Source organism: Typopeltis vanoorti, chromosome 1 (genome assembly GCF_054136105.1).
Source record: "Typopeltis vanoorti isolate ZY-2024b chromosome 1, IOZ_Tvanoo_1.0, whole genome shotgun sequence".
Taxonomy (NCBI): domain Eukaryota; kingdom Metazoa; phylum Arthropoda; class Arachnida; order Uropygi; family Thelyphonidae; genus Typopeltis; species Typopeltis vanoorti.
The window spans coordinates 40618463-40690551 of NC_143549.1; the positions used below are offsets into that span (position 1 = coordinate 40618463).

Here is a 72089-nt window from a genome sequence, read left to right on the forward strand (position 1 = left end):
ATTATATCAAACATTATTCAAGAAAAAATGAAAGAGTTTCAGAACAGGAATCAAACCTTGGAGATTCAGTGGCAAACTCTGAAGTAAACATTGATTGATTGATTCAGCCAGAGAGGCATGTGGTGAGGTTGTCTGCAAAGATAGAAAAATCAGAAACTCCATGGTATACACTGGTAGTTAAATAGGCAGTGAAGGAAAAGAAGAAAGCATGTTCTTGGAGAATAAGTCAGCATGTGCTCTTAGAGAATACAGAGACAAAAGTAAGAAAGTCAAACTGTAAAACTATCTAAGTCACGGGAAGACTTTGGTAAGAACATTGGAAAATAAATATCAAGAAGATGGCAAAATATTCCAGAGGTTGTTGAAAACGTTGAAAAAGTCAAACTGTAAAACTATCTAAGTCACGGGAAGACTTTGGTAAGAACATTGGAAAATGAATATCAATAAGATGGCAAAATATTCCAGAGGTTGTTGAAAACGTTGAAAAAATTTGACATGAAAACTGGATAAAAAGATATCCTTGATTTTTTGTGTAATTACTTCGACAAATTGCTAAACGAAAGAATCAGTAACAGCACAGTAAAAAACAATCAACAGGTATGCAATCGCGAATATATATATCCATATTTGAAATAGAAAACGCCATCAAAAGCCGGAAATGTGGAAAGGCAACTGGAGTAGATGATATTCAACCAGAAATGCTCAGGTATGGAGGTATAAAAGAGTTACAGTGGCTGCACAGAGCAGTTTGGACAGAGGGACGAATTCCAGATGATTGCAGTAGAGCTCTCATAGTACACATATATAAAATGGGTAACAAAACTGAATGTGAGCATTATAGAGGTATTTCCCTACTGAGTGTTCCTGGTAAGATTTATGCAAGTGTTCTTAAGAAAGGGAAGCTTGGTGAAGAACAAGCTGGATTCAGGCCAAATAGAGGCTATCGGGATCAGATCTTCACTTTACGACAAACAGTTGAGAAAGCATGGGAATATAACAAAGATTTGTATTTTAGTTTTGTAGAGCTGGAAAAGGCATATGAAAAGTTGCCAAGAGTAAAGCTGTTCAAAATGCTACAGTTGTATGGTGTTAATGGAGCATTATATCATGCAATACTTGGTCTTTATTTGAGTTGTAAGTCAGCAGTTAGAATTGAAGGATGAAAATGGGTTTATGTTAAATCTGGTATCAGACAAGGATGTACATTATCGCCCTCTGTTATTTATAATCTATATGGATCACATTATGAAGGAAAGTGGTATTAAAACTGATATAGTATGCGCATTCAAAACTGTTCTCGCGTTGGCTTCATTGTTGGGCGTATGAATGCGTATAGCATCTTGCGAACGCCAGCATTTGTTCGTAGCACAATCACAATCAGAAAGGTTGTAACTCAGGTTGTTGTTGAGATGTAGGGGGGGAGGGGTTGAGAATGATTTCTTTAGATTCTATTATCTTCCTTTCTATTGCTGCGATGAATTAGAAAGGAAGGGACATGGACTGGTTATGACTAACACAATATTCCAACATTGGAACATTGCGTTAGTCATAATGGATTCACATGTTAATCAGATTCACATGGAGAGAAGAAACAAGGAACAAGAAAAGTCTCATTAAAGTAAAGAGCCGAGATGTTAATCTCAGTTCTTTACTTTTTACGGATGATGTTATACTTAAAATAAAACCAGCAGAAGTCCGCAAGATTCCCTGACTAAAGTGAATAACTATTGTAATAGATGTGGTACGAAGGTCAGCATTAAAAAGACAGACAATGAAAATGGGCAGAAACATTGAAAATATCATCTGCATTTTGAATGAGAACTTATAGAACAAGTTAAACATTTTCGCTACTTGAGCACAATTTTGAATGAAGATAGTAAATTAAATATGGAAATAGACAACAGAATCAACAAAACCGGTATGGCAGGAAGTCAGTTGAATAAATGTATATGAAATAAGAAAGAAATTAGTCAAGACACTAAATTAGCTGCATACAAGATAGTGTTCAAACCAATTTTAACTTATGGATCTGAGAGCTGGGTTAGAAATAAGACACTTGACCAAAGACTAGAGAAAACAGAATATGAGAGTTCTGAGAAAGATTAAGGTAGTGAACAGATGACATCAATGCTAATATCATATTTAAAACGAGGATAGTAGGAAAGAACTTCACATTGTTAGCATCCAGGAATGCGTTAGCAGAGCCAATCTCAGGTGGTATGGTCACTTAAACAGAATGGGAGAGGAAAGATTAGCAAAACAAGTGTTCTCTGTCAGGTTCGCAGGAAAACGACCCAGAGGAAGACCAAGATATAGGTGGATTGATACAATAGAAAGTGAATAGATATCATCTAAGGAAGTGCCTTAGACAATAGAAATATAAGATCTGATAATGTTAGAGTCTCTTGACAGGCAACAGATTGATTTGGAGGAACATTGTAGATAAGAAGTTAGTAATGGTGTAAGTTTTTCATGTACTATCATATTCTGTACACCCATAAATGCTATGTCAGGAATTTGATGATGATGATGATCGAGTCGTAGTATTCATCACACCCACTTTCCGGTTTTATAACAGGAAAGGGATGGTTTAATTCTTGTTTATTGACAATTTCTAAATTCTTTTTCAGTTATTTTTCCGATCGATGACATCAAGAGTTTTTCAGTTAGCATTGCTCAGTTATTAATAAGACAATGCGATTAGAAAATAAAATATTCCAAAGATTTAAAAATTAGTAGTAAAAGCTGCTAATTTAATACTGACTTTTTCTAATAATAGTATCGAAAATGTTGTAGTCTCATAGCGGCCATGCTCGTTGTGATAATTTTTTTCTTGTTGCAAATTATATATATATATATATAGAGAGAGAGAGAGAGAGAGAGAGAGATGAATTAGTGACATCATATTTATAATATCAAGTCATTTGAATGTCGAAGGAACATATTTCGAAAGACATACGAAATATGTTCCATTAAAATTGGTTTCATTTAAACTGACTTTCCCTGAATTATTATCATTATTATTGCGAAAAAAGAAATAGACTGAATGAATTAATAAATGATACTTCATTTAAAGTGGACAGCGTACTGATGCAACCTTCTGACAATCAAATAAAAGAAAGTGGAGGTACCCTAGAGGATTTCCAAGGAGAGTAAAAAATGTTTTTAGAATTATCTATACAAAGTTCATGAGTAAACTTTACGGGAGGAGTCGTTGAGAGAGAGAGAGAGAGAGAGAGAGAGAGAGAGAGAGATTTATGTAAATTAAGTACTCAAATAACATAGATATCCCACTTGTTCTCTAGAAGCGGACAACTCCAGCATTCATTCATGTTTTAGTAATTTACATGAATTTTCTTAAAACGAAGAAGAGCTTCTCCTATACGCTAATAAAGCAAAATGTCACCTGAAGGAATAGCAGGAAATGTATATTTTTAGACTGAACACGGAAGATGGATTTAATAACGGTAAAAATGGAGGTGGGGATAATAAAGATTAACATTAGTTATTATAGGAAGAGAATCATGTGATATTATTTAGATGTAGATATACTTATGGCCAAAGCACTTGTGGCGACGAGAACAATGTGTCATGTCTCCTATTCCGTTTATTCCATGGCCACCAACCACCTCACCTTCAGTATAAAAGCCTTCATAGAGATACTTCGTTCCGTAGGCTGGATTCGAGCGAATGCCTTTTTTTTTTAACCAACGAAGATGTATTTTCTCATTACTCAAGAAGTACTATATTATGTAAATTTATAATAGTTAAGAAAATATTCAAAGAATTTAAATATATGGAGGGACACTCGAATATGGTTTATAGTGTATTAAAGCTTTTTTCTATATGATTATACACACACGCGCGGCGCGAAATACTTCAAGCTTATCGTACATTTCTTACTGTGGAGGGGCTAAATGGAAAACAATTCAAGAACTTTGGTCTCGATAGTAACATGATACTTTTACAGTCACTTTAGGCTTTCAATAAGTAACCACAGTGGGATTCGAATGTCCAGCTTGTTAGTGGGTTGGATAAGAGTGTATTCTAATCACCCGTTACTGGGTCACTCATGGGAATTACTCCATATACTATTGCCAGGAAAGCAGAATTCCCCGCTTTTTGTTATAATATTCCAGCATTTTTGGTACTTTGTAAATATTCTGTTCAAGACTTCCAAAAACATACAAATAAAATGTATTTTTTCAAACCATTATCTATCTACGACTTAAATTAGACTACAGTCGATTGAGAGGATGGAAAATGTGATATCGAACGAGGAATTTGCGACGAGGTATTTGCATATTTTAAGTTTTTTTTAATTAGCATAACTAACTTCAATTAGTTATTAATTAATTAATTTTATTTTCACACTATCAATTATACAAAAATCATTACGATTGCTTTAGGAAGATGCGATGAGTTATGAAATGAAGATCGATGGATTAATCATTCGTAAAAAATGTAAACATTACAAATACAAAAACAAATGCAAGCACCTATTGCGGTTTGAAATCCTTTGAAACGTTAAGCAGCCTGCCTAAGCGTAACAACAACATACATTGTTGCAGTCCCTTTTTTGTTTTTATGAAAGATGAACAGTCCAAACAACAGATGCGCGATTAATTCTGAACAATATGATGACTAACTGACGTCATCGTTTTGAGTATTACATTGCGTATAGTTTCAAAGGTTTATTCCTAACAGAATCAGTTGATGGCGAAAGGTTCGAGCTGGTGATTGGGTGTGGAGTGAAATCATAGTCGACCATCGAATGTCCTTTTGGCTTCGCTATGCACTTTGAACCCAGGACATCGGAACACCTTATTGGGTAACCTTTTAAGGACCGTTAGGGATGTGGCGAGGGGGTCGGTCCTTAAGTGGCTTGGAACGCTTGTTGGTGTGGAGTGGGAATGGCGGGAAAAGCTACACTCACCGAGGTCAGCCGATGCATCATCGAGTTCGAATCCAGTCATCGACTCGCGTTTCAATTCCACTGACCGAGTTAGTCGGTCTCAGTCAGTGGGTGTGAGGTTTTCCTCTGGGCGCTCCAGTTTTCCCTCACGAACAAGAAAATCGACCCAAGAACACACACTATTTACAAACAGTTACACATATCAGATGTAATTCTTTTTGTTAAATAAATCCATTTATTTCATTTGATTATCACTTGTGTGTGTTGTGCCTAATTTCTTTTAAGTGGAATTGTACACTTTTGTTTAATATTAGATAATGTAGTAATAATACTAATACTACGAATACTAATAGTATTCGTAGTTTAAGATGGAAGGGAAAAAACGACTTTCACTTAAATCAAATTGCGAATTATTCCATCTGTCGGTATAAAAGTTCGGTATGTACTTCTGTCAACGGTAAGTTCTTTCAGCTGGTTTTCTTAATATGCTTATTAAAGATAAATCAACGTTACATGATAATGTTTGTAACAGGATTCAACTTAAAAGTTTGAAACGGTTATTGAATTAAATGTATAGAAATTGAATTTTATTTCAATTTTGAATTTCAAACGGTGCGATGAATTAAATGCATAAAATTGTTCCACATGTATTGACTTAGCTCTAATAATCGCATGCTAATATTCTAGAGCAGTGGATCTCAATCTTCTTCAGACTTGTTGGACTCTTGTATAATTAACCATATATTTATCGTAATATACAGCTTATACTGGATTGGCTATATTCAAATTCTCTTCGAATATATATTATAATAAGAAATTATTATTTAAATTAAAGGGATATTAAATCCCACATTATTTTAAAACCGAATAAGAAACTCAAAGATTGGAATCAGAGAGCATAGTTTATTATACTATATTCGGCATGAAAGTCTCTGATTCCAATTTTTGAGTTTCTCATTCGGTTTTAAAAAACAATGTGGGATTTAATATCCCCTGAATTTAAATAATGTTTATATCGCCGAAATGAAGCCTATTGGCTCCTTATATTTAAGTAACTTAATGGGTGCACTTTTTTGACAACTCGTATCGCAGAGTATATAAGTTCTTTTCGCTATACCCTTTGGTATTAATTTGGTCTAGCTACTTACTGATGAAGCCTCAATAAAGGCTGAAACCGGTGAGATTGCTAATATGAGTTCGCTCTCTTAAGGAATTTGCCTTAAGGGAGTAATTTGAGTCTCCGGGGGAAAGTGTTTTCCGGCATGGCCCGGTGAGGGGCTTTGTCGGTGAATGCTTTTCTTCGAAATATGAGAGGTTCTGCTTGGTAGTGGTGGTGGGTGGAAGGCCATCACTGAGTGGAGTCAACGCTGAGATGGACGGTCTTTCGCCCACTATTGAGTGGTCTAGGGATCATCCGAATTTTTAGAGATTGCAAATATGAGTTCGCTCTCTTAAGGTTTTTGCCTTAAGGGAGCAATTTGAGTCTCTGGGGAAAATGTTTTCCGGCACGGCCTGGTGAGCATCTGAGCGGCTTTGTCGGTGAATGCTTTTCTTCAGAATATGAGCGGTTCCGCTCTGTGGTGGTGGTGGTAGTGGGTGGAAGGCCATCACTGAGTGGAGTAAAATCTGAGATGGACGGTCTATCGCCCACTATTGAATGGTCTAGGGATCGTCCGAATTTTTAGAGATGGCTTTACTTATTCATAAGGCTGAATCCGGTCTGGGTAGTGATCTCCCACGTAATGTAATAACAGCATACATTTATATAAATACAGCATACAGCATACAAAATACCTGCCAATGTTCCGAAATCAAACCTATAACACACGCAAAATACCTCGGTCTCTATATAGATTGCCACCTTAAATGAACAAAACATATAGAATACCTACACACCAAACTCCTGATCATCGCAGCAAAACTCTTCCAAGTTAAAGATATTATTCCACCCAACATAAAAAAAATCGTATATCACGGTATCTGCGAATCCCTACTCAGATACGGAATAACAGTCTATGCAAATACATCAAACAGCCACCTAACAAAATTAGAAACTCTACACAGGAAAATCGTGTCAACATGATCTGGACACCTTGCACGCAACAACCAATATCCGACAAGCACATGGCGATACACAGAATTCTGAGCATTAAAAACCTGAAACACTACATGACATTAACAAGGAAGTACTTCAACATCACCTATCGAAACAACAGAGACACATATCGTATAACACGACCTACAACAACCCTCTACATCCCCACACCCTTCAACAACTCATACGGTTCTTTTGTGAGATCACATCAGATACCCACGCAACTCAACAACCTACCAAGAAAGTTAAAGCACGTAGATAACTACAGAACATTAAAAAACGAACTCTGGAAAATATACCAACAAAGCTAAGAAACCATTAACACTAATATACACATCACAAATCACAAGCGTCCAATGCCTACATTCCATACATAAACAATATCAACAACACAAATAGTGAAAGCTAAATCCCACTCTCTCTTCTTAAAAGCTAACCCAAGCTTCGAAGTAGGTGGGATTAACTTGCCTCACTCATCTACAAGTAATCCTTATAAGCAAATGCAGAAATTTGTATGTATAATCACTCTTTCTCAAACTTAAAAAAAAAAAAAATCTGCATATTGTACCGAATCTTTGTAATGTACAGAAAATATGTCTCATGTATATATACGTAAATACTATGTATGATAAATCTTCTCAGTGTGAAAAAAATACTATTATTATTATTATTATTATTATTAATATTATTATATTAGTCATTCATTATACAGAAAATTCTGTACAATCCTCATTGTTAATATTCGAAGAACATGTGTTGAAAATACATAATATAGAGGCAAAAATTGAAATTTTTAATTGAAATCCAATGTAGAAAATTAATGATATATGCAGCACTTAGTGCTGAATTTTGTAAACATTATAAGTTAGAATGTAACTCCAGATTATCATTGTATATGTGTAAATGTTTTAGAAATCAATAAAATTATATTAAAAAAAATTATTATTATTATTATTATTATTATTATTATTATTATTATTATTATTATAGACCTCCAGGGAGTCAGGAACTCATTGAGGGAGGCCCGTTCTACACACACCAGCTATCTCACCTATTCTTGAACTCATTCACGCTAATTGCACTCACAACTTCCAATCGCAATCCATTCCAATCACGCGCCAACATATGTGAGAAAAACATAACCCTCACCTTCTTCTTAGCGGCATTCATTCTCATCTTCTAAGGATAACTCCTCTCATCCTTTACCCTCTCTCCATAAACTGAAAAATTCCATCAATTGAAATCCTGTATGATCCTTTCAGATGTTTGTAAGTCTCAATCATATCACCCCTCTTTCTCCTGTTTGCCAGTGTCTTCAGTCTACAAATTCTCAATCGGTCTTCATAATCAGTATTCCACAATTCTGATATCATTTGTAACACTCTCCTTTGTACTCTCTCTCTCCAATATATCAGAATCACAACGGAAACCAGGAGACCAGACCTGCGCACAATAGTCCAAGTGAAATCGTATCAAGGCTTTGTAAAGAGGCAAAATTATATCCTTCTCTTTACATGTGAACGTTCGTTTCACCATTGCAATTATCTTTCAAATTGTATTTGCAATCTTTGCCACATAAACCCTGAACTTCAACTTCCTATCTACTAATTCTCCAAGATCTCTAGCCTAATCAATTTCTCCTAGCATAATCTCACCAATATAATAGGACATTCGATCTTATCACGCCGATGTGAATGATTTTACATTTACTGACATTCACCTGACATCCATTTTCCCATGTCAACAATTCCAGCCTATTCAAATCATTCTGCAAGTACTGCATATCAGCAATATTCCTGATTGCTTAGCTATCACTGCATCATATTCTTCTATTTAATTAGCAAATAGGTATATGTCGCTTGCCAGATCCTTCCCAATATCATTAATGTATAGATTGAATGACAGGGGATCAAGCACTGACCCTTGTGATATACCACTGGTTACCTTAAACCTTTTAGACTCACATCCCCGATATACCACTTTTGATGTCTGTCAGTCAGCCATGCTTTTACTCACGCTAATATTCTATAATCCTAAACTCATATTCTCCAGTTTATGCAACAGTCTACCATGCTCTATTGTGTCAAAGTCTTAGCATAATCCACAAGTCCCATGATGTGTCGATTCCCCTTAACTAGTTAAATGGTAACATTGTTATAGAATGTGAGCAAATTGCTAAAACATTACCTTTCCTAAGTTGCTCATTCCAAAGTAGAGAGTCACTGCCAACCACTTTCTGAATGCGAGTCTTAACCAAGTTTTCCAAAAAATCTTCACCACCACTCCTGAGATACTAATTAGTCGATGGTTAGGTACATTATTCTTTGCACCGACCTTGTGCAATGCAATTACCATATTCTTTCCATTCCTACTGAATCTTCCCTGTTCTGAGACTCATGTTAAACAGACTGGTCAAAGCAATAGTCAATTCAGTGTGTATAAAATGACAGCAAAAACTAACAGTTTGTGGAAAAGCACTAATACATCGTCTTCATACACCTAAGTGTCATCATCCATCATCCAGTGAAGAGGGAGCAGTGAACTCAATGTTGCGTACACCTGGTCAATAGCTTTTAACAAAATGGGCACTCATTAGTTGAACAACCTCTTCTGCATCTGTAACCCTCACGCCATCTGAATTTAGAAGAGTTATTCTTTCATGTTCATTCTTTCTTTTACTTGCAGCATGTCGATAGAATTATTGTGGGTTGTATTTAGCATGCAATGCTGGTTTCTTTTCATACTCATACTTTGCTTTCCGTACAACGGTTATGAATATTCTAGCCTTCTGCTTATAACTTTCATAACGGACATCATCCTTATGCACACTGCACTCCTTTCACATCATGCTTTTCTTAGGAATCTCTTGTTTAATAAGATACACGTCCATTTGACTCTTGCTCTATTTATTAACCATAGGGACTCATTCTGATATCTCATCATTTAAGTATTGTTTAAATGCTTCCCATGCACTGTCGATATTCTTTCCATCCAGCAACCGATCTCATTCCATTGAACTCAGTGTACTCCTCAGTTGATCCTAATTTCCTGCTTTGTAGTTCAGCATGTAACCTTTTCTGAATGGAACATTTATAAACTTAATCACTGTCATCAACCGAAAGGAATAGAAGGCAGGATGAGTTAGCGGGTCTCATAAGGGGGTTTAAGAGCTTTAGTCACGAATTCGAGTGTTTTCATTTCTCAAAATACTCATATTGGACTGAAAAACGCCTTAATGTATATACTAATTAAAGTGCAGCCGATAAATGCATCATAAGATAGGCGTGATTATATAGGAATTTATTGATAATTAAAGAAAATGTAGGAGGCAACAAACTTCTCTAAAATGTTCAGCCTTTTCATTCATATATGAAAGAAATATCTGAAAAATAACTCGAGAAATTTTTATGCATGCAGGAAAACACACGCGAGCCACCCTGATACAGCTACTCCCGATGCGATGCTCATAGGATCAGGATGTATCACGCAGCAAAATTGAACTAATAACGAAATTTAATTTAATACATTAGCAATGACTGTACTGTTAAAAATTGAAAGAGGCGCAACAACATTCATATTATAACTTCTTTCGTTACCCTTATAAATCTCGATTGCAAGAAAAATCTTCAGATTTACGTTTCATTTATTAATAGTCACTGAAGCAAAATAATCAACAACAACATGAGTAAGAGGTGGCACTTTGAATCTCGTTTAAAAATCTAAATGATCTCATTTCCCATTTTCATATATATATATATAGTATATATATATGAAATACTTCAATACTATATATATATATATATAGTATTGAAGAATTAAATGACTAGAACCGAGATTTAAGTAAAAAGGTTTTAATATAAATACACTACTAGTTTCGGCCTGTGACAGCCTTCTTCAGGTGCAATTATAAAAGAAAAAACAATAAACATTGAGGGTTAAAAGACTATGAACAACATAGACAGTCTTTATACATAATTAGCATTAAAACGTTGTAGTATTTGAAGCTGTTCTTTCGTTTGTTGCATTGTTGGGAGAGTGCGTGCTTGTTGCATCACGTGAACGCCAGTACATGATTACAGCTGAATGACTATCTGGGAGGTTGTAGCTTAAGTTGTTATTTAGATGAACAGGATTGAAGATGATTTCTCTAGATTCCACAATTTTTCTCTCTACTTCATCACTGCAACGGAAGATGTTAGTTGATTTTTCCCAGCAGACTTTCTGACTTTGGTTATCATCATTAGGATTAGCCGAGAAAAGGATATGACTTGATAATGCACTGGCTCGCTGTCTCTTGTAAGTAATATCTCTCCTGTGTTCTTCCATACGCATTTCGACAGATTTGTCTGTCTGTCCAAAATAAGGAATATTGCAATCACATAATATTTTATATACACCAGGGTATTTTAGTTGATGATGACAAGGTTTTGGATGGCTAATTAAGGAACGGATCTTTGGAAGTGGAGTGAACAAGGTTCTGATATTATATTTTCTTAGAACTTTTGCTAATTTGTGTGAAACTGTACTTATGTATGGAATAGATATATTGCCTTTGAAACTATTTGTTTCTTCTGAGTGATGTCTAGGAGGATTAAGGAGGAATTTGTTAATGATTTTCTTGGAATATCCATTAACTTCGAAAGAAGTTTTCAGATGGGTTATTTCTATAAGAAGTTCATTTGGGTCATCAAGAAGAGAACGGGCTCTATATCCCAAGGTGGAAATTATTCCAAGCTTATGAGGAGGGAAATGATGGGACTGACTGTGCAGATACCTGTTGGTATGTGTGGGCTTTCTATATATCGATATTTTTAGTTTATCAGAAGAGCGAGTCAGTTTGACATCAAGAAAAGGTAAGGAATTATCCGTTTCAAGCTCAGCAGTAAACTTAATACTTTGATGACGACTATTGAGATGTTCGAGGAAAACCATAAGGGAATCATGTCCATGGCTCCAAACAATGAAGACATCATCTACGTAACGTTTCCAAACTTTCGGTGTTAAAATAAAAGAAGAGATAGCCTTGGTTTCAAAATCTTCTAAGTAAATATTTGCGAGAACAGGAGATAAAGGATTACCCATAGCTAGTCCATGGTTTTGCTTGTATATAGTATCTTGAAATCTGAAGTAACCGGATTTGATGCAATGTGTAAGCAAGGCTAACATTTTTTTGGATAACTTGTCCTTGAGTAATGTTAGGACTTCATCTGTTGGGACATTAGTGAACAAAGAAGTTATGTCCAAGCTAGCCATGATGTCATTTTCATCAACTATGATATCTTTGATGTATGTAACAAATTCTGTGGTGTTCTTGATAAAGGATGGTGACTTTCCTGAAAAACCTTTTAGGTATTTGGCAAGATATTTTGAAAGATTGTATGTAGGAGAATCGATACCTTCTACAATTGGACGTAATGGGGTGTTCTCTTTATGGATTTTTGGAACACCATATATGCGAGGAATTAACGGATGGAGAGAGCGTAGAGATAAACGAACGTTTCGGGATAATTCAGTTGTTGTTTTTAATAAGTTGTTTGTACGATTTTGAAGTTCACGAGTTGGATCTCTCTCAAGTATTGAGTAGGTGTCATTATGTAGTAATTCGATCATTTTATTCTGGTAATCTTCAGGCTGTCTTTCCTAAATTTATATGCTTTAAAGAAAACATCACAACTGAACGTGCGAAGAGAATCTATCATAAAGCTAAATTAGACCTACTGTCTGAAAGAATTGCGGATACTAAACGTAATATCGCTTTTCTTTTCAATAAAAAAAGGACCATAGCTGAAAAACTGGAAGAATCTCTAGATAATGAAAGTTGGCATACCTTTAATACTTACTGTGAATCTCAAGCAGCCAGAATTCAATATAATAACAAGGTTAATCTTATAAGTAAATTTGAAAAATTAAAAAGATTACAGAATAATAGGAACTCAAAACCACACATCAATATTGACAAAGTCGTTATCAACAAATCCTCCTATATACTTTCAGATGTAGAACAATGCATCCTTAGTAAAGGTCTTAACTTTATTCCTTCCCCAAAATTAATACCAAAGGAGACACTACTTACAAAAATAGAAAAAGCTGCTTCTTTTCTCCCTCCACAAGATGCAAACCTTCTACGTATTGAATCAATCTTTATTATCAATAACGCAAAACCACCTGCAGATAACATTACTTCAAATGAACGCAAAGCTATTAAAAGTTTAAAAAACAATAGAGATATAATCATCCTCCCTGCGGATAAAGGTAATGCAACAGTCATCCTGAACGCTGAAGATTACCAGAATAAAATGATCGAATTACTACATAATGACACCTACTCAATACTTGAGAGAGATCCAACTCGTGAACTTCAAAATCGTACAAACAACTTATTAAAAACAACAACTGAATTATCCCGAAACGTTCGTTTATCTCTACCCTCTCTCCATCCGTTAATTCCTCGCATATATGGTGTTCCAAAAATCCATAAAGAGAACACCCCATTACGTCCAATTGTAGAAGGTATCGATTCTCCTACATACAATCTTTCAAAATATCTTGCCAAATACCTAAAAGGTTTTTCAGGAAAGTCACCATCCTTTATCAAGAACACCACAGAATTTGTTACATACATCAAAGATATCATAGTTGATGAAAATAACATCATGGCTAGCTTGGACATAACTTCTTTGTTCACTAATGTCCCAACAGATGAAGTCCTAACATTACTCAAGGACAAATTATCCAAAAAAATGTTAGCCCTGCTTACACATTGCATCAGGTCCGGTTACTTCAGATTTCAAGATACTATATACAAGCAAAACCATGGACTAGCTATGGGTAATCCTTTATCTCCTGTTCTCGCAAATATTTACTTAGAAGATTTTGAAACCAAGGCTATCTCTTCTTTTATTTTAACACCGAAAGTTTGGAAACGTTACGTAGATGATGTCTTCATTGTTTGGAGCCATGGACATGATTCCCTTATGGTTTTCCTCGAACATCTCAATAGTCGTCATCAAAGTATTAAGTTTACTGCTGAGCTTGAAACGGATAATTCCTTACCTTTTCTTGATGTCAAACTGACTCGCTCTTCTGATAAACTAAAAATATCGATATATAGAAAGCCCACACATACCAACAGGTATCTGCACAGTCAGTCCCATCATTTCCCTCCTCATAAGCTTGGAATAATTTCCACCTTGGGATATAGAGCCCGTTCTCTTCTTGATGACCCAAATGAACTTCTTATAGAAATAACCCATCTGAAAACTTCTTTCGAAGTTAATGGATATTCCAAGAAAATCATTAACAAATTCCTCCTTAATCCTCCTAGACATCACTCAGAAGAAACAAATAGTTTCAAAGGCAATATATCTATTCCATACATAAGTACAGTTTCACACAAATTAGCAAAAGTTCTAAGAAAATATAATATCAGAACCTTGTTCACTCCACTTCCAAAGATCCGTTCCTTAATTAGCCATCCAAAACCTTGTCATCATCAACTAAAATACCCTGGTGTATATAAAATATTATGTGATTGCAATATTCCTTATTTTGGACAGACAGACAAATCTGTCGAAATGCGTATGGAAGAACACAGGAGAGATATTACTTACAAGAGACAGCGAGCCAGTGCATTATCAAGTCATATCCTTTTCTCGGCTAATCCTAATGATGATAACCAAAGTCAGAAAGTCTGCTGGGAAAAATCAACTAACATCTTCCGTTGCAGTGATGAAGTAGAGAGAAAAATTGTGGAATCTAGAGAAATCATCTTCAATCCTGTTCATCTAAATAACAACTTAAGCTACAACCTCCCAGATAGTCATTCAGCTGTAATCATGTACTGGCGTTCACGTGATGCAACAAGCACGCACTCTCCCGTGTTTTTTCTTTTATAATTGCACCTGAAGAAGGCTGTCACAGGCCGAAACTAGTAGTGTATTTATATTAAAACCTTTTTACTTAAATCTCGGTTCTAGTCATTTAATTCTTCAATACTATGTATGTTAACCGAGTCAATGAGCATTCTATCATATATATATATATATATATATATATATATATATGTATATATACACTATTATATTATATTATATATATATATATATATATATATGTATGTATATATTATATATATACACACACTATAATATCCGTATACTACTTGGAAAAAATGTCAACGGATATAATAGTGTTACGAACAAACAGCCATGGCGACCAGATTAACAAGATATGGGACCTCCTTTCGCTCCGATGACTGCATCCATCCTACGAGACATACTGTCCAAACACAAAAGCGAGAGCCGTCGCTGGCAATATTCCAAGAAGAGTCAATTCATGTTGAAGGGGGGAAAGGAATAAAACGATGTACGAATTCATCGCCAAGAAGCGAAATCACATGTTTTATTACGTAAAATTCTCCAACTATTGTACAAGAAAATAGTTACCATTTTAAAAACTAAAATTTTCATAAAAGAAAAGCTACTTTTTCGACGTATAATAATAAATAATACTCATCCCACAAAACCCATTGATTACCCTATTATCAGAATGGATTCGCTTCTGCCATGCGCACAAGTGTCGAGGAGTGTCGCATCTGTGGTTCGTACAGCACTTTTCACAAGCGTATCTGATAGCGATCAATGGAAATTTCGGACTATTCTTTATGGAGGCATGTAATGAAGTCCTAGACTGTTGCGGGACGGACGTCCCTTAACCTCACCCACCATAACATCGCCATCTCCAAATTTCGTAGTTGGAGTTACTCACTCTAGTATCTCAACGTCACAAGTCCCGCATTCAACGTGTGGGCCGACGAATTGCGGTTGTTACATATTATCCATCATAGCATCCAGCGGTCACATTCAGCGAGGGTGGTGGGTGATCCCTTCCGACGGCACTTGCAGTTCACCTTCATCTTGGTATGATATTAATGATTACTGACCTAGGATGGCCCAACTTACTAACAAGATAGGTGAACAAATTGGCCCACATGGCATCCTATCACAACTCACCCCTTTCAAATCTCGTCAGTCCTCGCAACCATTTCCGATGGAAACAGTTCTACTGACTTGGGAGCTTCGTATTCCTCCAATTCATACACGCTACAAAGATGTGACTCGTTACATGGCACGAGACATGTGTGAATCAAATATTTAATTTTTAACAGTAAAATCCTCTAACTGAGTGTTGACTATCAAAATAATGAGAAAAAAAAGTTCCCATTGAAAGTATGTGTATTAATAGTACGATGAGTGTATGGGAAACGCTCATCCGTACTATTCATAATCCTTTCAATGCGAAGATTATTATTAAAAAATATCGCAATTCGATGCATTTACACAGTCGCTTAAGACGAATTAGTAAACTTTCTCTTTATTGAGTAGGAATTTCCGTATTGGGAACCATGATTCTGATGAACTGCAAGAGGGGGAGTGGAAAAGCCAGTTCACGACAGGAACGGAATGCTCTTGCGTACTACCTTGCTAAAAAATGAAGCCATCGAATTCAGCTATTTCTGACTCTCTAACGACAGAAACACAACTTCTGGAAATCGTCATAGTTGACGATTTTCATAAAAAAAAAGGAACAACTGAGGATTTCATAGATCTACTGAACGCTGCTTAGATGAAAACATTGCCACGGTGGTCCTTATTGATCTGTCTGAAGCATTTGATACACTAAAACATACGAAACACTTCTAGCAATGCTAAGACATATTGGAATATGTGAAACTGTAAACAAATTTAAAAATTATCTGAAACAGGAAAAAATAACAGGCATCAAATCATCTCATAATAGAGAGTTACCAGTAATAAGTACAACGGTCACCATTATACATGCTGAAACCATACGATACCTTGGAATTCAGCTTGATCCAGAGTTAAATTCGAACAGCGCATAACACCTGTGCAAAGTAAACTCCAGATAATAGCAAGCGAGCTATATAGACCGAAGGATTTAGCTCATATATACATGTACACATACACTTCATCTCATCTCATCTTCCTTTTCCTTCTTTTACCTTGCGTTGTTGAGGGTTATATTAATCATCGGACCTCAAACCGTTCACAGGATAAGGTGGTCAGCCCTACGACCCGGTGTATCCTATAGCTTGTAGTGTTGGGTTCTCAAGGCCGGTTTGCCTGCTTTGCGGGATGAAAAACCCCAGGATAAACAGGGGAAAAACCCTAATCTTCACGCCCAAGACCAGCTAACTTGGCTATGGCTGAGGAAGGTTCTTCAGGTCCTCACGTCACCGCGGGAATCGAACTAAGACACTCCTTCCCTAGTCATATGTTGCGAAGTGCACAGCCACCTGGCTAACTGCGCTGACACACACACACACACACACACACACACACACACACACACACACACACACACACACACACACACACACACACACACACACACACACACACACACACACACACACACACACACACTTATAAACAAGAAATTATGTGAAATTATATTAAGATATGCTCTAACAACTATGCATTCTGTGCAGACAGTAAACGCTCTGCATATTAATATGTCTTCAGTAAAAATGATAAATCTGATCTTCCTGGAGCAAAAAGATGATGCAATGATAGACAACACATTAACTATTAACAGCTAACACAATGCTAAAGCTTTATACGAATTAGAGAAATATAACAAGGCTTGTACAAATAGAGTGGGAATGCGAGAATGAGTCGTAGATCTTTATCGAAGTTCCACATAGATGTGCAACTTTATTGAATAATAATAATAATAATAATAATAATAATCATAGATCTTTATACTTTTAAATACCCAATTACTAAAAAACTTTTTATAATGAAAACTTTCAACATATAAACATTAGGAAAACAAATTTAATCAGCTATTCTTTGAAAAGGTTAAGCAACATGCGTATGCGTAACAACAACACACATTGTTGCAGTCTCTTTTTTGGTTTGGATGAAAGATTAACATTCCAATCAACAGATGTGTGATTAATACTAACAATATGATCTTTTAACTGACGTCATAGTCTGGATATTATTGGGTTGCGTACACTTTGAAGCGTTTGCTCACAATTGAATCAGTTGATGGCGAAAGGTTCGAGCTGGTGATTGGGTGTAGAGTGAAATCATAGTCGACCATCGAATGCCCTTTTGGCTTCGCTATGCACTTTGAACCCAGGACATCGGAACACCTTATTGGGTAACCTTTTAAGGACCGTTAGGGATGTGGCGAGGGGGTCGGTCCTTAAGTGGCTTGGAACGCTTGTTGGTGTGGAGTGGGAATGGCGGGAAAAGCTACACTCACCGAGGTCAGCCGATGCATCATCGAGTTCGAATCCAGTCATCGACTCGCGTTTCAATTCCACTGACCGAGTTAGTCGGTCTCAGTCAGTGGGTGTGAGGTTTTCCTCTGGGCGCTCCAGTTTTCCCTCACGAACAAGAAAATCGACCCAAGAACACACACTATTTACAAACAGTTACACATATCAGATGTAATTCTTTTTGTTAAATAAATCCAATTATTTCATTTGATTATCACTTGTGTGTTGTGTCTAATTTCTTTTAACTGCAATTGTACACTTTTGTTTAATATCAGATAATGTAATTAGTATTCGTAGTTTAAGATGGAAGGGAAAAAACGACTTTCACTTAAATCAAATTGCGAATTATTCCATCTGTCGGTATAAAAGTTCGGTATGTACTTCTGTCAACGGTAAGTTCTTTCAGCTGGTTTTCTTAATATGCTTATTAAAGATAAATCAACGTTACATGATAATGTTTGTAACAGGATTCAACTTAAAAGTTTGAAACGGTTATTGAATTAAATGTATAGAAATTGAATTTTATTTCAATTTTGAATTTCAAACGGTGCGATGAATTAAATGCATAAAATTGTTCCACATGTATTGACTTAGCTCTAATAATCGCATGCTAATATTCTAGAGCAGTGGATCTCAATCTTCTTCAGACTTGTTGGACTCTTGTATAATTAACCATATATTTATCGTAATATACAGCTTAAACTGGATTGGCTATATTCAAATTCTCTTCGAATATATATTATAATAAGAAATTATTATTTAAATTAAAGGGATATTAAATCCCACATTATTTTAAAACCGAATAAGAAACTCAAAGATTGGAATCAGAGAGCATAGTTTATTATACTATATTCGGCATGAAAGTCTCTGATTCCAATTTTTGAGTTTCTCATTCGGTTTTAAAACAATGTGGGATTTAATATCCCCTGAATTTAAATAATGTTTATATCGCCGAAATGAAGCCTATTGGCTCCTTATATTTAAGTAACTTAATGGGTGCACCTGTTTGACAACTCGTATCACAGAGTATATAAGTTCTTTTCGCTATACCCTTTGGTATTAATTTGGTCTAGCTACTCACTGATGAAGCCTGAATAAAGGCTGAAACCGGTGAGATTGCTAATATGAGTTCGCTCTCTTAAGGAATTTGCCTTAAGGGAGCAATTTGAGTCTCCGGGGAAAGTGTTTTCCATCACGGCCCGTTGAGGGGCTTTGTCGGTGAATGCTTTTCTTCGGAATATGAGCGGTTCTGCTCGTTGGTGGTGGTGGGTGGAAGGCCATCACTGAGTGGAGATGGACGGTCTTTCGCCCACTATTGAGTGGTCTGGGGATCGTCCCAATTTTTAGAGACTGCTTTACTTATTCAAAAGGATGAAACCAGTCTGCGTAGTGACCTCCCATCATAATGTAATAGCAGCATACATTTCCTAGGAAATGTGTTTTACATTATGGAAAATATCAAAAATAGCGATCAGAACTTTACCAACATTGCTGCGAGTTGCCCGAGTTTGTACTACGTACTTGGACTACTTGCATTAGCTCACGCTAGTAGTGGCAATACTTTTATAGTTTATTATACTATATTCGGCATGAAACTCTCTGATTCCAATCTTTGAGTTTCTTATTCGGTTTTAAAACAATGTGGGATTTAATATCCCCTTAATTTAAATAATTTAAATAATGTTTATATCGCCGAAATGAAGCCTATTCTTTCTTTATATTTAAGAAATTATTATCATTAGTAGTAGTAGTAGTAGTAGTAGTAGTAGTATCCGTTCACAACAACGAAAATATCGCTTAAACAATTATGCAACACGACATCGATCAAATCACTAACTGGTTCACCGAAAACGCATATACGTAGGCGGTTCAATAACTAATAAGACTATATTTATACAGAAAACAGATTACCTTTAATCGTCATCATTTACATGGGCTTTTTCGAAGCAACTACTGTGAGACGCGATGGATTTTTCCGAACGTTGCGTCCACTTCTTAAACACATGTGAAAGTCCGTTTTTTGAGAGTTCTTTCAAAACCGCCTCCGCAGCTTTTACACATGCTTTGTTGCTTTCGAAATGGCGGCCTCTTAGTGGTTTCTTGAGCTGAGGAAACAGCCAGAAATCGCATGGTGCGAGATCAGGATTGTATGGAGGGTGTGGTAGGATATCTGTGTTGCAAAACGTCCACTTCACAACCAGCAATATGTGGCCTTGCATCGTGGTACAATAAGAAGCCATTCTTCAGCAGTGGACGCTTCCTTTTGACGTGCTTGATGATAATCGCTGCTGTGTTGATCATTGTCTCTGTGATGGACGTTGAAGGCCTTCCCTCACGTTCAAGATCTTCCACATTTTGCCTTCCTTCCTTAAAAGTTTTATGCCAGCGAAAAACACTTGCCCTCGACATTGCTTCATCGTGGAAACCTTCGCGTATCATGTTAAAAGTGTCCGATGCCGATTTTTGCAAACCCACACAAAATTTAATCGTATAAAGCTGTTCCAAGGACGCTTCCATTTCGAAGACTGGTCGCACCTCGTAGGCGCGCCGATAAGCACTTGTGTTTTGTCACGTGACACTCTGGCACATCAGTATACGCCGTCTATCAACCTCTATTGTTAATACATACAGCAACATTTTTTATTCCACAGAAATTAATATTGTGATGAGTGGTTTCGCCACAGTAAAATTAGTCTTATTACTTATTGAACAGTGCACGTATATAAACCCTGGAAAAACAAAGCTAATGATATTCAAAAACTCCCAAACCCTGCCAACAGAAATGAAATACCTCACTATCCGACATTAATCCTCCTATACACAAAGCACTGAACCTAAAATGACAACCATCACACAGGTTAAAACAACACGCTATCTCGGACTTCACTTCGATGCTTATCAAAGTCGGAATAGCCATATAAACTACCTACACACCAAGTTTAGGATAATAGCAAGCAAACTATACCGATTAAAAGACATTACCCCAACACACATAAAAATACTAATCTATAAAGCATTATGTGAAAATAGTTTAAGATACGCAATCACATCAAATGCATTCAGCGCAGACTACAGACTTAACAGGTTACAATGATTCCAAGATAAAATAGTAAAACTGATATTCTGGGAACAACTCACACTTATTCAGGCAGCACAGACAGAACACAAAATATTTAAGGTGAAACACTTATGCCACTACACAGTCATGTTAAAACATTACTACAGCCCAACATATAGAGTAACCAGAACAGCATATCAAATAACAAGACCACAGTCAACAAACTACATAACATATAAGTACAACAATCACTACGGCAAAGCCACCCGAAACTTTTATGTACCAGACATGATAAACAAACTGCCGTTCGATGACAGAAACTTAGGGACATACAGAGAGCTGAAATAGGCGCTATATAAATATTATAGCGAGAATGAAAAGTAGAGAAATTCTTGTTACCCTCTTTCTCTCCCTCCTTCACTTACAGACACACACACATGCCCACACGCCCGCACACCTGCATGCCCGCCCGCACCCACCCACCCACACACACACTACAAGGATACAAACCAACGCACCATGTCGAAATCAAACCATACTTGCAAAAAAAAGTAAAACTGTGTAATAGCAGTTGAAGTGTCCCAAGCACGTACTAACAAAAAGTAAAATCAACACCTGGCTTACGACGGTATAGAAATATAACCACGAAACCACTATCATCTATTATCTTCCCCAGATAATCTCTGTAAAGCTTCGAGGAAGAAATCAAAAAAGCCTCCCAAAGAAACAGAAGAAAGAATTGTTATTTTATTATTATTATTATTATTACATTGATATCACTTTGATCAGACCTTTCAGATCATTCATTTGACCTCCCAAACATCTGCCTACTTCCAACACAGCAACCAAATCAATAGCATATATATATATATATATATATATATAATATAATAAGTTTTTTAACTTGGGGATATTGTATATTAGGATAACCAAGTTATTTTATACACTTGGTTATTTTTACTCCTAATCCCAAGTATGCAAACAATTAAGTTTGCGCCTGAAACATAGTTCAAGTCTAAAGGTGGTACAACACCAGGGCAACTCATTGTAAAGGTGGGTAAAGTCTGATCACTATTCTTAGTATTTTCCCATAATGTAAAGCACATCCCACTAAGAGATGTATACTGCAATACATTATGAGTGGGGTCACTACCCAGACCGGTTTCAACCTTTTTTGAGGTCTCCTCAGTGAGTAGCTAGACCTTAAATACCAAGGTTCATGATCTAAGATGCTTAAATGTTCTTAAAAGAACTGGGCGATGGACTGAGTCCTTGACTCTTTATCCCGTCAACTGAATGAAGAAGATCTGTGTGGATGGAGTGTTATTGAGCTAAAAAGCTCTAGTCATGGCTGGATAACGACAATAGCCGAGCCTCAGTTAAAACTTCATTGGCTCCAGCATTGCCATTTGTTACCCTGGAAGTCCTAAAAAGGACTCTTACATCAGATCTCTAAATACCAAGGTTCTTATATAGTCCTTATAAGGACCGGCTTAAAGGGGCGAAGCAAGAATGCTTTTCATCTTCCCCGTTATCTGTAGAGGACAGTGTATGGATAAGGCGTTATTGAGCTATTAAAGCTCTGATCATGGCAGGAGGGTAATAGCAATAGCCGAGCCTCAGTTAGAACTTCATTGGCTACAGCATTGCCATCCATTACCCTCCAAGGGTATTGAATTGAATGAATCATTCCCAAATCACATTCCCCACCAAGGTTATAGTCATACAGAGCCTTATCAACTTTACCTATAGAAGTTGCAACAAGGTGTTATTATTTTTAATAAAAATCTCTGGAGGAGATATAGATGTAATAAGATTTTTAACTTGGGGATATTGTATATTAGGATAACCAAGTTATTTTATACACTTGGTTATTTTTACTCATAATCCCAAGTATGCAAACAATTAAGTTTGCGCCTGAAACATAGTATACATCTCTTAGTGGGATGTGCTTTACATTATGGGAAAATACTAAGAATAGTGATCAGATCTTTACCCACCTTTACAATGAGTTGCCCTGGTGTTGTACCATCTTTAGACTTGAACTATGTTTCAGGCGCAAACTTAATTGTTTACATACTTGGGATTAGAAGTAAAAATAACCAAGTGTATAAAATAACTTGGTTATCCTAATATATATATATATATATATATATATATAACCAGTATCACCCTCAGATAAGCTAATTACAAAGCTTCGAGGATGCAGTTGAGTTACATCCCAGCAGTAGTATTTATCTAACATTTTTCACTTAACATTCTGTAATGAATACTTGTAGTAAACAGAAAATTGTGGTAGTAATACTTCAGTTATATATTTAAATTTAAAAGTATATATTTAATTTAAATATTTAAGTTAAAAAAATTATTATGTAAACTGCAACATAAGTAATATTGTTTAACTTGTAAGTTATTAAGTGTAAAGTATTACTATGATTATTATTAATGGTAATTATACATAATTATACGCACTTTTTACTCTTGTGTCAATGAGAAATTCTGCAAATGATAATAATATTACGAGTAACTATAATTTTTACTGAACCATTTTGCAAGAAAAAGTTGCATTGTTGCTTAAATATTAGTATATTCATGTAATTGTTTTCAGAGATAATAAACTATTATTATTAAAAAAAAATTATTATTATTATTATTATTATTATTAATCTCGAAATCATTAATACCACGAATACACAGCATCCCATAATACTAAATGCTATTTACAGGCCACCAAACCTAAACATGATAAAATTCCTACACGAACTCAATTGCTGGCTTTCAAGCCAAGAAATATGCTCAACCGAACACCTAATGATAATTGGCGACATAAACATAAATATTGCAAATGAAAACCAGAACAACACTGTACAATACCTAGACACACTATCCATGTACAATCTAATACCAACAATAACATCATGTACTAGAGAAGAAATATTCGGAAATACTATCACTGCGTCCTGTCTAGATCATATAAACGTCCGAGCACCACCAAATAGTTACACTGCATCAGTCATAAAGTGCAAAGTAGCAGACCATTACTTCACCGCTCTAAACCTGCACACCAAGACAATACCCATGCAATATCCCACAGAAGAAAATCGACAGAAAACAATAATAGACGAAGAAATAGTCAACCACGAAATAAGAAAAACAGACTGGGAACACCTGGCATCAGATTCAGCAGATACCTTATACAACAACATTAAACTCACACTGGAGGAAATATATAAGAAAGCTACAAAGAAAGTCCGAATTCGATCAAAAACAACACAAAATCCTTGGATAACACAAAACTTAATCCTAGAAATACACAGAAAGGACGCATTATGGAAAGAATTAAAGCGATATCCAAATAACACAACTTTAAAAACTGAATATAAGATAACAAGGAATCGCCTTACAACACAAATCAGAAATGCAAAAAGAAGCTACTATAGAGACAAACTAACCTCCGCACAAAACAACATGAAACAAACCTGGCATCTGATTAATGAGATGCTAGATTCTGTTCCCAACACCACTGCCTCTGAAACCATAAAACACAGCTTCATGAAAGACGCAAAACCTATCCAACAACTAGCAAATGACTTTAACCAATACTTTGCAGACTCCATCCAAGAACTTCACAGAAATATTCCCCCAATCACAAAACGAGACCCTCCACTTGGACCGCGATCAAAACAGACATTATGGTTCCCAACCATAAAAGAAGCAGAACTTCTCTCAGCAATACATCAAATCAAACCAAACAAAGGCCCAGGAATAGATGGTATCAGACCTAAAGATATAAAGCAACATGCAACTAGTTTAAGTACTATTCTGCTAAAACTAATAAATAAAATATTTAAAACAGGACAGATACCAAGTATGCTAAAGACCGCCATAATCACACCCGTATACAAACAAGGAAAAAGAAATTTAATCAGCAATTACAGACCCATAGCAACATTACCAATTATCAATCAAATTATGGAGCGGATCATACTGAAGAAACTCACAGCATACACTGAGATCTTTCATATTATCCCCAAAACACAATATGGTTTTCAGAAAAAAAAAGGAAAAACATCTCTCTTGGAAGACTTTACAGACATAATTAATACCGCCTTAGACAAAAACAAAATTGCCATGGTAGTCTTTATAGATCTAACTAAAGCATTCGATACACTTACACATCAAACTTTGTTAGAAAAGCTGAGGCATGTTGGAATAGACGGGCCTCTTCACAGGTGGTTTACAAACTACCTCCATAATAGAAAGCATATCACACGTATTGGTTCATACCGAAGCAGAGAGCTACCAGTAACCTGTGGAGTACCACAGGGAGCTGTACTCTCCCCAACTCTATTCAACATTTACACGCACGACATTAATCAGTTACCACTCAAAGGTAAGATATTCCAATATGCAGACGATACAGCAATAATATCCATCCATAATAACGCAAGCATAGCCCAAACAAATATGCAACATGATATAAATCTGATCATAGACTGGCTCACGAAAAACTCTATACACCTAAACTCAGAAAAGACAAAATTAATGATATTCAGGAATCCACTGACTCGACCAGTTGATAACAAATATATAACCATCCAACATCCACTTTCCAACACAACAAACACACAGAACAGCAAAACCACTACAATCACACAGGTTGAAACAATACGATACCTTGGAATATACTTCGATGCAGATATGAACTGGAATCGCCATATAAACCATCTACACAACAAACTCCGAACAATAAGTGCCAAACTCTACAGGTTAAAAGACATAGTTCCCATACGCCTAAAAACACTAATATACAAAGCACTATGCCAAAATATACTAAGATACGCTATAACAACATAAGCTTTCTGTGCACCCTACAAATTAAATAGATTAATGTCGCTACAGAACAAAATGACAAAACTGATCTTTTGGGAACAAAGAGAAAATCACGACCTTATAAACATTGCAATGTCAGAACACAAAATACTGACAGCAAAACATTTATGTCACTATGCAGCCTTGCTAAAACATTATTTCGAAGCCAACTACAGGACAGTTAGAAATACGTACCGTATTACAAGACCTCAGACTACTAATTATATCACATATAAATACAATAATCACTACGGAAAGGCCACGCGTAACTTTTACATCCCAGACATGATAAACAAATTACCTTTTGAATACAGAAACCTTACAAACTACAGTAGCCTGAAAAGAGCTCTAAGGACATACTACGAACAAGAAACTCGCACCCAAAATACCATACAAACTCAATGAAGCACAATATATCCGCTCAGGCTTCCAGTTCAGCGACGCATCAATACATTCCAAGTTATTATGTGTGTGTGTGTGCGAATTTCTCAATTATAGATTTCGTAGCATCCCAACACAGCAAAAAAAAAAAAAAAAAACATAAATAATAACCAACTGGTGTCATCCTCAGATAAGCTTACATATAAGCTTCGAGGTTGAAAGCAAAGAAATTAGTTCTCATCCAAGATGTATCATATGTAACCAAATGCATGTAATGTACGTACCACATGAAAGCCAATGTATATAAAGTATGTATTATGCATTATATGTAAACCAATGTACGTACTCTAAATATCACATGTAAACAAATGCGAGTAATGTATCATACGTAAACAAATGAATGTAATGTATATAATAATTGTAACAAATGTATGTAATGTATAAAATAACTGTAAGAAATGTATGCAATGTAAAAAAAAATAAAAAAAAAATATTTTAAAAGTAAAATCATGAGATTACACCGTATGTTTGTGAAAATCAGGAAACATAATATTTAGATTGCACATGTGTAAATACTGTTGTATAATCACACCTTTTCAAACTTGAAAAAAAAAAATAGTAAACCACAACATGTAATATTATACAACTTATGTAACTCTGAACAATATAATTGTAAATTATTTTTATGATTGTTATAAATATATATATAAAAAAAAATAACTGTTATCATTATTATATGTGCTACATATATTATATGTAGCACAAAGTGCTGAACCTTGTAGAATAATATACTGAATAAATGATCATTGTACATATGTAAATATTTGAAAGAACAATAAAAAAAAAATAAAAAATAAAAAATTGTGTATATGTATATAGGCTGTATAAAAAAATCACTGTGTTCTATATTTTGAACAGAACAGAAAGTGTAATAGTGCGCTTTATTGTTTATATGTAAATACCCTGTATTATGATAAATAAAATGTTATTACAGTTAAGAAAAAAAATATTGAAATTAAACATATCAATATATTATTGACATGAATGATCATATTATGTATGTATGTATGTATGTATACGATCATATTTTGTCAAATTTTGAAAAGAATAAAAACCTTGAAATTTTAACATGCAATGTTACAGTTTTACATTGCATTGTTAACTTTAACAATACTACACGTAAATTATGGTGATATTATAATTGTAACTAATAACACAAGAATTATTCTGTTATAGCATTGCACATTATACAAATTATAATTAGAAATTGCCCTTGAATCACATGAAAGAAAATGTAGTATCATTGCTTAAATTCTATATCATATGAATGCAATTTATCAGAGAAAAAAATAAAGTATTATTATTATTATTATTATTATAGACCTCCAGGGAGTCAGGAACTCATTGAGGGAGGCCCGTTCTACACCCACCAACTATTCTTGAACTCATTCACGCTAATTGCACTCACAACTTCAAATCGCAATCCATTCCAATCACGCGCCAACATATGCGAGAAAAACATAACCCTCACCTTCTTCTTAGCGGCATTCATTCTCATCTTCCAAGGATAACTCCTCTCATCCTTTACCCTCTCTCCATAAACTGAAAAATTCCATCAATTGAAATCCTGTATGATCCTTTCAGATGTTTGTAAGTCTCAATCATATCACCCCTCTTTCTCCTGTTTGCCAGTGTCTTCAGTCTACAAATTCTCAATCGGTCTTCATAATCAGTATTCCACAATTCTGATATCATTTGTAACACTCTCCTTTGTATTCTCTCTCTCCAATATACCAGAATCACAACGGAAACCAGGAGACCAGACCTGCGCACAATAGTCCAAGTGAAATCGTATCAAGGCTTTGTAAAGAGGCAAAATTATATCCTTCTCTTTACATGTGAACGTTCGTTTCACCATTGCAATTATCTTTCAAATTGTATTTGCAATCTTTGCCACATAAACCCTGAACTTCAACTTCCTATCTACTAATTCTCCAAGATCTCTAGCCTAATCAATTTCTCCTAGCATAATCTCACCAATATAATAGGACATTCGATCTTATCACGCCGATGTGAATGATTTTACATTTACTGACATTCACCTGACATCCATTTTCCCATGTCAACAATTCCAGCCTATTCAAATCATTCTGCAAGTACTGCATATCAGCAATATTCCTGATTGCTTAGCTATTACTGCATCATATTCTTCTATTTAATTAGCAAATAGCTGTATGTCGCTTGCCAGATCCCTCCCAATATCATTATTGTATAGATTGAATGACAGGGGATCAAGCACTGATCCTTGTGATATACCACTGGTTACCTTAAACCTTTTAGACTCACATCCCCGATATACCACTTTTGATATCTGTCATTCAGCCATCCTTTTATTCACGCTAATATTCTATAATCTAAACTCATATTCTCCAGTTTATGCAACAGCCTGCCATGCTGTATTCTGTCAAAGTCTTAGCATAATCCACAAGTACCATGGTGTGTCGATTCCGCTTAACTAGTGCAATGGTAACATTGTTATAGAATGTGAGTAAGTTGCTAAAACATGACCTTCCCTAAGTTGCTCGTTCCAAAGTAGAGATTCACTGTCAACCCCGTTCTGAATGCGAGTCCTAACCAATTTTTCCAAAAAATCTTCACCACCACTCCTGAGATACTAATTAGTCGATGGTTGGATACATTATTCTGTGCACCGACCTTGTGCAATGGAATTACCATATTCTTTCCATTCCTGCGGAATCTTCCCTGTTCTGAGACTCATGTTAAACAGACTGGTCAAAGCAACAGTCAATTCAGCTGAATACCTTTATACACACTGATGGATATCAGTGTGTATGAAATGAGTGGAAAATCTAACAGTTTGTGCAACAGCACTAATACATCGTCTTCGTACTCCTAAGTGTCATCATCCAGTGAAGAGGTAGCAGTGAACTCAATGTTGCGTACACCTGGTTGATAGCTTTTAACAAAATGGGCACTCATTAGTTGAACAACCTCTTCTGCATCTGTAACCCTCAGGCCATCTGGATTTAGAAGAGTTATTCTTTCATTTTCATTCTTTCTTTTATTTGTAGCATGTCGATAGAATTTTTGTGCGTTGTCTTTAGCACGCAGAGCCGGTTTCTTTTCATACTCATCCTTTGCTTTCCTTACAACGGTTGTGAATATTCTGGCATGCTGCTTATAACTTTCATAACGGACATCATCCGTATGCACACTGTACTCCTTTCACATCATGCTTTTCTTAGGAATATCTTGTTTAATAAGATTACACATCCATTTGACTCTTGCTCTATTTATTCTTCGAACCCTAGGGACTCATTTTGATATCTCATCATTTAAGTATTGTTTAAATGCTTCTCATGCACTGTCGATATTCTTTCCATCCAGCAACCGATCTCATTCCACTCAACGCAGTTTACTCCTCAGTTGGTCATAATTTCCTGCTTTGTAGTTCAGCATGTAACCTTTTCTGAATGGAACATTTATAAACTTAATCACTGTCACCAACCGTAAGGAATAGAAGGCATGATGAGTTAGCGTGTCTCATAAGGGGGTTTAAGAGCTTTAGTCACGAATTCGAGTGTTTTCATTTTATCAAAATACTCATATTGGACTGAAAAACGCCTTAATGTATATACTAATTAAAGTACAGCCATTAAATGCATCATAAGATAGGCGTGATTATATAAGAATTTATTGATAATTAAAGAAAATGTAGGAGGCAACAAACTTCTCTAAAATGTTCAGCCTTTTCATTCATATATGAAAGAAATATCTGAAAAATAACTCGAAGATTTTAATGCATGCAGGAGAACACACAGCGAGCCACCCTGATACAGCTACTGCCCAATGCGATGCTCATAGGATCAGAATGTATCACGCATCAAAATTGAACTAACAACGAAATTTAATTTAATTCATTAGCGATGACTGTACTGTTAAAAATTGAAAGAGGCGCAACAACATTCATATTATAACTCCTTTCGTTACCCTTGTAAATCTCGATTGCAAGAAAAATGTTCAGATTTGCGTTTCATTTATTAATAGTCACTGAAGCAAAATAATCAACAACAACATGAGTAAGAGTTGGCACTTTGAATCTCATTTAAAAATCTAAATGATCTCATTTCCATTTTCATTCTGGTTTTTCATCCACTGATATATATATATATATCTATATATATGCCATTATATTATATATATATATATATTATATATATACACTATAATATCCGTATACTACTTGGTAAAAATATCAACGGATATAATACTGTTACGAACAAACAGCCATGGCGCCCAGATTTACAAGATGTAGGACCTCCTTTCGCTCCGATGACTGCATCAATCCTACGAGACGTACTGTCCAAACACAAAACCGAGAGCCGTCGCTGGCAATATTCTTAGAAGAGTCAATTCATGTTGAAGCGGAGAAAGGAATAAAACGATGTACGAATTCGTCGCCAACGAGCGAAATCACGTATTTTATACGTAAAATTCTCCAACTATTGTACAAGAAAAATAGTTACCATTTTAAAAACTAAAATTTTCATAAAAGAAAAGCAACTTTTTCGATGTATAATAATAAATACTAATCCCACGAAACCCATTGATTACCCTATTATGAGAATGGATTCGCTTCTTCTGCCATGCACAGAAGTGTCGAGGGATCTCGCATCTGTGGTTGTACAGTACTTTCCACAAGCGTACCTGATAGCGATCAATGGAAATTTCGGACTATGCTTCATGGAGGCATATAATGAAGTCCTAGACCGTTGTGGGACGGACGTCCCTTAACCTCACCCACCATAACATCGCCATCTCCAAATTTCGCACTTGGAGTTACTCACTCTAGTATCTCAACATCACGAGCACCGCATTCAATATGTGGGCCGACGAATTACAGTTGTTACATATTATCCTTCATAGCATCCCGCGGTCACATTCAGTGAGTGTGGTGGGTGAATCATTCCGAGTAGCACTTGCAGTTGACCCTTCATCTTGGTATGGTATGAATCATTATTGACCTAGGATGGCTCAACTTACTAACAATTAGGATGAACAAATTGGCCCACATGGCATCCTATCACAACTCCCCTTTTCAAATCTCGTCAGTCCTCGCAGCCATTTTCGACGGACACAGTTGCACCGACTTGGAGGCATGGTATTCCTCCAATTCATACCAGCTACAAAGAGGTGACCCGTTACATGGCACGAGACATCTTGTCTGGGGATGTCCCTTGACCGAACAATGTATGTTCACAGACTAGAAGAGAATAACGTGCCGATTCCTATCTTGCTGAAGAATATATCTTAGAAATGTAAATCATCTGACGCCACTTTATTTTCAAAAGGGAGTAAGCGAAGACCTTTTCGCTTCTAATTATCTGTTGAAAATCGCAAATAGCCCTTCACCTTGTACAATAGCGGCACTCAATCGCAGCTATTTGATTTACATTGTTTCGGAGACACACACACACACACAGAGAGAGAGAGAGAGAGAGAGAGAGAGAGAAGTAGAAAATACTGTGAATTCTACTGCTGATTTTTCTGAAATGTGATTTTAAATTGTGAGAACGACAGAATGACTTTTATCCTGTACCAGAGATCGACTAGTTCGAAAAAAAAAAGATTTAAATAATGACTTGAAAAATTACGTCTAGTCCGCGACTAGAATCAAAATTGTCTAAAACTGATGGTTTATAAATTTTAGCCCTGTTGTGTGAATCAAATATGTACTTTTTAACAGTAAAAGCCTGTAACTGAGTGTTGACTATCAAAATAATGAGAAACAAAAGGCAAATATGTATGGGAAACACTCATCTGTACTATTAATACACATCCTTTCAATGGGAAGATTATTATTAAAAAATATCGCAATTCGATGCGTTTACACAGTCGCTTAAGACGAATTAGTAAACTTTCTCTTTATTGAGTAGGAATTTCCGTATTGGGAACCATGATTCTGATGAACTGCAACAGGAGGGGGAGTGGAAAAGCCAGTTCACGACAGGAACGGAATGCTCTTGCGTACTATCTTGCTAAAAAATGAAGCCATCGAATTCAGCTATTTCTGACTCTCTAACGACAGAAACACAACTTCTGGAAATCATCATAGTTGACGATTTTCATAAACAAAAAAGGAACAACTGAGGATTTCATAGATCTACTGAACGCTGCTTAGATGAAAACATTGCCACGGTGGTCCTTATTGGTTGGTCTTTCGCATGTTTTGTTACACTAAAACATACGAAACACTTCTAGCAATGCTAAGACATATTGGAATATGTGAAACTGTACACAAATTTAAAAATTACCTGAAACAGGAAATTTTTAAATTTACAGGCATCAAATCATCTCCTAATAGAGATTTACCAGTAATAAGTACAACGGTCGTCATTACACATGCTGAAACCATAAGTTACCTTGGAATTCAGCTTGATGCAGAGTTAAATTGGAACAGCCCATAACACCTGTGCAAAGTAAACTCCAGATAATAGCAAGCGAGCAATATAGACTGAAGGATTTAGCTCGTACACACATGTACACATACACTTCATCTCATCTCATCTTCTTTTTCCCTCTTTTAGCTTGCGGTGTCGAGGGTTATACTAATCATTGAACGGTTTGAGGTCCGATGAGGTGGGCAGCCTTATGCCCCGGTGTATCCTATGTCCTATGTTCTCAAGGCCGATTTGCTTGGTTTGCGGGGCGAAAACCCCCAGGATAAACAGAGGGAAAACCCTACTGTCCACACCCAAGACCAGCTAACTTGGCTATGGCTGATTCTTCAGCTCCTCACGTCACCGCGGGAATCGAACTAAGGCACTCCTTCCCCAGGCATATGGTTGCGAAGCGCACACAGCCACCTGGCTAACCGCCCTGACACACACACACACACACACACACACTTATAAACAAGAAATTATGTGAAATTATATTAAGATATGCTCTAACAACTATGCATTCTGTGCAGACAGTAAACGCTCTGCAGATTAATATGTCTTCAGTAAAAATGATAAATCTGATCTTCCGGGAGCAAAAAGATGATGCAATGATAGACAACACATTAACTATTAACAGCTAACACAATGCTAAAGCTTTATACGAATTAGAGAAATATAACAAGGCTTGTACAAATAGAGTGGGAATGCGAGAATGAGTCGTAGATCTTTATCGAAGTTCCACACAGATGTGGAACTTTATTGAATAATAATAATAATAATAATATTTTTTTTTATTGATCTCTCGAATATTTACATATATACAATTATTATTTTGAGTAACATTCAGTATATTATTTTACAAGGTTCAGCACGAAGTGCTACATATAATGAAATTTCCATAATAATGATGATAACATATTTTTTTGCTATGTTTTAAAATAACAATAACTTACAATTATATAGTTCAGATAGTAATAATTTTTTTTTAACATATTGAGTGACTTTATTTACAATAAAGTTTATACAGAATTTTTGAATGTAGAATATACATAATAATAACAATAACAATAATAATTATTTATTTATTTATTATTATTATTATTTTTTTATGTCTCAGATAAATTGCATACATAGATGCTGTAATAATTATATATATATATAATATTTATAACAGGTTACAATTGTGATTAACAGATACTTGCAAGTTAATAATTTTCTTCCTCGAAGCTTAGCAGAGCTTATCTGAGGAAGATAATAGATGATAATCTATTATCTTATTATCTTTATTATTATTAATAATAATAATAATAATAATAATAATAATAATAATCATAGATCTTTATACTTTTAAATACCCAATTACTAAAAAACTTTTTATAATGAAAACTTTCAACATATAAACATTACGAAAACAAATGTAAACAGCTATTCTTTGAAAAGTTGAGCAACATGCATATGCGTAACAACAACACACATTGTTGCAGTCTCTTTTTTGGTTTGGATGAAAGATTAACATTCCAATCAACAGATGTGTGATTAATACTAACAATATGATCTTTTAACTGACGTCATAGTCTGGATATTATTGGGTTGCGTACACTTTGAAGGGTTTGCTCACAATTGAATCAGTTGATGGCGAAAGGTTCGAGCTGGTGATTGGGTGAAGAGTGAAATCATAGTCGACCATCGAATGCCCTTTTGGCTTCGCTATGCACTTTGAACCCAGGACATCGGAACACCTTATTGGGTAACCTTTTAAGGACCGTTAGGGATGTGGCGAGGGGGTCGGTCCTTAAGTGGCTTGGAACGCTTGTTGGTGTGGAGTGGGAATGGCGGGAAAAGCTACACTCACCGAGGTCAGCCGATGCATCATCGTGTTCGAATCCAGTCATCGACTCGCGTTTCAATTCCACTGACCGAGTTAGTCGGTCTCAGTCAGTGGGTGTGAGGTTTTCCTCTGGGCGCTCCAGTTTTCCCTCACGAACAAGAAAATCGACCCAAGAACACACACTATTTACAAACAGTTACACATATCAGATGTAATTCTTTTCGTTAAATAAATCCAATTATTTCATTTGATTATCACTTGTGTGTTGTGTCTAATTTCTTTTAAGTGCAATTGCACACTTTTGTTTAATATTATAAAAATGTAATCTTCTTTTAAAAAAAAAATACCATGAACATTAGTATTCATAGTTTAAGCCAGAAGGGTAAAACTGACTTTCAGTTAAATCAAATTGCGAATTATTTCTTCTGTCGGTATAAAAGTTCGGTATGTACTTCTGTCGGTATAAAAGTTCGGTATGTACTTCTGTCAACGGTAAGTTCTTTCAGCTGGTTTTCTTAATATGCTTATTAAAGATTTATTTATTTTTTCATTTATTTAGTTTTATTTATTATTTGTAAGCTTCCTATGATAGTACAAAATGTTGAACAATCATATTGTAACCTAAGAGCAACAGCTCATCCAGGTTACGATATGCATAAAGTTACAAAAAGTTATGTAATTCATTTTCATTATATTATAATTATATTATATTATAATTATATTATAATATAATTATAATATAATATAGTGTATATTATAATTATATTATAATATACATATTACATATTATTATAATATAATTACATAATAAAATCGCAGATAAAATAAAATTTCACCATACAGAGAAAGTTGCATAACAATTAATTAGGAATAAAATAAAACAAAGCAGTTAAATAGCATTCGAATTTTACGTTTTACCCATGAGACTGGATCTTTGAATACAAATCTGCTAAAAACCAATAATTTATACATTATTTTGAACAGAACTTCCTCATTTCTATGGGAAAATAAATACTCTTTGATTAGAGTTTTGCGTTTGTTTGGTTAGTTTCATTTCTTATTGTTAATGGTAGTGTGTTGAATATTTTTTGCGCTAAATAAGTATAATGTTTGTGTATCGCTTCTTTATTTGCTTTTGGAATTATATATTTTAGGCCCTTATGTCTACTAAGGAAAGTATCTTGTTTGATATTTACGTATTCGTTGTCGTTTTTATGAATAATGATACCCTATAGACGTATAAATATCTAACGTGTAGTATGTTTAGTATGGTGTATTTATTACACATTGTAGTATCCTTATATTTGTTTCTAGTTAAGATTTTAATAACTTTATTCTGAGTCTAGACTAAAGGTTTCAAAGTAGTGCGATAAATTCCTCCCCAACTTAATATACCATATTGTAGTGCGCTTTGAATCCAGGCAGAATATAACATTTTTAGCATATTTAAATTTAAGAAACTTTTTAGGTAGTACAGTCTGTTTAACATAATCCTTACTTTCTTTACGACATCGGTATTATGCGGTTTCCAGCTTAAATTACTATCAATTTTTAATACCAAATAAGTTGAATTTGAATTTATCATGCAATTCCAATCATGCAAAATTAATTGTGCAGTGAAGTTCATTTTGGCTGTTGTATTTCGCAAGTTAAAATTTACATATTTAGTTTTTGAGATATTCAGACTGGGTTTGTTTGACTGGAACCAATTTGTTACTTTCAAAAGATCAGCATTCACGATGGTTTTCATTTGTTCAGCTGTGTCTGTACAGAAAATTAGTACTGTATCATGTGCAAAAGTATTCATTTTACTGTTCAGTTTAAGATTGCAGAAGTCATTGATATAAATATTAAATAAAATTGGTCCCATGACAGATCCTTGTGGTACACCGCAGTCTACTGTTTTGGAGCTGCTATAGCTGTTGTTTATTTTTACAATTTGTGATCTGGCATTTAAGTAATTTTTGAACCAATTTAGGGCAGTACCTCGTATTCCTATGACTTCTATTTTTTTTTTATTAAAATTTCATGCAGAGTCAAAAGCTTCGTGTATATCTAGAAATACTGCTAATGTTAGTTTTTGTTCGTTAAGGGAGGTATAAACTGTGTTTGTGAAGTTCAGTAAAGCACGTTCTGTGCTAAACGTTTGCCTGAACCCAAATTGATTCTTTGAAAAGAAGTTGTTTTTGTCCAAAACTTTCACTGGTCTAATTTTTACCAATTCCTCTAATATTTTCGAAAAGACCGGTAAATGGGAGATCGGTCTGTAATTTTCAAGTTATTTTTGTTTCCGTTTTTGTAAATAGGTACAACCACAGCTTTCATAAAATCTGATGAAACGTGCCTGTCATCAATGATAAGTTAAAAATGTAGATTAGGGGTTCTATGATGTACATTTGGCATTCTTTCAAAACGTTTGTGTTAATACTATCATATCCTGAAGTTTTGGTTGTTTTTAGGCTAGCTATAACATTTCTGATTTCGTTGTCACAAGTGGGGAAAAGATATATGGAGTTATTAAGTCTCTTGAGAGTGCAATTCTGAGGGGTGGGTTTAGCATTTTTTAGAATGCTTTCATTGACTGTGACAAAATAGTTATTGAATTCTTCAGCTAATCCTCTGTCTCCATTTTCTCTATTCCTATTGATATCTTTAGGTATGGGGAGGTTTTGTTTGTGTGTATCTTTACCGATTAATTTATTCACAAACTTCCATTGTTTTCTGCGGTTTCCTTAGCATTTTAGGAATTCTTTCTTTTAATTTATGATGTATCAGATTCCGATAGTACTTGAAACTGTGTTCATAATATTGATTGTGCAGGTATTTTTTAAACATTTATACACTTTATCTCTAATTTGTATGTAGTATCTGATTTCCTGTGTAATCCAGGGCTTTGTTTCTTTCATTTTGTCTATTATTTTAACTTTAATCGAGCCTTGTAATTTATTGTTCAATATCGCAATAAATTTATGATATGAGGTATCAATATTTGTTTCTGTTATTATGTCTTCCCAGGAGACAGTGCGTAAGTTACGTTTCCGTACTCTGGAGTCAATTGTTGTGTAGGGAATGTTTTCGGTTGTATTATATTTTTGATGAACTGCAAATGCACTTTAATACCGACTGGAAAGTGATCCGTGAGAGGTTGGCGCAGAACTGCAGCTTGGATTTTGTTTCCACTTAATGTTCTCCCGAATATATGATCTAGGCACGTTCTACCACCAATGAATTCTCGCGTGGGGACATTAATATATTGTTCGAGTCCATGCATGGCAAGTAGATCTAGATAATCTTGAGAGGATCCGCTATTCCTCAGCAAGTCAATATTCATATCCCCAATTATGAGAACATTGTCACTTCTGATCTCATCTAGACTACACTCGAGTTCTTGTATAAAGTTTGACTCTGTTAACAATGCGACCTATATACGGCCATTATATTTATATTATGATGTTCTAAATATAAATTGACATTTTCAGTTTTCATTTTTATGTTAGTAATGTTATTAACAGATATGAAATTTCGGATAAAGATAATTACTCCTTCGGATTTGTTATAATTTCTACATTCATAATAATTTTTAAATCTGCTTAATTGGTAGAAATCAATTTCTTCGTCTTTAGCCGAGATTTCTGTTAATATCACAACATCTAGCCGATAATTTAAATTGCCTAGTAGTAATTCAATGTGCTCTAATTTATCTCGAATACTTCTTATATTTATATGCAAAATTTTCAAGGTACTTACAGTGTCTGTGGATAAAAAGTTTCTTAAATCTACTGAATCATGGCAAATTACACATTTATGAAAAGCGACATCACAGTTATTATTCTCATCTGTCATTGTTGTTCGTAATTAGTTATTACTCTCGCTGTTTTCTAGGAGTTTAGATAAGTCTTCTTCACATCTGATTCGCCATATTTTAGATGTGTCGTCTCTTCTCATGAAAAGTTTGCCCTGTTTGACCCAGAGTTATTTGTAGTTGATTTCTGTTTTACATTTCTTGGCAATAAATAGTAGGTGTTTTAGGTTTCCAAGCAAGTGTTCGTTTAAATATATTTTAGTATCCTTAAAACTGTCACATATATCAGTTGCACTTAGTCTATATTTGATACTTTTGTTTCCGTCCAGCCATTTGTCTCTGATCGTTTTACTTTTAAATTTTATAATGATGGGCATTGGTCTGTTTTTCTGCCCATTAGGAACACGATGTATAGCCTCAATATCATCTTCATTATAGCTGATTTTGATTTTACATGCAATTTTCTTCTCTATTTCATGCACATTTTCACGTGGCTCATGAGGAACACCAATAATTTCTAGGTTCGAGCTAATTGCCTGTTGATTCAAGTCATCCAAAGTTTCATGAATTATTTTCAGCTCCCTACGCAGCTTCATATTTGCGTTTTCTAGTTCATAGTTCTTTGTTTTAAGTTCCTTAACTTTTTATGTTAGGCCAGCAATGATACCCAGAAAATCATCTATTTTGTTCGAGGTATATTCAGTCGAACTTCTTAAGTCGTTGATGTCTTTTTTTAATTCTTTTATTAATCCCATGAAATCCGTTATACATATATTGTATGCGTTACTAATCTCTGTTATGCACGAGTCATCACCCCTGGGAGAAGTTGACGGTGTTTGTTGTTCGCCGATTTTGCAAGAAGCGCATTTCCAATTTTGTTTCCTGTTTTTGGAGAGCTTTTTAAATTAGCTTTCACTGAGACCAGCACAATAAAAATTATAACTACTTTTTCACTTTTCTGCACACTTCATAATAAAGGGTGTCCCAAAATTCACGCAAGAAGAAATTTTGATAGAAAACACAGGTTTTTAATTAAAAATTGCCAACAAGCTCACGACCACCCACGGCTTTGCTGGCACACACGCACTCTTTTGTCGAAATTTTCCATGACCGTTTTGCATAAATGTGGCTGAATTTCGTTGATACAGCGCTCAATTTCCTCCTTCAAGGCGTGGGTGGTCGTGGGTTTGTTGGCATAAACCTTAGACTTCAAAAAAAAACAAATAAAAAAGTCCAACGGCATTAAGTCACATGATCTGGGCGGCCAATTCTGATCACCAAAACGGGAAATTACACGACCAGGAAATGACTCATGCAGTGATTGAATTGTTTCTCGGGCTGTATGGCATGTGGCACCGTCTTGTTGAAACCATATGTCGTCCACATCCATATCTTGCAATTTAGGCACAAAAAACTGGATTATCATGTCGCGATAGCGAATACCATTAACTGTTATTGCCTTACCAGCCGCATTTTCGAAGAAGAATTTACCGATGATGCCTCCAGCCCAAAATCCGCACCAAACAGTGACACGTTGTAGATGCATTTGTTCCTCAACAATCACTCGTGGATTTTCTGAACCCCAAATGCGACAATTTTGTCCATTAACGAAGCCATCAAGATGAAAATGAGCCTCAAGATGATTTTGTTCGAAAAATAAGCATTCACTTGTTGTTCCATAATCCATTCAACGAACTCTCTTCGCTGTGTGTGGTCAGTAGGCTTCAGTTCTTGAGTCAATTGAACTTTGTAAGCATAAAGATGCAAATCTTTCGTGAGAATACGCTGTAGAGAGCTTCTCGAAATGCCCAATTCAAGACCACGGTGCCGAATTGATGTTCCTGGACTCTCAGCAACACTCTAACGAACTGCTTCGATGTTTTCTGTTGAACGACTTGTTGAAGGACGGCCAGAGGGTATAAGATCACTAATTGATCCAGTTTCCTTGAACTTTTTAATTAATCTTTTCACAGTTGATGAAGTAAATCACTATTCCGACCATATTTTGTACGAAAATTGCGAACTGTAGCTGCCAAACCTTCATTATTTTTAAAATATTGCTCGACAATAAAAATGCATTGTTTTTTTGTGTAGCGTTCCATTTTATAATAACCCTGAACTGTCAGCTGTCACGCTTTCTTTTTTTTCTCGTTGGCAACATTTCACCGCACAAATGGAGCTAAATATAAATCTTGCGTAAATTTTGGGACACCCTATAGATGTAACATCAATACATGACTCTTCACAAACTTCACAGAGGATTTCCATTATGTTAGAGTTTAATGCTTAACGTTAAGCCTATTTGTTCTAGATACTCACCTTGTATACTAGCCCAATGGCGACCGTTGAACAACAGCTGATTGGATAGGCAATTTTTAAACTACTTGCAGAGGTTAACTTTCATAGAGTTGAGCATTACATTACCAGATTAATGACTTCATTTATTCTAGGAATGTCTGATCACACATATACCATCAATATAATTGAACTTCTGTACAAACTAATAATGTAAACACGAGAACTGAAAATTATCCGACAAATAAATCAACAAATTTCCCTCTTGTTACAAACAGTGCATAATAAGGTTTGTAACAAGATTAAATTTAAAAAGTTTCAAATGGTTATTTGTTAAGTCAAGTGCGATGAATTAAATGTATAAAATTGTTCCATATGTATTGGCTTCTCTCTAATAATGGTATGCTAATATTCTACAGCGGTGGATCTCAATCGTTTTCATACTGCGGCACACTGTGCTTCTAATACTGGATTCTTATGTAATCAATCGCATATTTATACAACCAATGCACAAAAATTAGAGACAAGAGTGATGAGATTGATACTAAAGTCCCTGAGCTGAGTGAAACGGCCCCATACCGAATGCAGACTTTGAATAGGCAGATATCGGGGCTTCCCAACAGTGTACCACAATCGAGCAACATGCTGTAGGTAAATGGAGCGATCTTAGCGACTTTGATCGTGGACGTATTATCAGCGCAAGACGTCATTCGGTCATTCTATCTCCGAAGTGGTAAGAACCCTAAGATTGTCGAGGGCAATGGTATCGAGGGTCTTCCTCGAGTATACCATCAAGGGATCTACTAGCGCTCAGCGAGTAAGTGGTTGTTGACCACACGCCATTTTTGAGGGTCGACGTAGACTGTCCAGTCTCGTAAAGACCATTCAACCGTAGTGTAACGGCGGCACAAATTACATCCAATTTAAATGTCGGCGGTCCAAGTGGCATCAGCGAAAGAACGGTACGGCGTATCCTGCATACCATGGGCTATGAGAACCGACGCCCTAATCCTGTACCACTGTTGACAGCTCGTTATTGGGAATTGCCCCTCGCTTGGTGTCGGAACCATCAAAACTGGACTTCTGTAGAGTGGAGACCAGAGTCGTGTGGTCTGATGAATTCCGTTTTCAGTTGTATCGAACTGACGGACGGTGTGGGTGTTGCGCCGACAGACGAGGCCATGGCCCCTTGTGCCAAGTCGGCTCTGTTCAAGGAAGTGGAGACTCTGTGATGATTTGGGGAGATTTCCTATGTGACACATTAGGTCGCTTTGTGTCCGCTGAAGTCCTTAAACGCTACGAACTGCCAGAATGCGCTGGATGATCACCTACACACTTTCATAGCTTTCGCACATCCTACAGACGATGGTCTGTTTCAACAGGACAATGCGCCGCTCCACCGGCCGCAACCACTCAGGAATCGCTCGAGGAACATTTATCTGAGTCTGGATCCATCCAGTGGCTCCTAAGGTTCCCGGATTTAAATCTGATCGAATCTTTGTGGGATGCCGTAGAGCGAGACACCAGATCCACGTATCCGGAACCGACAATGCTGCAACAGGCATGGCTGGAATTACCTCCTGCATCTGGTGGAGTCAGTGCCTCGGAGAGTACAAGCTGTTATTCGTGTTAGAGGTGGTCCGACACGCTGTTAGCTAGGTAATCTCTAATGTTTTGTCCAGTGAGTGCATGTTATGACTTGTTATTCTTTCTGATTCGTCTTCTTATCACTAGGTAATCTTTAGACAACGCGCGCACTTGTCATTTTTTGTTTTTCAGCTTTTTTTTTCGCAAACACAGAACTCACACTTTGTCATACGAATGAGTGTATAATTAATAATATCGTTCATTTTCATTTATTTATCAGATAAACGAAAGGTTACAAAAAGTTACGCCACATTAGCGTTGTCTGCGAGCATCAGCATTTTGGATGTCTCAATAAGCATTGCAGCTCACTATCAGCACTGCATGCGTGAATTTCCAACTTAAAACAACACAACATGTAAAAAAAAACTATCTTTGCATTATAAAACAATCATGTCAACTCAACTCAACGTCCTTATAAGGACTGGCTTAAAGAGGCGAAGCAAGGATGCTTTTCATCCTCCCCGTTATCTGTAGAGGACAGTGTAGGGATAGGGTGTTATTGAGCTATTAAAGCTGTGATCATGGCAGGAGGGTAACAGCAATAGTCGAGCCTCAGTTAGAACTTAATTGGCTACAGCATTGCCATCCATTACCCTCCAAGGGTATTGGATTGACTGAATCAATCCATCTCTATAAAACAATCATATTCGTCGCATCACATTAAATGTTCGTATAATATATACAAACATTTAATGTGATATAATATATTTTTGTATATAATTTTGATGTAATGATGATACAATATATATATATATATATATATATATATATATATATATATTAATTATTTATATAAATATATATTAATTATAAATTATTTTTTTCCAAGTAGTACATTATTCGAAATACGGGACGACCATATTTTATATCATCATTATAAAACCTTATATATTATGTGTATTCATTTATTAGATTGAACAAAAATAAAATATGTATTACAATTATTTAAAAAAACGGAAAGAAAAGGCGAAATATTTCTAAAAATGTTATGTCGATATAAGATTTGAATAGATCTGATTTAAGTGATGTACGAATTTTTTCCAATGATTTTTACTTTATATTTTTTCTGAAAAACACATTCTACGAAAAAAATAAATAAGAAATGAAATGCATTATAGACAAAAAAAAGTACCATGCGTGAAAGAATCGGCTTGAGCTGTATGCTCAAAATAGAAATGATCTCCAAATTTTAAATCTCGAAACTGGTGACCAATAATGCACGCAGCAGTGGGACCAACTTGTCCTCCTCGGATAAGCTTCTCAAAAATGCAGCCAACAAACAAGTCGATATCTTTAACATCGCTGAAAGGTATTTAAATATTTTTCAATAATTTCGTTTAAAAACAAGAAATGTTTATTTAAATGAATAAAGTACGAAACTAAATTTATTATCACCATTTCTAAATGTAAAGAGTAGTTTGTACTAATTTCCATAGGACTGTTATGCAAAAGAGAGGCTTTAAGATTCGACTGAACGAACTTTTTCTAGAACTTTTAAACCGATTCGGAGAGTTAGTCGATCTTTGGCGCAAACAAATAGGATTTTTCTTTTAAAAGAAACGTGTTAATTTGAAACTGTGCAAAATCGATCGATCGTAGAATACTCACAGGACACAAAACTAATTATTATTATTATTCCCTTCGTCTAACACGCCGCAGAACTGCACTGAACTACAGCGATTATGAAAGGCAAACGCCGATTGAAATGTGAAAATTTTCACTGTTTGTTGAAATATGAGGCATAATGTTTTTCCTTTCATATTATTTGAAATATTTTATATGGTAATGTTTCCCCATGGAAGATTCCAGTATACAGGCAAGAAGAGAAAGAAGGGACGAGTTAAGAGGAGATAGATTGATATTGGCTTTGAGCATTCTCATATAATTCCTCGAGGAAACAGAAGTAGCTTATTATTCAGGACATATAAGAGTGGCAAATGAAGAAAAATAGTATGGCAAGCTGAAAACTCAAATGAATAGTCTTCGAAATAGATACAGAGTGATATTTTCTTAAGGATTAGGTATTATCAAACCTTAGATCAAGAGACAAAAGTAAAGAGATTTATGAAAAACTCCACATCCAGTTAGAGAGTGGTCAACGAAGAAGACTGAAAACAAACGAACAAAAAAAAAAGTAACTTATTTCAGCTTTGGATTTGTTAAAAGCAAGCGACAAAATGATTTTCTCGTTCTTTTCCATTCTAAATATCTGCGGCATATCGTTAAACCGTCTTTGGTAGTAATCACAGGCAAAAGCATCTTCGGCAGAAGTTTCTGGCCAGTGCTGTTTCGTGGAATATTTGCAGCCTGAGACAAATTATAAGATTTTAACTTCCTTGATTTTCAAGAATTAGGGGATTTTTGAAAATCTACAGTTCTGCAATTCAGTACAATTTCCATAGTAACTAATTGAATATATCCTAAAATAACAAGAAAAACTGTTTATTTATATTCTAGTCGCCAATTAAAGAAAACGTTTCAAAAAACTTTTTAAAACGTTTGCTGAACTTGAGTCGATTTTTGGTACATAGGGAAGTAAAATTATTTTATTTTATTTTTATTTATTTTTAATCTGAGAAATTAAGATTTTTAACTCCATAATTCAGACATAGACCCCACATTATTTAGCTAATAACATACCAGTTAGGATAAGGATCACAAAATTGTCCTTCAAATCATCTGTAGCCATGAAATCAGCTATCGGATGATGACAGACTAAACTGGAATCTTGCTACCACTGATTTCTAAATATTAATTATTTAAAAACCTATTCAGTTAGGGAATAAAAATACTTTAAAGGATTTACTTATTAATATTTATTTAAATTAGGTTATTTATTGGCAGAAAATCTTCAAATAAAACTTTGATATGTATGAAGAATATGAAGGTGTCAACTGTGAAAGTCAACTGCAACCAAATTTAATTACTGCATACATTTAAGAAATTAATGGAATATGCTCTAAATAAAATTAAATATTGAAATTTGTGATTAGAAGAATTCATAATTCAAGAATTCAAAATTCTTGTAAATTTTTGCCTCACCTGTATACTCGTAGGTTTGCAACACTCTCGTTTGTCATAATCCCGTAAAAAGAGAGATCACTAAATCTACTTATCATCCATCCATTGCACATCCGAACATACTCGACATATGGACGTAACCCATGATCTCGCCCTCTCTGCATATTTATTGCGCAGAGGTCAAGTCCGACGCTGTTACCCTTGGTAAGGAACAGGAAATTAGTAACGTCTTCAGCGAAATTGTTGTCGAACATCTGGGAAGGCTCGAGTAACATTCCTACTAAACAGCTGTCCAAAGAACCGTCGTAGAGGGAAAATGGGTTGAAATACCCGAATTTTAAGCGAGTTACGGTTGTTTGCTCGGAGGAAAAATCGATGATGACAAACGGATGTTCCTGCCAACAAGAGAGTGAAGTCTGTAAGCAGCAGTTGAAAATTCGGTACATAAAGTGGGATTTACAGTAGGGGCATATAAAGTGGAGATATTATTAGGTCTGACTCTCAAATTATAACGCCACATCATGGAATTTCCTAGAGTCACAGAAAGAAATTCGTTGTAGACCACCATTTGTAGGCTTGCAATAACGATACGCCTGAAACAGTAAAAAAAATTATAATCGTTCATATAAAACATTTTATCGAGCGCACACACACACACACACACACACACACATACAAAATATCATCTTATTAATACCATTGACACAACTTGAACAACTTTATATTGCTGACCTGGTGGCTGAGTGGTTAGCGTATCTGCTCTTTAACTAACACATTCTGGGTTCGAGACAGTCACCATCATCTTGCTTATTGGAGACCTGAAGTAGATTGGTGGTGACTGTCTCACCACCAGTCTACTTCAATCTAAGCAACCGGAAAATATTCCCGCTTTCCTTCCCTATCCCGCAACTTGGTTACGTTACTTTTAGATGTAGTTTTCGCAATATCCATAAGCCAGCTATTTTATATAATCATTTAAAAACTGCATTTCATTAGCTGGAAATAAATAATTTATCATGACAATGTCTTACTTTCTTCCTTTAAAACCGATGATTTTTAGAAAAGTGAAAGAAATTTGTATTAGCCAAACGATTAAAACCAAATAGTTAATATGCCATTAACAAAACTGTGTTTATTACTGAAATGAATAAATACAGTGAAACCGCATTGAAATGGAAATTAATTTAATAATTAATGTATAAATGTTTGCTTATATCTCGTATAGCAAAGTTAGTATTATTATTATCATTATGATTAGTGCAATAGGAACAAGAAGGTACACATTCAACAGAAATTGAATATAATTACGTCAGAATGGCTTATCAAGTCCAAATAAGTATTATATAATTTTCTATTCTATGCACATTCGATACTGCAATATTAGAGTTATTTTCATCTTTAATTACTACAGTAATGATATGTAAAATAGTATTAGAACTATTTACAGCTGCATTAGAAGTCTTTAGAAGCCCCTTGATTTGGAAACAAAAGGAATAAACATAAACGGAGAAGGGCTGCATCATCTGAAATTTGCAGATGATGTGGTCCTAATAGCAGATAATCTTTAAGATCTAGAAGAAAGGCTAATCAGCTAAATGAAGCCTTCAGAATAATTGGATTAAAAATAAATAAAGAAAAAAAAATAATGATGAATAAATAAGTAAACCAAAGAACTAACAAAGTTGAAAACCATGAAATAGAACAAGTTACTTCATTTGTATATTTGGGCCAATTGTTATCCTTTGATGATTGCCAAAGAAAAGAGATTGAACGAAGAATTCATTTTGGATGGATGCTTCTGGGACAAATACTTGGATAAGATCTCAAACAGATGTCATGGATATTGTAAAATACATTAAACAGGCTAAGTGGAGATGGGCTGGCCATATTGCCAGATGCAGTGAAGAGAGACGGACTAGAAAAACAACAGAGTGGAGACCAATGGATGGAGCAAAACGAAGAGGAAGACCGAGAAGAAGGTGGGGAGATGAACTGGAACAAGTTGCAGGAGTGAGATGGATGGGAGAGGCAGAAACCAAGTGGTCTGGAAAACCAAGGTGAAGACCTCCGTCCAGCAGTGGACAGAACCAAACGGTTGATGATGGTGAAGAAGAAGATTAGAAGGGAAAGTATTATAGATCTATCAATATATTGTGGTCAATTATAAAAAGAAACGTTCTACCATGCTAGTAAATTTCCAAATTTTTATTTTATATTTTGCTATGAAATACACACCAATATTTCTCTATTTTTGTCATATATATAAAAAATTAATATTTAGTTCTATAATTTAATAAAAAATATATGGTAAAGTATTTATATGTTAACATAACATATAAATTCTAACTAATGAGTCATTTGGTATGGTAAATGAACCTAAGAGGTAAATTTTGCAATTAATGTGACAATAAGAATCGAGAAGTTTCTTTTTTTTTTAAATTTATTTTTGTATATTATGAAATACTTACCTCGCTTCCTGGAAGATTCTTTCATTGTCCCATGATGAAAAACGAACAGAAAGTTCTCTAGCAATTTGGTTGTGAAAACGGTGAAACATAGTTTGCACAGACGTCAACATTATTTGTTGATTCACCCGTATGTCGCCTATCCATAAAAGGTAAAGATTGTGTTTCAGCAGTAATAGTAATTTACATACCATTTATATTACAGATAACACTGTGAGGCCTTCTTTTAACTGTTTCGTTTGTGGTTACTGAATAGTTAGTTAATTTAATTTGTGTTTAGTAGGTGTTTGGTGGATTTATTACACTTTAAATGCTGTTCAAAATATGTAAGTGGCTTTTCTTCAAATGATAAGCATTTAACCACAATCTGCAATGCAGCTCGGAAAAAAGATTTATAAAGAGCTGCGTAGAAGTTAAATGTTTATTATTTGAAGAAAGGTATAATTTCTGCAACTAAATGAATTTTCAAAGTCGCTTGACATAATTTAAAAACAATGCAAAATCCCTTTAAATTAAGTACGCCATTCGATACAGGCATCTATAAATTCCTCCCCTCATTATCAGTTTTGTCGGTTATTATCTACAAATGTGGAGGATCGGAAAATTTTACTGGACAGAATAATTGGTCTTTTGAAAAGAGTTTTTGAAACTTTTTTTTTTTTGGCAGCGACCAACAATAAAAACTACATTTTACATGTATATCCCGATCCAACACACATCCCTCCATCATCATCATCATCAAATTTGCTGCAAACAGTTGTTCAATTCAGTCAGAGAATCCTACAGACTTGTACTTGCTTTATTTAGAACTATGACATGATTTGCATACAATAAAGGAATGAGATTAACATCTCCAATTTTGATATCAAGTTTCATACCGCTTTCCTTCATCATGTGATCTATATGGATGATGAATAACAGAGGGGATATTGTACATCCTTGTCCCACACCTGATTTAACATCAAATCATCTTCCTGTACTTACTTCATTTGTAACTTCTGACGAGAACTGAAATAAAGACTAGTATTGCTAAGTATTGATTTGTATAATGTTCTGTTTACACATATAACTAGAGCTTTTTTTGTACGTTGTCATATGCCTTTTCCAGATCGAAAAAACTTAAATAGAGATCTTTCTTATATTCCCATGATTTCTCAACTATTTGTCTCAAAGTGAAAATCTGATCCTGACAGCTCTGTTTGGCCTGAACCCAACTCGTTCTTCACGTCACTCTTTCCTTCCATAATCCTTCTCAGTCGTTTCTCAAGTGTACTTACTAGGAACACTTAGTAAAGAAATACTTCTGTAATTCTCAGAGCTTTATTTCCATTTTTTGGAGACGGATGCTATAAGGTTTACTCCAATCATCCGGAATTCGACCATCTGTCCGGGCCGTCTGTATTATGGAGTACAGCCACTGTAAAGTCTAATTCCGGATGATTGAAATACTTCAGCATTTCTGGTCGAATATCATCTACTCCTGCTGCCTTTCCACATTTCAGGCTTTTGATGGCTTTTCCAACTTCAAGTATGGATATGTATTTCTGATTGCATACCTGTTAAGTGTCCTTTTTAATGCTGTGCTATCACTGCTTGTTTCATTTAGCAATTGTTTGAAGTAATTACTCCATACATCAAGGATATCTTTCTCTGCAGTTTTCATGTCACCTTTATCATCTCTAATTCCTTTTACAGCACTTTCCTCCATTTTTGAGCTTTTTCAATAACCTCCAAAATGATATTTATTCCACCTTCCTGATATTTATTTTCGATTTCCTATCAAACCCTTTCTCTGAATTTTGTTTAGATACGTTTAGATGGTGCTTCGCTTTCTTATATTTGTGTCTGTATTCTCTCTAAGAGCACAACATGACGTACTTGTCAGGAACTTTTCATATGATTTTTTTCTTTTTCTTCACTGCCTCGTTGACCTCCTGGGAACATCATGGTCTGATTTTTCTGTCATTGCAGATAATCGCACTACTTGATATTTATAAATTCTCTGGGTGAATCAATCAATGTTTTCTTCCGGGTTTGTCACTGAAACTCCAAGGTTTGATTCTTATTTTCAACCCCTCTCATTTTTTTCTGGAATAAAAGTTGTGTATTTTAGTTTATAGTTCACATCTGAAAGTTGCTGAACTTGGATTCGTTTTAAAAACTTTCTTACACACTCTTCTTTTCAATATGAAATTCAACTTTATTCTGCTAAACTGGAAGTGATCGTGATCACTTCCAGTTTCACATCCTCTGTATACTCTTGTGCCCTGAACCAGTGGGAAACATCGCCATCAAAAATAACATATTGAATGAGACTTTTCTTATTTCTTGTATTTTCTCTCCATGTGAATTTGTGCACATTTTTAATTTGGAACATTGTGTTAGTAATAACTATACAGCACCATGTTCTAAACAGAAATACAGCAGACACTTATCATTATTAATAGCCTTGCTGTTTTCTCACTTTTTTCAAAACTTTTCTATATGTCTGAAAATAATTTCCTAATCTTCTATTTAGATCTCCAACAAGGACCAACTTTCCTTTTTCTTGAGCTAGCTGCCTTTTCTAATGCCTCAAAAATTCCTCCATATCTTCCTTAGAAATATGTGAAATCATAAGCACAAATAAGTCTCATCGCTCGCTCCCCCATACTGATATTTGCCCAACTCAATCTACTTGATATTGCCTGCCATTCAGAAACATTATCTCCATCTTTAATTTTTTAAAATTATACCTTCTCCTTCTTTTCCCCAATTGTTATTGCCTGAATATCACATTTCGTATTTGATGCTTAAAAAACTCACCTGACTTTGTCCTCTTTGTTTCAGTCACCCCTATTATGTCGATCTGGTACTTATTCAATTCTTCTGATAGTTCCATTCCTTCCCATTCATGCTTCTTATGTTGGTAGTACCGCCTTGAAATCTGTTAATGTTGAGTTGGGAAGTTTTTCGGGATTTGTTCCAGTAGCTGACTCTTTTTGGGTTCTCTGACAAAACAGGGGTCTTGTTTATCAGGGAGACGCCCCAGCTGGCATGAAATTATGTGATGCAGTACAATCATTTTACATTATGGTTGAAGCCAGTAAAAATATCATTTAGTCGGCTAAATCGCAAATTGCCTGTCCATCCTCGTTCGTTCAGTATTCAGAACGAATACCTAACGGGATGCACCACGAGAGAGTGCGAATTGGGCATTAGGTCAGAAATCCTGGTCGGTTCTTCGCATTCCTTAAAAGGCTACGTGGAGTTATCTTCAGTTATACAGTTTTGACCCTTAAGCACCCCAAAAATACACACAGGATTAACTCTCCGCATAGTGGAAACACACACACACACACACACACACACACACACACACACACACACACACACACACACACACACACACACACACACACACACACACACACACACACACACACACACACACACAAACACACACACACACACACACACACAAACACACACACACACACACACACACACTAAATTGAAACAAAATTTTCAAAAAATCATACGTGTCATTACTACATATAATAAAGTAAAAACAAAAAAAAAAAAACACAACAAAGTTAATATCAAATCAAACATTAATTTCATTAACATTAAATATAACTTAGAAAAAAAAACGAACTCAAACATTTTTGAGTTTTTTTTCTATTTTATAAAATTTTATTAAATATTTTATTTAATGGCACAAATGTGCTAGCAATAAAAGATAGGAATAAGCAGCTCACTACGCCTCATTGAAATGTAACGAGGATTTGGAAGTGGTTCGTTGTTCAATACTGATCTTCGAAAAGTAGATATACCTGAAAATTAATAAATGGAAATATTTTCATTGAGTTTAATAATTTAAACTAAATAATTTTAGTTGCCCATTAAATAATTAATTTAAATGAAATAGTTTAAAGATAATACGAAATATTGACTATTTAAGTGTCTTTAAATAATCGATGTAGTGGACAGTAAGTTTACTCACAGGAAAAAAAAAATCTAGTTAAGGCTAAAAGAACTTCGCTTTCTCAATAATTTCCCTAAAGGGAAGTAAAAAGCGTTAGAGGATTTATTTATATTTTTTATTTAGATTTAGATTTTGTCGCATAAATCAATAATATTTTATATTAACTCTGTATTAATATATAACAAAACAACTAGGGAAGAGAACCCAGTCAGATAAACTACCGAGGAGGAATACAAGCACGCGGGTACACAAAACATGCAGGTAATGAATCTCATCCAGAGGTGTGAGACGGGCCCCGCCTACCACCGTTTATTGGAGGCTTAAAGTGGTTTTTTCCCTGTAACCTTTAGAGCAGGCTTTCTGGACCAGGTAAAAAGTAATAAAAATACTAAAGTTATAAAAAATAATTAAAAAACAAAAATAAAAATCTTTAGCTCACCGACGCCACTATAGGTTTTCAACCTAGAGTACAGTGGTGTCGTAGTTGCTTTTGCAATAATTTTAATCAAACGAAACATAAAGACTGAATTTAGTACGCAGTTCTTGAAACTTACCGTTAGCATAACTTGCAAGAAGACACCGACGGTAACATGTATTTGATTGTCCCCAAGTGGGGTGTTGTAAGTTGTTACAAGATCCATCTGCTGTTCTATATCTGTAGGTGGTGTTGCAAGTGCTGTTCCATTGGCCAATACACTGCTTGTTGGTTGGACGCGCTTTGGATTCCTCATCAAATTCTGTTTCTTGTAGTATTTCTTGTAGAATTTGCTGTATTTTATACCAACCTAAATTAAATCTAAAAAAATACACACATACGCGCAAAAAATCAAATAAATAAAATGTAGAATTTAATGTTATAAGATTTCCTAGAGCAAACCTCTCTCTCTCTCTCTCTCTCTCTCTCTCTATATATATATATATATATATATATATCAGTTCAATATTTAATGTATGGCTATATCAGATATTATGCCAATAAGAACAGATACTACATTCTTATCTTTGCCGAACGGCCGAGATAAAAGTGTAGTATATGTTGTTTTCAATTTAATACCTGATTCGGGCCCAAAGATATTAAACTGATTTTGGAAGGACACACACACATACATGTGTGTGTGTGTGTGTGTGTGTGTTAAGACAAAACAAAAAAGCGTAACAAAATTAATATCAAACATGAATTTTATTTAAATTTAAGTAATGATAATGATAATGCATAATGATAAACAAATCCCCACCCGAGGTGTATTAAAACAATACTGATACTGCAATTAAAATTTAATCGGAAACATTCAAACTAGTGCCGTACATATTTAAAACATTTTCAGAAATGCGCCCCTTCAACATGGAAAGGATTAATATACCGTCAATCCTTTTAAAGAGAAACGCAGGTTGCGACATTTATCCTGTGAAACGTTTTGAAGGACAAATTCAAAGAGATGCACTCTGGTCGCGTACCGCTAAAGTGATTTCACGGCCCACTAACGGGTCGCCATACGTAGTTCGAAACACACTGCCTCAAAGCATATAAGCATTTATGACTTGCAATATCTGAAACAAAAACCTTCAGTGAATAGGAAAATTATTAACTTTTATTAAATTGAATTATATATAGTAAAATTATATTACTTTACTATTTGTAATATTATGTTTAATGTGCTTTCTTGATTAAAATATTTTGCAGTAACGGTTCCTTTCTTTTCCGATAATTTTTTTATGAAAATTTTTGTAAAGGTTCCGGGACCAAGAAATATTTTAATATTGGTTCCGCTTTCTCAAGCATTTTAAGAAACACTGATCTAGTCGAAATGTAAACGGAAGTACTAGCAAGTATTCGTAAGACAGGAAGGAAGTTCAGGTTTTTCGAGTCTAGGGCCTGTCTGTTTAACTTGTTCAGCAAGATCGATCTAGTGCAGATAACGAAATCAATTTCTATTAACTTCGATCGTGTAATTAAATTACTAAGTAATCTTAGTAAATATTGAAGTAAAAATTATTCTTACATTACATTTAATTCAAGAATAAAAATAATAATAATTGGATAAATAAAATAATCATATCAATTATTACTGCAATGTAATATGCACTTAATATGAAAGGTCATTACAGTTCTTTGTTTGAAAATGTAATGAGTCACTGATGACATTGTTATTATTTTACATGCGTAGTTACCAACTGCATTATCTTTTCCATCAATTAAATAAAAACAGGGACTTACTTTCTTTGTAAATATTGAGCTACAAATTCGTATACTAAAACAGCGTTTTCCTTGGCTTTTAATGTTAGCTTTTGTTTTAAAGAAGGCTGATGTTTACAAGTTGTTGTCGTGTTGCAAACCATTCCTGCTTCTGAAAGAAACGAAAAATTAATTGTCTACTATTTAGAAGGGAAAAAAAAAGAAGATCGTGCTTTGTAAACGAAAAAAAAAATAAACTGCAAATGATTTTTTAAAAAATGTACTTACACCTTTGCTGTCGTATCAATCTGTCAGCAGATGCCTATTCTCAGATTACATTCTCACTGGCAGAAGCCTTTTTTCTGCATAACTCACAGTGGACCCTTCAGCGTAATCTTTTCGATCTTCCTCAAGGTGGCTAATTCATAATTTTCATTCTCTGGACGTGTCCACACCATAACACGTGTTTCCATCTTCTCCATGACACACTCTTCAACTTCCGTCTTTGTTCGTATATATGTAGATAGTGCAAATAACTTCAAAGCTCATTATGATAGACACGTTGCTGGTTGAGTGGGCCTCACACGATGGATCTATTGAATCCATCGAGATTACCGAAATAATAATAATAATAATAATAATAATAATAATAATAATAATAAACACCATTACAGCAATGAATTCTTGGATTATACCAGTGATCCGATACACAGCTGGCATAATAGACTGGATAAAAGAAGACCTGGACAAACTGGACCGGAAAACTAGAAAACTAATGACAATGCATCATGCATTACATCCACGAAGTGATGTTGACCGATTGTATCTACAGGATGAATAGGTGATCAAAATCTGCTGCAAGTGAGACAGACTGTGGTAGAAGAAGAAATTGGTTTAAGAAATTACATCGACAATAGCTCTGAGCCAATGCTTCAAGAAATTACACAAGTGCCCCTTCTAAAAGCAACAGGAAACAAATCCGATTACAAAAAGGAACAACAAAATAACCGATAGGTGAACTGGAAAAATAAACCCATGCATGGCCAATTTCTTCGAGATGCTGAGGACAAAATTGACGTGAACAAGATGTGCAATAGCTACAATACGGATACATTAAAAAAGAAACAGAAGGATTTATTCTAGTAGCCCAAGAACAGGCATTACAAACTAATGCAATGAAAGCAAAAATTTTGAACATCAATAATAACAGCAAATGCAGATTATGCGATCAGAAAGATGAGACTGTAGAACATCTAATCCAGCGGTTCTCAACCTTTTTCCAGTTGCGACCCCATTTTATAGAGGCAAAGTGACCCGCTTCCCCGATACATTAAAAATAGGCTTTTTAATAGGGTAAATGAAAACACATCGAAAATAGATTTTTCAGTATAATATAATTCAAAATAATGTTAACTTACGACATACTTAATGCCATGATTGAAGTTGTAACTCATTAACAAGCTTAAAAACTCGCGGTTGAGTTTTCGTTAATGCCAACCTCAAGTCATTCTCAACATTTATTCTGTTTCTTGTTTTGGTTTTCAATTGAAGAAGAGTTGAAAATCAACTCTCACAGAGATATGTAGAAACAAAGGGGAGTAAAACTCGAAACGCAAGCATGTTGATACATAGCACACCAGAATTGAGTCAGCAGTTTTACACCAAATAATTTGCGTGCGAGGAATCGTTCCGCAGATCCAAGAATTCATCTTGAACTTAATCAGGGTTGCTGGCGACATCAAGGGAAGCAGAGAACGGATTTCGTACCAGCGCAGCTTTTTCTTCTGTCAGTTCAGGGAAATAACGCTGGAGTTCGTTTTCAAGAGAATCGAGATACCCAACAATCTCTTCTTTCAAATTGCCATTTATTTCACCTTCAGATTCGTCTACCACGCTGTACAGTTTCTCAAACAATGCAATGTTTCCTAGATTTACTTTTCTTCGCCAGTTCTGGAGTTTGCATATCAATGCCCTGAGATTATCTTAAAATTCGATAATAGTTGTTTCCTTTCCTTGGAGTTTCAAGTTAAGACTATTTTGCTGTTGTAATATGTCTGCTAGGTAAGCAATTCTTCTCAACCAAGCTTCACCATTAAAATAAGCTGCAAGTTCATGTTTCCCTTGCACTTCCAGGAATAACTTGATTTCTTCTTTCAACTCGAAAAAACAATTGACCGCATTTCCTTTTGATAACCATCGTACAGCAGTATAGAAAAAAGAACCTCATGATCAGCATTCATGTCTTTACACAGCTGTTTAAACAGACGGCTGTTAGGACTTCCAGATTTGGTGTAATTTACATTTTTGATCACCGAATCAAGTGCTTCTTGCAGGGGAGCTGGAAGAGTCTTACAGGCAAGAGCATATCGGTGAATCATGCAGTGGACTCCCTTTGTCCATTCCAGTCCTCCAGTCACAAAAATGTTATTTATCTGCTCCATAATATCTTCTCCTTTTGTAGTAGTTTAAAGTACAACTACAAAATAGGAACTATTCTTTGATGCCTTCTGAATGAATATATTTCACGAAGACAAGCAACAGAACATGAGGTTACGTCCGCTGACTCATCTACTTGAAAACAGTGCGAAACTTTTATTTCATTCAAAATCTGCTCTTTAATGTCCATGGACATGTCTGCTATACGCCTTTGAATTGTATTATTAGACAGAGATATTCGTTGCACCTTTACTTCGCTGGAAACCCCAACAATTAACTAACCATCTTAAACATGCAGGGTTTTATGAGCGTTTCTCCAATTGCGTGAGGTTTTTTTGCTTGGCAATTTCCAATGCTACTTCACATAATGCTTGCAGTAATGCTGTCCTTTCTTGATGTAAGATTCCTGTTTGATCAAGTCTCTCACGTTTGCAACTAGTTTCATACCGACGAAAAAACTCTAAATTCTTTTTAGAATGTTCAAAATGCTTCGTCTGTAAGTGACGTAAGAGTTTTGACGGTTTCATAGACTCAGCACTGAGAACAACTTTGCACAAAACGTATTGTGGCTTCACTAATCTATTTTTAGTCAAGTAAGTAAAGCCATATTTCAAAAAAAAAAATCTTCTGAATATTTACATTTTCTTTCCATGGGGAGGGATTTCTAAAAATATAAAAATATATATTTGAAACAATTTAAATTATATAATACAAATGTGCACAAATAATGTAACGAAACAATTCAAATCATTATTAAAAGTAAAGGTAAAGCAAAACCATTTATTTGAACTTTCACACTTCAGATTCCAATTAATTACAAAAAAAACTGGCTAAATAACCATTTATTTTATTGAATTTATAAGAAATACTATTGAAAACAATAAAGTTAAGTGAAACATTTATTTCAAAAAAAAATTTTCAAATGTACACTGTAAAATGTAAATCAAACACTGTTGAATCCACATCCGTAATATTACGGGCAGTTATTTTAGTTACAAAACAACTACATGAAATTGCAATTACCTAATTCAAATGTCTGCTTTTGTGATAAATGCGAAAATTACGTACCTGGACGTTAAGTGGTTTTCATTCATCAAAAAAAAAACAAAAAAAATCAGCTAACGCCTTGTATTCCCTTATAGGGAGTAGGCGAGACCTTTATACCCTATCTAGCTTTTGGAGACTAGTAGTATGGCAGGCACTAATGACCAGATCAAGATCAAGATAAGATAAGGAATCGTGACGTGATTGGTTGCTGACGTCATTGTGTGTGACGTCATGGGTCTGGAATGTTTGGAATTTCCCTGTGGGCATATGTGGCAATGGCTTCAGTTCTTGTATTTTGGTTCGCGTATGGGATTATGGGTGATGGTACAGATAAGGATTCGTGTTGTGATTGGTTGGACACTTCTGACCAGATCAAGAGATCAAGATAAGATAAGGAATCGTGACGTGATTGTTTGTTGTTATGAGATGTAGATAAGTGACGTCATTGTTAGTTGTAAATAAGTGACGTTATTGTTTTGAATGGGAAAGGGAGATATATTAGAGATAAGGATTCGTGTCGTGATTGGTGGACACTTCTGATCAGATCAAGATCAAGATAAGATAAGGAATCGTGACGTGGATGTTTCTTATTATAGAGTTTGAAATGTTTGGAATTTCGCTGGGGCCCTCGTCTGTCAGGAACATCACGTGGTTTGTTTGTTAGTTGTAAATAGTGACGTTATTGTTTTGAATGGAAAGTAAGATATATTAGTGGATAAGGAATCGCGTCGTGATTGGTGGGACACTACTGACCAGATCAAGATCAAGATAAGATAAGGAATCGTGACGTGAATGTTTGTTGTTATTGATTTTGGAATGTTTGGAATTTCGCTGGGGCCCTCGTTTGTCGGGGACATCACGTGGTGTGTTTGGTGATATTTAGAGATAAGAATCGTGACTTTGTGTGTTTGGAAATTCACAGTTTCGAGGTTTTCTGAATAATTTAATTATATGCTATGTCACTCAAACATATAGTTTTTTTTTTCTTTTTCTATAGATCAAAAATCAGCTAACACCTTTTTATTCCCGTATACGGGGAGTAGGTGAGGCCATTTAGCCCTATCTAACTTTTGGAGACTGAGTAGGCAGTTCAATCCCCACTGGTAGATGGTTGTACTAATTTTTCCAATACAATTTGGGGTATTTCTTTACTGTTAAAGGGTGGGAATTCTTAGCGTATGTCGTGATGGCGGGTGTGATTAGATTTTCTGAATAATTAATTATATATACTAATGTAACTCAAACACTTTTTTTTTTCTTCTATAGATGGTTGTACTAATTTTCCCATACATTTTGAGGTATTTCTTTCCTGTTAAACGGTGGGAATTCTTAGAGTAAGTCGTGATGGCGGCAGTGTAATAAGCTATTCGAGCTTTTCTGAATGATTAATTATATATACTAATGTAACTCAAACACACTTTTTTTTTTCTTCTATATGTGGTTGTACTAATTTCCAGTACATTTTAAGGTATTTCTTTCCTGTTAAAGGGAAACTAATTCTTACTAATTCTTAGAGAAAGTCGTGATGGCGATCGTGTTTCGAATTTTTCTGAATAATTTAATTATAATGGTGTCCCTTAAACACACACACACACATTAGGCATGAAAAGTCGCTAATGTGTCCAAGTTGATACTCTAATATACCCTGTGATTATTCTTATGAAAACAAAAAAAAAACCGTTCAGTTTTAGAATTACGTTTACTTAAAACATACGACCAATGATTATTGTATTACAATTATCAATTGTTATGTTTAAGTTAAAAATTCACTTACATTTCTTTCCAGAATGAGAACATCTTGGTACTATCTAGGTTTTTTGAATATTTCAAATTGTTGATTTTTAACATATATTCACAGCACAGAACACAAACACAACTCAGAAATCCATTTGACTTTTTCATTATAGGTTTTACTTTTTAAAATTCAGTTAACTACATATTATAACCAGAATAACTGAGTAAAATAAATAAATAAATTGTGTGTGAATTATTTTCCCACACTGTTAATTTTCATTAACCTTGTTTGTAGATAACTAAGTGACTCGTTTCCGGTCAGCGAGTCATTGTTCTTTTCTTAGCCTATATCGGTTTCTTCAAAGGTAAAATTTTTCTCAGGGATGTGTATTAGTCAACATTTCTATTGTGACTAATGTTTACACTAGTGTTAGGTAGCAAAGTTTGCACTGACCTCATGTGATCTTTGAGACCTAAGACACATATTGCACTCAAGCTTACTGTTGTGACTAAGTGTTTTCGAGGTGATACACTACTGATGGGTAGCAAAGGTTCGTAATTTGACCTTGTGTGATAGTTGAGAAATAAGTTATTCATTGTCACATGATGTGATTATTGGTTTTCCATTGGTTCTAATTTTTTATAAATAGACTAAAGGGTCACACGTTTGTTTGAGTTTCTAGTATTGGTAAATTTTGTATGCATTCAGAAGATTATTATAGTTTCAAAATGAGTTTTTCTGGAAAAAAGGTAAGTTAATTTTGTCATTTTATAGCAATGTCATATGAATTTTAGTGACTACATTAGTGATTTTTGTCTATAATGTTATAAGGTGGTTTTTGCAATGGAAAAATAAAAATCATGTTCATGATATTCATTCTGTTTTGTGTTAAGTGAAATCCCATAAGTCATTATATATATATATATATATTTTTTTTTTTATTTATTTATTTTTTTTTTTGATTGGGAAAAGATATTGAGTGTGGTTATTTAGTAATATTGTGTTTGTGAAACCATCGCATAGAGTCGAAATTGCTAATAAATTATGATGAGTAACATTTAATTTATTTTTTGGTTATTAGGATTTTTGTGGGGAATATTTTTGAGGGGTGATGTTTAGTAAAGGTGTGTTAGTGAAACTCTTATGTAGTATTGAAATTGCTAAAATCACCTTGAGTTTTTATTTCTAAACGATATTTCTGAAATCTAGAAAGTAATTTATTATTATTATTTTTTTTTTTAATAGCGATCATCTGTTATTCGGTTTGTTGATGGTAATGGGAATATATTCAATCATCAACCCACCATTGTAGAGGTTGATTTGACTGGAGAAAATGGTTGCGAAAATGAAGAAATCACAGGACGTGGTATCAATTCTAATGTAACAATCTCTGGTGTGGCTGGAGGAAGTCGCGACCCTCCCCAAAATTCATATAATTCATATTCAGTTACTGGGTGTGAAACTAAATTCTCTACTTCTACCACTATTGAACCATCACTCTATAGGGACTTTTATACTGTTTCGGTGGCCCGATCACGTAAATGTATCAAGTATCAAACTCGACAATTGGAGTATCAAGTTCGATTTCGTGATCTGGAACTCTTTTTACCAGAGTGTTTTTTTGAAATATTTCGAGATATGCTTAATGAGATCATTCAGCGTTTATCGGGTTCTGGAACTTTTTCTCACGTTCGGTTGGGCGTTAGGGCATCCAGTTTAGAAAGCAAAATCAACTTACCGTTCATGTTGCTTTCTGAACTAACTATCCAAAGGATAGTTGATACTTTTTATGCTGTCGCCCAATCGAAACGTGAGTTTCTATTGGCAAATGATCTGATTATTGATGTACTTATCAATATCAGTAACAATGGTGGTGGCAGAACCAATGTTAAAAGAAGAACGCTGCTTAGTCTGGATGAATTTGTGAAAATCAAAAGAGCTGTTGTGGAAATTAACAACAAAGATAATCTTTGCATGGCCCGAGCACTTGTTCTGGGTGTTTCTTCACACACACTGATGATGCCCAAACATACAGACAAGTGCGGTTAGATCGTAAAAAGTTACAAACAAAGAGGGCTTTAACTCTCCACAAAATTGCAGGGGTTCCGCTCATTTCTTGCGGTATTCCAGAAGCAGATCTCTTTCAGAAGCATTTGACTCCGAAATACCAAATCGTACTTTTTTCGGCAGATGCTGATTTTTCTGTGGTGTTTCGGGGACCAAATGCTAAAAAGCAGATCTGTCTTTTATACCGCAACTCTCATTATGATTTTGTGCGTAGTGTGCCAGCTCTGTTTGGGAATAGCTATTATTGCTCCATTTGCATAAAAACATTCAAAAAACCAATCAATTTGAAAATGCATAGATGTAAAAACATATGCATCCTCTGTCGCACAAACGCCAATCATAGTGTGCAGAACCTTCTTTTGTGCAAGTCATGCAATAGATTTTTCTACGGCAACGAATGTCTGAATTTGCACATACAAAATAATATTTGTTCAAAATTCCATCGTTGCGGACAGTGTTTGACTACTTTCTCTACAGATAAAAGTCACATCTGTCCACCTAAAAATTTCTGCAACTACTGCAATTCAGTTCACCCCAAACAGAAATGCTTTGTACAAAAATCGGAGGTCTCAAATAAACAGGTTTCTATGGTTTTTTTGACACCGAAACTATAGCTAAAAATCATCATCATCTACCAGTCTCATGTATACCTGATTTTGGTAGTCACGAACGCGAGTTATGGGGTGAAAACTGTGTGGGTCAGTTTCTAGATGAGCTGTTTTCTGTCAAGAATATCATGAAAAGAGATCGAGATGGTATGGTCCTTCGGACTGTCAAACCAAAATACGAAAATATTCGTGTAATTGCACACAATTTTCGTGGTTTTGACAGGTATTTTATTTTGGAATATCTTTTTTCAAAAAATTTCCAACCCCGTGTAGGGGTTGGAAATTGACGGATCGAAGATACTTGCTATCTATTATGACCCTTTAAACATCATATTTCTTGATAGTTTTTCCTACATTAGTGTCGCTCTTAGGAAACTGCCAGCCATGTTCGATCTCCCAGAAGTTCGTAATGGTTTCTTTCCTCATAAGTTTCACACATCAGATTCTCTGGATTATCGTGGAGTCATCCCCGAAAAATCATATTTCCAGCCGGAATTTATGAATAAAGAAACTCGTACAGAGTTCGAGACTTGGTACGAAAATCGGCTAGAGACTGAATTCTGTCTGAAAGCGGAACTTTTAGCTTATACGAAAGATGACGTGCGTGTTTTGCGAGACAGTTGCAACACTTTTCGCACTCTCTTCATACAGCTCACCCAGATTGATCCCTTTCTCCATGACATTACAATTGCAGGAGTATGTTTGAGAGTATTTCTCCCAAACTTTTTGAAACCTAATACATTGGCCATACTTCGTGCTCGGGGTTACATAGGGGCAAACGTGCAAAGTTGAAAGGCTTTGGCTTGGCTCAAATGGCAAGAACAACAGAACAACATAACCATACAACATGCACGTTCTGTGGGGGGGGGGGAGTCCGCATCGGACCTTATTTTTTCGATGGGAAATGTGGGACCATTTTATATGATTTCTACGGCTGCTTCTTCCACGGTTGTCAAAACTGCTATAGAGCAAATACTTACCAACCATACAGAAATACAAACATGATAACCCTTTTTGAGCAAACAAAGGATCGCAAAAACTACTTTCGTAGCCAAGGATTCGATGTGATCTCAATTTGGGAATGTCAGTTTAATGCAGAAATTTCTGAAAACACAGCCTTGAAAACCTTTATTGCTGCTCTTAATATTCCAGATCCCATATTACCTCGTAATGCTCTACATGGTGGCAGAACCGACTGCTACAAAATGTATCACAAAATTCAGTCAGAAGGGGAAGTTATTCGCTATTTGGACTTCATTAGCCTTTATCCATGGGTAATGAAATACCAGGTATTTCCTATGGGGCATCCCAAAGTTATTATCGATAATTTCGACTATTCTCCTGGGGTATACTTTGGTATTTGCCATGCAAAAGTGGAAGCACCTACCGATCTCTTTTTACCGGTTTTGCCCATCACAGTTAACGAAAAATTAATCTTCCTCCTGTGTGGAAAGTGTGCTTCCGAAATGGCCACATTATGCTCTCATACAGACCGATCATTTACAGGTTATTGGTGCAGTCCCGAATTAGATTTAGCACGTTCTCGCGGTTATAAAGTTATTGGATTTTACGAGGTGTGGCATTTTTCTCAAAAATTTGAAGGGGAAGAAAACTTCTTTGCTCACTATATTGATACCTTTCTGAAGCTGAAACAGGAAGCATCTGGATGGCCTGAAGGTCAAAACCGACAGGCTTATCTGGACGAGTTTTTGCTAAGGGAAGGTGTTATGTTAAATAGTGAACACATTAGTAAAAACCCTGGTAAACGTTCATTTGCTAAGCTTTGTTTAAATTCTCTATGGGGAAGGCTTGGCATGAGAATGTTAAGAACTCATATCCAGGTGATTTCCTCTTATGAAGACCTCGTAGAACTTTTTTTAGATAACGTTAAAGTTATCCAAGATGCCAGGTTAGTTTCAGAAGAGCAGATGATGGTTGCCTACTCTCCTATGGAAGGCACTGAGCCTGAAAATAGGAAAGGGAATGCTGTCATCTCCTCATTTGTAGCTGCCTACGGTAGGATAAAGTTATATGAGGTCATGGAACTTTTGCAAAGACGGCTTTTATACACAGATACTGATTCTATCATTTTCATTGAAAAACCGGGCGATTACTCACCGTCCATTGGTCACTACCTTGGGGAGCTAGGCGACGAACTCGACGGTGACTTTATTGTTGAGTTTGTTACCACAGGCCCTAAATCTTATTCCTACAGAACGCGGGGGGGTAAGATTGTGACCAAATGCAAAGGCATTACTTTAAATTCTCGCGCGGCCACTGAAATTAATCTGGAATCTATGATAGCAGCAGTAAGGAGTGAGCCACAAAACATCCAAATTCCTGTACCATTTTTTGTCCATAAAGACAAATGGAGCTGTCAACTCAAAACGAGATCCATAACAAAAAGATTTGGATACACTTTTGCGAAGCGCATAGTGTCAACAGACACATGCACTTTTCCTTTTGGGTATTTTAAAGGATAATTCCTTACACTCACATACGCCATAAGCAAAAGATGCCATCTATGGGACAGAAAACTAAACAACATTATGCCTGGTAGGTAAAAATCCATGGTTGTTTCCCAACACGATAATTTTCAGTGTCGCCCTTCTCTTGTACATTTTTCACATCAATGTTATTGTTACTATTATTCCACAATAGCTTTTTTTTTATTTTTTTTTTCCCTTAGAATTAAAAAAGAAAAATTTCGTCTTGGCATGATTACATGGTGACTGTGGGAAAAAAAAATTGACAAGGAGATTTTTTTGATATTAAAAACAAGTATCTATTTGATTTTACATGATCTCTGATTATATAAAAATAATCACAGTCTTATTATGTTATCATTTTCGATATGTTCATACATCCATTTACATGCATAATTTCGGGAGCTACTCAGTCAGGAAAAACAACATTCCTGTTGTCTCTCATAGAACATTGTAAACAACTAATCAAACCACCACCGGAACGAATCGTTTACTGTTACAGTGAAAATCAAGATAAATTTAAAAAAATTACCAATATAGAATTCGTGAATGGTTTGAAGTTACCTGAATTTGATTCTAATGTGAGAAATTTACTCATAATCGATGATTTGGTTCACCAGGCTAAGGACAGCACGGAAATAGCTGATGTATTCATAAAAGGTTCACATCACCGTAACCTTAGTGTCATTCTACTGACACAAAATTTATTCTGTAAAGGTACACATTTTCGTACAATTTCTCTCAATAGCCATTATGTTATTGCTTTTAAAAATCCCCGAGACTCTTTGCAGTTTTCTCATTTAGCTTCCTAAGTATTTCCAGGACAAACGAACGTGTTAGTCCAGATTTATAAAGGTGCAACACGGGAACCCCACTCATATTTAGTTTTAGACTTTAGACAGGAAACACCTGATATTTTACGCTTGAGGTCACGGATTTTGCCAGGAGAAGAACCCAATACAGTATTTATCCCTGAATGGCTGATAGACTCAAACGCTATGAATATCTCATCAAGTACTTATCTCATTCCTCTCCCAAACAAGCAAATGATGCTTTAAAACATTGCACCTCCAGCCAAATCACCACACTCTGTGAAATCTGCAAAAATGTTTTATGTGGAAATATTCCACTACAAAAAAACCAGAAGTCACGCCTACGAAGTAAAAAAAAAATTATAAGAGCACTAAGTAACAAATCGCTTCCCTTCATAACCAGAAGAAAACTGGTTTTACAGCACGGAGGAGCACTGTTCCCATTATTAGGCAGTATCATTGTTCCTTTATTGACTTCACTTATTAGAAAATGAATATGTTTAAAAAGTTTACACTTCTCCATTCACCAGAGGAGCGTGAATTGTACACACTCGATGACGAAATGAGTGCCATTTTAAAAATAAGAAATAAACATGCAGATGAAAAAGTAAAAGCATATTTAAATGTTCTGCAAAAGTATTTAGGGTTGAAAAACCAATTGGCTCACGCAGAAGGAGAGCAACAGGAACATAAACTACCACGTCCAGAACCTTTACTGAACAAACCAAATACCCAGAACCATTCCCATCAACCATCAACGTCACCCAGTCCCAGTGAAGAAAATGCTTCCACTTCAATCCCTCCCCGCAAGAGAGCTCGAAGAAGGAGTGCCAAATTCATCTCTCTATCTCCCCGAAAGCTGCGTGGGAATAAGAAACTGGTTTGGAAAAAATGGTAAGTGAAAAAAAATAATTTTTTTTATTTTCAGTAAATGATCTGTAACAGCATTAGTTACTACAATATCATTTAACACAAATCCTTAGAATAACATTTGCTAATAACATTTTGCATAGAAACACCACGACATCTCAATATTAAAAAATACACACAATGCAAACCACACGCGACAGATTCCTTAGCTTGTACAGCTACAGAATTATAATGCCATTTATTAGTGTTGATATTCGGAAAGTTAACAATATCGTTTTCGGGTGGACGACTGAAGCTATCAAAAAAATCACCGTGTTTGTCTTTAATATAGATAGCTTGCCAATGTTGTCCTGGCAACCAGGTCGGATTTGTGTTCACGACGAACATCGACTGTTGTTTTCTGATCGGATATTGTGGCAATTCATCACGAGCACAAACTCCTAAACCCACTTTTCTCGTGGTGGGTTCTAACTCTAGTATGCTTACTAATTGTTCAGTGTTCATAGTCCAGTAATAACACAGAACGATCCTTTGTTACGGATAACGTACACTCAAATTCTGCATAAAGAACCACTGTGATGTTTTCAGGAAGAGGTTGAGCAAATTTAACCTCGAGTCGCACACTTCCTCTTCTTAACAGGCTGACATGGGGGGCAATGGCATTTTGATCTGGCGATAAGTCAAATCCATAGAGAACGTTTCCCTTTACGTATTCTTCATAAGAAATGTCATTACCACAGTCTCTGTTCCATTTACCTAGTGATGTGAACAGTGACATGTAACATCTGCTGTAATGCCTTTCTTTGAAGTTCGGAGTCAAAGGTTGTGAGGGATAGTGAATACCGTCAGCGGTCACTACAAGAAAATTCAGATTGAAATGATGAAAATTAAATGGATTTCTGTTGAAAGTGCCATTAAATCCATCACTAGCGACCAGTCCAATAATTAATCTAGATGGTATTTCACCTAGATACAGATTGTCTCGTGTGGCATTTGACATACCCTTGGGAATTGAAAAATAAGACACTTGCACATGATTGATGGGGTATATCATGTTTGACTTGTCTAACACAGACAGGTGAGCCAGTTGAATCTTTGAATTTATTTTGACTTTGCGGACAAAAAGTGTAGCCTCTTCAATTTGCATTTTAGCCTTAGAATCAGCATTTGCAGTCAGTAAACAAAATTCGGGAGAACTGCGAACCATACGAACACGAACAGTAACATTATTGATCAAGTACCGTTCTTGATGCATGATGTCAGCGTGTATTCGCCCAAGCATCTCGACACTTTTTGATTGGTTAATTCGAGCTTGTCGTCTACGCATCCCACATTCACATTTGGTAAACATATCACTAACATTAGCCACATCATCTTTAACAAATAGTTCATTTGTGAGTTGACTGTTTTTAGCATCTCTGTCATAATTTAGTAGGTTTTCAATATAAGCCCTGTAAGGATACGTGTCAGATGCCACATTCACTAGTTTATCTTGGAGAAAAACGTCAATTTGACTGAACAGGGAATGGAAAAAATTATTCACAACACCAACTGAAGAATCTTCGATAGGTTTATTATCATTGTCGGTGATGCGCACACGAACACGTAGGTATGAGTTTCCCAAATCCAAGTATTCTTCAGATGTACCTGGTATGCAAAATTCCACAGGACCTCCACTGTCAGTACTGGATATTGGTTGGTAGGTAACATAAGAACTTCTTTCCACACACATGTTGACACGAGGGTGGGAAAAAAGATCTAACTCTGACATCATATCCTCAGCAAAAGATGTCATCTCGCTTGCGTTTTTTAGTATTCGTTTTTTTCTTCTTGCTTCCTTGACCTCTCTGAAGTAATCGACTCTGAGCCTTTTCAGCAATGGTTTTCCCAGCTTCTGATGCTCTGTTTATAAAGGCTCGACGTACAGGTACCCCTTCCAAGACATCTCCTATCATATGCTGACCGGCTTTTAAGGCTTGACGACCGACAAATTGAGCTGCAGGTTTTAAAAGTGGACTTAGAAAGGAGAAGGCACTTCTGAAAATGCTACCTAATCCGTACCCACGTTGTATTGGGGGGCCCGTAAACATTTTTGCCCCACCTGCCTACAATGTGTAATATCTGAGATAATCAGTCATCCTTCACTTGTCGGAACTGTAATTTAACTATTGTCTTACCACCACGAAAGTGGAACAATTCGCCGCTGTCAGAACGAATTTCAATGCTAATTGACTGAAATGTTTGTTTTCGTAACGGATAATAATCAGGTTGAGCAAAAACGAAGGAGCACTTAGTGCTGCACTGAACAACTCGTAACAATGGTGCACATGTATCATCAACTATCTGTTCTTGTATTAAATCAGAATAAACAAAATATGCGGCTACACCCCTCTTTATATCAACTGGATATTTCCCTGTGATTGTACCTTTCAGTTTAACACCAATCTGATTAAAACCCAGTAGAAGCCCCAAACCCGAGGCCTCCTTGGGAAACAAAAGGTTGTAATCTTTCGGCACTGTCAGAGAAATAGTGTTGTTTGGGTTCTTTTTTCCAGTAATCACAGAACTCACATCAAACATTGCTTGAAGAAGTTGAGAGGGTGAATTGTAACTGCCATGGGGAATCTTGTACACTTTGTAAAATCCTTCTTAGACTTTTCGAAAACTTTATTTCCTGTGATGTTGTCGGTATTGTTCACTCCTCCACCAATTGCATGTATCATATGAAACTCATCGTAACCGGAATCTATGTTATTAAATTCTCCCGGAAGATGAATTTCGGCAAGAGCAACTTCCCATTTACCTTTAAGTCTGATCTCGTGTGGTAATTCCACTTGAAATTTCGTTTGCGTGTTTGTAGGAAACATTTTCATACTGGCATTACTGGGGAGGGTTAAGTAAAACATCTTCGCTACGAACCCAAGAATTATACGATGAGGGATAACCGAGCCACTTAACAAAATACTGAAGCTTTCCTTTCTGTTTGCGCTGCTTAAGTACTTGTTCGATTAGATACACGTCTTCCGGAAGTTCATTGGGTATATTAGCCTATTGCAGTTGAGGTTCATAGAAAGTTCCCTCCACTATCTCTCCTTCCCGACTGCGAACTCTATATACTACAGGGTTTCTATTAATAACCTGAGCAATAGTGAACAATTCTCGTGTCCAGTTACCCCAATACCCTTTTCTAAATTTGTGGGTGTCATCACTTAAAACCACACTATCACCTACTTGAAATTTTGGTTTCGTAGTCTCCTCTTTGGTTCCATACAAATATTTCCAAACACGATCCTCGTTGTGAAGGTTAACTTGGGAAGGAGCCATACCGATAGTGCGGTGTGGTGTGAGGTTATAACTATGTACAAGGGTCGGCAATACATTTGTATAACTTTTACTTTGAGTATACGTCATCCACTTGTAGATCTTTGTTTTCAATGTTCTGATAAATCTTTCTGCAATGGGTGCTTTCATTTCGCTCCTGGTCGTGTAGAAATGAATATTATGGTTTTTAAACAATGCACGAACTTTCTTGTTGCAAAACTCTTTTCCTTGATCAGTGTTTATATAACATGGCACTTCCTCTTTAAAAATAGACTCGAAAGCATTAACAACATCGTCTGCTGATTTCTTTTCACTGTTCGAACCCACGCAAATCGGGAAAAACAATCAATGCATACAAGAAGGAAACACACACCCCCATTCTCTTTTGCAAGGGATGACATATCTGCCAAATCACATTGAAAAGTGTGTAAAAGTGTCGGGACTTTGATTTGATTGCGTTTAAACTTTCTTCTAATGGGTTTATGTCTCACATAAGTAGGTTGTGTTGCTAACCAACTTTTCACGGTTTCATGTGGCAAATTTGTATGTTTCTGTAAAGCTTTGATACTTCGAAAACTAACTACTGTATTAGGATTATAGTAATCTGCTAACTTTTCCATTACTATCAATGATTTTTTTCTTTGCAGGTGAAAATCAAGAAACATCGCAAAAGTGGCAGTTACTTGCTTTTATAGCAGTACTGCTAATATTAATGACCGGAGAAATTTCCATAATCATTTGGGAAGTGGTATCAAAATCAGGCAATCAAACTTGCCTCATCAAAGAAATGTTACGCCAAGAAAAACACCATTTGCATTGGTGATATATGTAAATTCAATTCATATTTCTTGCATATTGCAATGTAAATAATATCTGTGAAATAAATATGTAAACTTAAAAGAACAAACAGTGTCTTTGATGTGTTATGTATGTATGCTTAAGTAAGAACACTTTTGAAATAACCGTGAATACACACACGATTTGTTTATTTATTTATTTATTTATTTATTTATTGAACTTTAAGATCTTACTTTTAGACAAATCAAAATATCCGGATGAATTATGAATAAAATATGAACTTGATTAGAATATGAATATAGAAGAAAATACAGATGAGGTATGGAAAAAAAAAAGTATGTGTGTTTGAGTGACATCAGTATATAATTAATTATTCAGAAAACCTCGAAACTGTGAATATCCAAACACATAACGTCACGATTCTTATCTTATCTTGATCTTGATCTGGTTAAAAGTGTCCCACCAATCACGAGACGATTACTTAACCACTAAAATCATCCTTCCCATTCAAAACAATAACGTCACTTATTTACAACTAACAACAAATATTCACGTCACATTTCCTTATCTTATCTTGATCTTGATCTGGTTTAAAGTGTCCCACCAATCACGACACGATTTCTTATCCAATAATATCATCCTTTCCATTCAAAACAACAACGTCACTTATTTATAAATAACAAATGACGTCACGTATCTACATCTGAAAACAACACACACCCACAACACGAATCCCTATCTCTACCATCACCAATAATTCCATACGCGAACCAAAACACAAGAACTGAAACCAGTGACACATATGCCCACAGGGAAATTCCAAACATTCCACACCCATGAAGCCACGCACACCGGAAGCATTTGGTTTAAACTGTCCCGCCAATCACAACACGAATCCTTATCTCTACCATCACCCATAATGCCATACGCGAACAAAAAAAATCACCCACAATTCCATTCACGAACAAAAAAAATCACCCATAATCCCATACGCGAACCAAAACACAAGAACTGAAGCCATTCACACACTTGCCCACATGGAAATTCCAAACATTCCAAACTCATGACGTCACTCACAATGACGTCAGGAAGCCACGCCCACCGGAAGCATTTGGTCAGAACCTCCAACCTGAAGCCATTGACACATATACCCTCAGGGAAAAGCCACGCCCACCGGAAGTATTTTGTCACTAGTGGGACCCCTACTATTAACATGTATTCGTTTATGATTGGTTTGGATTTGTATTTCTTTGCCCTATTTCATTTCGTGTTTCGTGCCCTGTTTCGTGCATTTGTTGAGTCTGTATTGCTCTCCAAATTCGGATAACCACTCTGCCCTTTTCTTCCCCAATTCCCCTTTTCTGATTTTAGCTAGCTGACACTCACTCCTTGTATGAGGCCAATGTATTATGTCTGTTAATTGCAAATGTTCTAATGGCTGGTTTACCTGCTTTGCGGGATAAAAACACACCGAATTTCTTGGATGAAAATTCCCTCCTTCCATGATGCAACCGAATGAGAACGGCTAACTTACCTTCACAGATGAAAATCCCCGATGAAGATTCTTCGTGTTCAAGACGAGATCCGAACCCAGGTCTTTCCAGCCAAAGGGCAT

The 72089-nt window shown here is 35.5% G+C and overlaps 2 pseudogenes; one reads left to right on the forward strand and one right to left on the reverse strand.

Moving 5' to 3' along the window:
* Positions 1–53037: 53037 nt before the first annotated feature.
* Positions 53038–53147, reverse strand: LOC150109909 (U2 spliceosomal RNA; annotated as a pseudogene).
* Positions 53114–53282, forward strand: LOC150109910 (U2 spliceosomal RNA; annotated as a pseudogene).
* The last annotated feature ends 18807 nt before the right edge of the window (positions 53283–72089 follow it).